At 39.5% G+C, this 72089-nt stretch overlaps 1 protein-coding gene across 1 annotated transcript; it reads left to right on the forward strand.

The window, feature by feature from the left end:
• The first annotated feature begins 20484 nt into the window (after positions 1–20484).
• On the forward strand, positions 20485–53084 carry Smu1 (Smu1 spliceosomal factor). The gene is made up of 11 exons (XM_067153837.2): positions 20485–20716; positions 20961–21027; positions 21137–21280; positions 22425–22539; positions 22675–22863; positions 27061–27290; positions 28422–28645; positions 36193–36294; positions 43945–44128; positions 52469–52621; positions 52742–53084. The coding sequence occupies exons 1-11, from the start codon at positions 20691–20693 to the stop codon at positions 52838–52840; spliced, it is 1533 nt and encodes a 510-aa protein (XP_067009938.1). The 5' UTR covers positions 20485–20690; the 3' UTR covers positions 52841–53084.
• Positions 53085–72089: the final 19005 nt, after the last annotated feature.

Consider the following 72089-nt stretch of genomic DNA (forward strand, 5'->3'; position numbering starts at 1 on the left):
TTTTGGAGTTCTTCACCCTCTTAAATGGCAGAGGGATGTATTTCCATTTGAGCTACAGGCAGAACTAATACAGACACTCGTTCTCCCTATTCTTGACCACTGTGACGTTGTTTTAGTTGACATGACGAGAGAAGAAACACTTAAACTTCAACGAGCACTGAATACCTGCCTGCGATTTATTTACAATATCGGGTACGATGTTCATATCACCCCATACTATCAGGTTGTCTCATGGCTGATGTCTGATAAAACGTCGGCAGCTACACACTTTAACGATGGTGTATAGAGTGGTAGCTGAAAGTCAGTCACTGTATATTTCTTCTAAATTCATCTTTTTATCATTTATTTCACAACTTAAATACACGTTCAAGATGCATTCTTTCTATTCCACTGCGCCGCACAAATAAAAATTAATAGACCATTTGTGGTGACTGTCGCCAGATTATGGAATTCCCTGCGAGTTCAGGTCAGAGAAACTAGCTTTTTTAAATCACGATTTAAGGTCACCTGCCGAGACTGCCTGCTGAGGACAGCTGACTGAATGGTTGAAGTATGAATGTGTGCGTTCCTGAGGATTAGCCATTGTTAAGAGTTTTTAATATTAATTAGTTCTAATATTAATTCAGTAAGAAATTTATTTTCAATTCTCTTAATTTATGTAGTTTTAACTATTTTAAGTATCTCATTATTTTATTTAAGATTCTGATTAGTATGTGGTTAAGTGTTCGTGAGGGCCTGGAGCCCTAACTTCGCCACTGTACTGAAGGGACTAATAAATAAACAAACACATATATATATAATGTAAAGGGTATGGGTATAGATATTTTGTTAGTCGGTAAAGAAAAATACACGTTACAACATATGCTATGTAGGGTTCACCTTGTCCTATTAGTTTCCAACGTGGTTAGGGCCACGCAGCTGTGAGCTTGCATTCGGGAGATAGTGGATTCGAACCCCACTGTCGGCAGCCCTGAAAATGTATTCCCGTGGTTTCCCATTTCCACACCAAGCAAATGCTGGGGCTGTACCTTAATTAAGGCCACGACCGCTTCCTTCCCACTCCTAAGCCTTTCCTATCCCACCGTCGCCATAAGACCTATCTGTGTCGGTGCGACGTAAAGTAAATTGTTAATTACTTTTCCACGCAAGCCTGGGATACAGAATATAGTAGTATAAAGTTAGAGTTTTGTGACGCTAATATTCGTATGTATAATTTTTACACTGACTGACAGAGCAAATGCAACACCAAGAAGGAGTGGTCAGAACTTTATGCCAATTGCAGGGTAGACTGACGTCACTGAGGTATGCTCATGATGTGAAATGCGCCGCTGTGCTGCGCACGTAGCGAACGATAAATGGGACACGGCGTTGGCGAATGGCCCACTTCGTACCGTGATTTCTCAGCCGACAGTCATTGTAGAACATGTTGTCGTGTGCCACAGGACACGTGTATAGCTAAGAATGCCAGGCTGCCGTCAACGGAGGCATTTCCAGCAGACAGACGACTTTACGAGGGGTATGGTGATCGGGCTGAGAAGGGCAGGTTGGTCGCTTCGTCAAATCGCAGCCGATACCCATAGGGATGTGTCCACGGTGCAGCGCCTGTGGAGAAGATGGTTGGCGCAGGGACATGTGGCACGTGCGAGGGGTCCAGGCGCAGCCCGAGTGACGTCAGCACGCGAGGATCGGCGCATCCGCCGCCAAGCGGTGGCAGCCCCGCACGCCACGTCAACCGCCATTCTTCAGCATGTGCAAGACACCCTGGCTGTTCCAATATCGACCAGAACAATTTCCCGTCGATTGGTTGAAGGAGGCCTGCACTCCCGGCGTCCGCTCACAAGACTACCATTGACTCCACAGCATAGACGTGCACGCCTGGCATGGTGCCGGGCTAGAGCGACTTGGATGAGGGAATGGCGGAACGTCGTGTTCTCCGATGAATCACGCTTCTGTTCTGTCAGTGATAGTCACCGCAGACGAGTGTGGCGTCGGCGTGGAGAAAGGTCAAATCCGGCAGTAACTGTGGAGCGCCCTACTGCTAGACAACGCGGCATCATGGTTTGGGGCGCTATTGCGTATGATTCCACGTCACCTCTAGTGCGTATTCAAGGCACGTTAAATGCCCACCGCTACGTGCAGCATGTGCTGCGGCCGGTGGCACTCCCGTACCTTCAGGGGTTGCCCAGTGCTCTGTTTCAGCTGGATAATGCCCGCCCACACACTGCTCGCATCTCCCAACAGGCTCTACGAGGTGTACAGATGCTTCCGTGGCCAGCGTACTCTCTGGATCTCTCACCAATCGAACACGTGTGGGATCTCATTGGACGCCGTTTGCAAACTCTGCCCCAGCCTCGTACGGACGACCAACTGTGGCAAATGGTTGACAGAGAATGGAGAACCATCCCTCAGGACACCATCCGCACTCTTATTGACTCTGTACCTCGACATGTTTCTGCGTGCATCGCCGCTCGCGGTGGTCCTACATCCTACTGAGTCGATGCCGTGCGCATTGTGTAACCTGCATATCGGTTTGAAATAAACATCAATTATTCATCCGTGCCATCTCTGTTTTTTCCCCAACTTTCATCCCTTTCGAACCACTCCTTCTTGGTGTTGCATTTGCTCTGTCAGTCAGTGTATTAACGTGCCAGAAACCATGTTGCCATTTCAACACCGTTTTAAGGGCCACCGATCCAAGCCGGAGTTTGAACCTGCGAACTCAGACTCAGAAGGACAGCGACTCAACCAACTGAGCCACATGAAAAGGAGGCGTTTGTGATTTTTGTTATAAATAGATGCAGTTAGTATTTACAAAGGTTTTATGAGGAGCATTTATTAAGGCGTACATTTTCTTACTGTCCTAAGTGCACGAGGCCGGACAGAAGAACTAGCTGGAAGCTAAGGAGCCTTGCAGGGGTGTCACTTCCTTCTCTGTTCATTTTTCCAAACCAAACCCCATGGCGTAAGAGCCCCTACCAAGCGACCGCTGTTCAATCCGAAGGCCTGCAGATTACGAGGTGTCTTGTGGTCAGCACGACGAATCCTCTCCGCCGTTATTCCTGGCTATCTAGACCGGGGCCGCCATCTCACCGTCAGCTAGCTCCTCAATTATAAACACGTGGGCTGAGTGTACCTCGAACCAGCCCTCAGATCCAGGTAAAAGTCCCTGACCTGGCCGGGAATCGAACCCGGTGCCTCCGGTAAGAGGCAGGCACGTTACCCCTACACCGCGGGGCCGGCTGGTTACTTTTAGGTATCCTTATTTTCGAATTTGACTTAAGGCATCCTGCATTCGATTCCCGGCACTGACAGAGTTAAGAAAGGCATGGGATGAGGAGGATACAGGCTTGTTTTTGGGTGCAGTAGAGTTTTCCTTGAATCTCCCGTAATCTAAATATCTACGGCCTGGAAGGTAGTCACCTTCACGGGGTGTAGTACCAAAGTGGCTCCTTTTTTTAAGAAGACAAATGAAATGAAGATTCTACTTCCTCACAAACGAAGAACGATATTATCAATTTTACGAACAGTTTCAGTAATGCAGCCGATTTATGTTAAGAATACAGAAGCTATGATTGTACATGGTAACAATCAAAACCAACAAAATCTACTGAAGATCCGTCACCGCACTCGGTAGAACCTGCTTTCTTTTCATATCCACCGGGCGAGTTGACCGTGCGGTTAGGGGCGCACAGCTGTGTGCTTGCATCCGGGAGATAGTGGGTTCAAACACCACTGTCCGCAGTCCTAGAGATGGTTTTCTGTGGTTTCGCATTTCAACACCAGGCAAATGCTGGGGCTGTACCTTAATTAAGGCCACGGCCGCTTCTTCCCACTCTCAGCCCTTTCCTTTCCTTTCCCATCGTCGCCATAAGACCTACGGTGCGACGTAAAGCAAATTCTAAATAATAAATAAAAATTATTTTCACAACCCCTTCCAAGGAAAAGTTGTATCCACACTACTGGCCGCTAAAATGATTTTGTGGGTACGCCACTGCATTCACTCACCATTTTAGGCACAAGGTAAGTCCGAATAATGGTTGGATACTCAAAATACACCACCATAAATGATGCGGTTCTGGCTCATAAGTATAAGGAAGGGTAAGGGACGGGATCTACTGTTTTAAGTAGAATCCGTATCAATAGAACGTGACTTCCCATTTTAAAAATGTTTCATGCATCGACTGCGATTCAAGCCTGACCGTCCTGATGAGAAGATAGAACCATTGTAACTGAGTTATCACGCCCGCCAATTACAAAATAGTTACCCGTACTTTTGATGGTGCCATTTGAGGTTCCAATCAGTCCCCGGGCATTTGACAAAATATATAGGCCTACCTATCGAACTTAGGCACGCATTCGCGATTTTCTTGCTACTGTAAGAATTAAAAAAAACTTTTCATAACTTACCGAGGATGCACATAGTGTTGGCTTCTCAGTGACAAAACGGTCCCTCTTCAAAAAAAAGTTACTTATATGGCATAAAATGAGGAACTAACGTGCAGCTCACAATCCTGACACAGTCTTCCCAAAGCTGCAACTTAAACACAGCACATCTCTCAACCACGGTACAACCCGAGGATCCCTGGGACATTGTTGTTTCCTGGAACCGATATGCAAAAGCTGACACGATATTGTAAGCTTGCAACTGTTTCTGGCCGTCGCCCCCGTTATCTCGGTGGTCACGTTCCGGCCCCCTATTGAGTAATCCCTTGCTAATTGCCCCTTTCTTCATGTCTTGACATTTCTCAACACACGGTTACATTCTCAATAGTAAGACCTCTACAGGAAAATATCCCCGCTCATTACAATCCTAAGTGTCTTCCTTTCATTCAGGCAGTACAAATGTGGAGAATTATGTGTGGTCCTATTGAGCCCTGCTAGTAGATTTTTGTCGCTACGTTAAATTAACATTTCGACGTACGTTTTCAGATTGTTCGTACCGTACGTAAAACAACGGCTTATCCTCGCTCTAGTTTCAGGAAATATTTTGGGGGGGGGCCCGGCCCCACTGGCCCCCCCCCTTGGCTACGCCAGTGGTCGGTTAAGATATAGTCTATTATGGATCTGGTACCCCTAGCCTCGCATGTGAAGCGATGAATACCGTTATGCTTGAAGAATGTATTCGTAACTGCTAAACTCACACTAGCACAGAAATCCAGCAAACGCTTCCCATTCCCATTAGCTTCCATATCTTCCCTACATTTACCAATCACTCTTTTGTATCCTTCAGTTCTATTTCCAACTCTTGCATTGAAATCGCCCATTAGCACAATAATATCTTTGCTGTTGACCCTGACTACGATGTTACTGAATGCTTCATAAAACTTTTCAACTTCATCCTCATCTGCACCCTCACATGGTGAATACACTGAGACAATTCTCGTCCTAATTCCTCCAACTGCCAAATCTACCCACTTCATTTGCTCATTTACGTGCCTAACAGAGACTGTGTTGCATGCAATGGTATTCCTGATAAACAGCCCTACCCCATACTCTGCCCTTCCCTTTCTAACACCCGTCAAGTACACTTGACAATCTCCTATCACTTCCTCGTTATCTCTCCTTACCCGAATATCACTTACTCCTAGCACATCCTGGCTGACTTAGCCAGTTCTACTTTTGTTCTTACATAAGCCCCATTAATACTGATAGCTACCCATCAAATTCCATTTTGTTCACCAAGTTGTTTCCATTACATAAAATCAGCTTCATGGTCCGTATCGCACTTCAATAGATTCACAATTAAGTATTTATTTCTTTTCCACCTAGTCGATACAATGATTGCTTAAGGCAATTTTTAATGGTCAAAAGTGGTACATGTTTCGTATATTATTAACATCTTCAGCCGCATAACACTGTTTAGATGAAAAATATATAAATTGACAAAGGACACTTCCTCTAAAGCATTACTCACCTGTCTCCATACTTGTCCTGTGCACATATATTCACCAGATGTTGGCATATTTGCTCTGGCATTGTACTTGTGAGTTCACCACGCAGGTAGAATGAGACTTGAAACGTGTGGAGAGAAGAATGAGTATAATGGTTAACAAGTGGACTTGCTGCATAATTAAACATATTCAGATGATGATCTTTATTTATCCTTGAGTTTTGGAAATAATTACAATGAGTTAGCCCTTGAATATTACTACAAAATCTCCACCATTGTCCGGTCCCAAGTCTGGAATGGGAAAGGAGGAGGGTTAGCTGGCTTGGCAACCAGCTGTAAAAACAGCTAACGCCGAGTGTCGAGCGGCAGTAAATAACTCGAGCCCCCATAGGGGCCAATGGCTTCGGGCGGATGAGCTCCTTTTGGGTGGGGTGATGGTCCCCTCAGTGCAGGAAATGACACTGGAACCCATCATCTGTGTCTTTGGCCCAATGGCAAAACGGTCAGAGGAACCTCCTTTTTGTGGTTCTCATCAGTCGTGGAGGTGGATGAGATCATGTCAGTCGGACTGGCTGTGAAGGCGCAACTCAATGGTATTTCGAGTCTGCGGCAGTCTGTTGCAGTCGTAGTACTAGAACCTGCATGTTACATTTCATTTTTGCCGCAGCGTATAATTCCGAGATCATAGTGTGTGGGTCACTTCCTTGCAAGCTGTGAGCCACCTTAAACAAAATCCTGCTTGTGGCACTTTTTCCTGCTGTCACTCCCTTCAACTCAATTCTAACAGTGATGGGATAAGGATGGTGGAGGCAGGCTTTTTTTTTTTTTTTTTGCGAAACTGGAAGCCTCTAGTTCGGACCTGCACGTTGGCAGCAGATGTGTGATGGTCATCTTTCTGAGAACCCATGACTACCCAGGAATTCGGTCCTGCATCTGTGTTTGGGCTGGCCTATTTAGGATCACCACTGCTCACCCCTAATGGGGAAGGCCGTAGAAAATGTAAGCTAAACATCGGTAGTCACACTCTCAGCCGGCTGGGAGGTCGCACCCAGCGGGTCACCCCTTATGCAGTTGAAAAACGAAGATTAACAAAACTTTGATTGTAGGATCCTGGAATGTTCAAACCCTACGTGATTTGAAAGACAATAACAGACCTGAGAGAACAGCGCTTGTCACCCATGAGCTTGGACGAATGAACATTGATATTGCTGCCTTAGGTGAAACCAGACTCTCCAGCATAGGTAAACTCACAGAGTTCAGCTCAGGCTAAACGATCTTCTGGAAGGGAAAAGATGAGGGAGGACACCCCATTCATGGTGTGGGATTCGCTGTGAAGATCACATTGGTGAATGATTATCAGCTAACTCCAACCGCAGTCCGTGAAAGGTTTATGACTCTCTGGAGCCAAATCTATGACACTCATCTCTGTATATGCTCCCACCTTAGATGCTGATGTAGAAGCTAAAGACCATTTGTACAACCTGCTGAGCACTACCATCACCAAAGTACCACCAAGAGACAAACTCTTACTACTTGGCAATTTCAGTGCCAGAGTTGGTAAAGATCACCAATTACAGTATGGGGTGTTACGAATCTTTGAAAGATATTTTATTCTTACAATAAATGTATGCAAATGCATAGGTAAATGAAAAGGCCCACTCATAAATCAGTATGTGCTTAGATACCAGAAGCGCTGAGGTCAAGGTCACGCCTTATAGAGAACACCAGCCATGTAGCATATATAAAGTACGGGAACTCGAGCGACGAAAGAAATAGAACGAAGCGTTACAAATCAAAATAAACAACTAGACTCCAGCAGAGTTTGCGCAGTGATTGTCTGGACCTGTGCCCAGGAGGTATATCGTAGTAGGTACATGAGAATAGGGAAAGTGGGGAAGTAAAGTACACCTCAAAACGATAAGGTTCAAACCACAAGATGTATTAGTAACATGACCAAAGGGAAAATGTAATACAACCAAGTAAATTTCACACAATAGTAAAAATGGAGTTACAAATATAGTTTCATTTGACTAGAATTTTTAAAGTGTCATAGTTACACAAATAATTTTCAAAGGGCAATCTTTTAGACCGAGACTAGACCTGGGTAATAACATGATAACTGGGAAAACAACATATTTTTACACTTGAGGAACACACTCCTGGAATAATAAGCAGTTTCGACTCAATGGAATAATATTATCACAGTTAAAGAAGGAAACTAACAGTAATCCTGAAACATTTAAAGAGAGAACAAGTACGACGAATCACACACCAAATACCAATTGTTTTGAAATAAGTATAAGCCACTTTTACAAATCAAAGCATATGAATTTATAAAAAAAAAAGGAAGAAAAAGGACTGGGAATAGGAAATGAATTGACGTGAATGGCAAGGATGGAAGGAGGGAAAAATCAGGCTGCTGTTTTCTGTTTTCCTTTGAAATCACACATGCACACAGGAAGTACAGAAAGTTAGTAACAGAGAAAGATGTTCGTCCTTGCAGAAATATCACAAACACTGTAGGGCAGAAATAGTCTATCCCAAACTGCTTGAAGTACCCAGCATGGGCCAGAATTCGAAAAGAGAAAGTAAGTTAAGGCGTAAGAAGCCAACATTTTTAAGAAGTCAGAATAACATGATTGTAAGTCTGCTCACCCTGCACTGTGAAGAAGAGAAGTCTCGTAGAATTAAATAATAATTTAAAAATCGCCACGGGCCAGCCATGCGAAAAGGTGCCTGCTCCTGCCGCTTATATTCACAGAGAATGCCTGACTTCAATTCGATGGATACGGCGAGTTTATATACCGTAGCGAAGCGAGGCCCTGAACATACTGGAATTAGGTGACGTAATCAAGTGCAGAGCAGGCAGTCACAGACAAGGCGAGTGAGGAGACGGAGAACAGTGATTCCAGTAGAAAAGTTGATAGCAGCAAGGCGACGAAATAGGCAGAAGGTAAGACGAAAGATGAACATAATAGCGTAATTTTGGGAGCCCGTAACAGGGGCAATGTGATGGGAAACATGGACTTGGCAACTGTAATGCCAGTGGTCTACTGCTCCTTGGTTTATGTGCTGAACATGAACTCTTCGTTACTAATACTCAGTTCCGCCTGCCTAATCGCTACAAGACCACTTGGATGCATCCTCGCTCAAAGCACTGGCACATCCTTGATTATATCATCACCAGGCAGTGTGATAAAAAAGATGTCCTTGTTACAAGGACCGCAAGAAACATAGATGACTGCTGGACAGATCGTAAGCTCCTTTTTTGCCGGTTGAGAATCTCAATCTGTCGCAAACAAAAAAGATCCATCCACAACCTGCCCAGAAAGAAATTCGATACTTCTAAACTTCAAATTGAATCCATTGCTACAGATTACAGAAATGCAATCTCAAACAAACTGGCTAGTCATCCAGTCAGCAGTGATAGTACAAACCAGGAATGGGCCACGCTTCAGAAGGTCATCACTGAGTCTGCTGAGGAAACAATTGGTTTTGTGAGGAAAAAAAGACAGGACTGATTTGTTGAAAATAATGAAGAAATTAAATGTCTGATCAACGCCAAACGGAAAGCCCACCTATCCTATCTTCAAGATCCATCTTCCTATGTGAAGAAATCACATTTCTTGGAACTTAAAGAAAAATGTCAGGCACAAATTAGGGAAATTAAGAATAATTGGTGGCAACAAAAATCTGAAGAACTGCAAAGACTATCTGATGCCCATGACCTGCAAAACTTCTATGCTGGCATAAAGGAGATATATGGTCCAATTCGATCTTCATCGGGGTCATTGAAGACTGCTGACAACTCCATCATTTTAACTAATAATGGAGAAATTTTAGAGCGTTGGAAGGAATATTTCTCTTCACTTCTAAATAGTGTCTCCAATGTTGCTGAGGACTTTCTTTGTAATGTCCCTCAGCAGCCCCAACAACCATGGATGGCAGTTCCACCTACATACAGAGACTTCACTAAAGCACTCAATCAACTAAAACCAAGAAAGGCTCCTGGTCCTGATAACATCCCTCTGGAACTGATACAAAATGGAGGTATACCCTTGAAGGCTGGACTTTTCACACTCATCTTGATTTGGGAAACTCGAGAAGTAACTGACGACTTGAAGAATGCTACCATCATCACTGTCTTCAAGAAAGGCGATCGTAGTGTATGTGGGAACTACCGTGGTATATCGATTTTGTCAATTGCAGGTAAAATTCTTGCAAGAATTCTATTAAACCGGCTCCGAGTTATTTCAGAGAGGATTTTGCCTGAGTCTCAATGTGGTTTCTGAACCTCCAGAGGCACAACAGATATGATCTTCTGTGCTAGACAAAATCTGGAAAAAGGCTTTGATTCAGTACCACGATCTGCTATGTGGAAAGTATTGAGACATTTTGGATGTCCTGAACGTTATGTGGAATTGGTTCAAGCTCTTCATGATGGCATGTCTGGACAGGTTCTTCATGGTAACTCAGTATCAGATTCGTTCCCAATCACTCATGGATTGAAACAAGGTTTTGTGCTTGCTCCTACACTCTTTGCACTGTACATGGCTGCCATGTTGCATGAATCATCTGCAAACAACTTAGGCATGGAGATTAAATTTCGTTTTGATGGAGGCCTTTTCAATCTCGCTGTGATATAAAACAACTTGAGCGCTGCCACCAACAGAAAATGAGATTCATCTTGAATATTAAGTGGGAGGATTATGTAACCAACATGGCAGTTCTTGACAAAGCACAGCTAAATAGCATTGAGGCAACAATCATCACTCATCAACTGAGATGTTTAGGCAATATTCACCACATGGGTGATACCAGGCCTCCCCGCCAAATTCTTTATGGTGAACTTTGTTCCAGCAGTAGACCTCATGGAACCCCTGTTAAGCATTTTAAGGACCAGCTGAATAACATCATGAAGACAACTGGTACAGATATACAGACATGGGAAGAATGTGCTGTGGACTGCTCACTGTGGTGGAACACTACATCCACCGCTGTTAACTTATTTGAAAGAGAACGCCGCAGACATAAAGAAGCCAAGCGACAAGCAAGAAAACTCCATCAATTACAACCTCGCCCTCCTCCATCCATTCAGTGTGATTTGTGTGGGCATATATTTTATGCCAGGATCAGTCTGTTTAGTCATTGTAAACACATCCATAAACTGAGTTGAACTGGTCAATGTATGCAGGAAGAAGTTACATATACTCGGATCGAGTTACAGCCAACAATTACTATGAAGGTTGATCAAATATATATATGGGATTTTTGTTCCTGAACATCAACAGTTGGTAGGACTGGCCCCGCACTTCTGCTATGTTTAGGCAGGATGGTTAGGAGTGGGGAGAGCATGCTGTTAGGAATTTCCCGCTGTTTCAACAGTATTGCTCACGATGTCGGAGCAACAGGTGCACCCCTCCACTGCGCAAGGCATAATTATAAAATTTCTTGCTCATGAAGGAGTTACAACGGCAGAAATTTACCAGAGATTGACTGTACAATTCGGTGATGAAACATCTTCAAGGACATGTGTGTTTGCTTGGCATAAGAAGTTCAAGGAAGGACGAGAACATGTGGAAAATCAGCAAAACGATCGCCGTCCTCGGACCAGCATTACAGACGAAGACATTAATGCGGTTAAAGACATTATTGACGACGATTGATGGGTGAGAGTATCAGAAATTGCAGAAAAAGTCAGAATCAGTTATGGGAGCTGTCAAGCAATCATCACAAAGGACCTACAGTTCCAAAAAATGTGTTCCAGATGGGTCCCTCACCTTTTGACCGAAAATATGAAGTTGAGACGTTTGGAGGTCTGTTATAGGCTTACAGCAAAGTGTGCAGAAGAAGGTGATGCATTTTTGAGTAGGATCGTCACCTGCAATTAAACACAGGTCCATCATTACACTCCCAAATCCAAACAAGCCAGTAAGGAGTGGCGGACGAAAGGGGAGGCAGCACCAGTGAAAGCCAAGACTCGACTGTCAGCTGGCAAGGTTCTTGCGATCGTTTTTTTTTTTTTAGATTGGCGAGGCATTTTGCTGATTAAGATTTTGCATGAGCGATGCACAATCAATGCTGCTTACTCCTGCAAGCTGTTGAACAAGGTGAGTGTTGCATATTGCCGCAAAAGATGAGACAAACCAATTCGACAGGTCATCCTCCTTCACGACAATGCGCAGCCACATACTGCAACTCTGTCTCCAAGCTACAGGAAATTCACTGAACTACACTTGATCATCCTCCTTACAGCCCGGACTTATCGCCCTGCGATTTCCATTTGTTCGGATCGCTTAAAGAAGCTCTGGGAGGGCAAAGATTTGAAGATGACGAGAGTGTGGAAGACTTTGTGCACAACTGACTGGTGACACGACCGTTCTTTTTATGATGAGGGCATCAAAAAAGCTGCCCATATGCTGGGACAAAAGCATTTCCAAAGCAGGAAACTATGTGGAAGAATAAATTGTAATTGCCTTGTGTGTTTCAATAAATGAATTTAAATAAAAAATAAAATCCCATTTATATTTGATCCCCCTCATACTTATGTAGTTATTTATACTAAAACCAACTAAACCAAACTCCATGGCACTACAGCCCTTGAAGGGCCTTGGCATACCAAGCGACCACTGCTCAGCCCAAAGGTCTGCATATTACGAGATGTTGTGTGGTCAGCACGACGAATCCTCTTGGCCATTATTCTTGGCTTTCTAGACTGGGACCGCTATCTCACCATCAGATAGCTCCTCAATTCTAATCACGTAGGCTGAGGGAACCTTGAACCAGCCCTCAGGTCCAGGTAAAAATCCCTCACCTGGCCGGGAATCAAACCCGGAGCCTCCGGGTAAGAGGCAGGCATGCTACTCTTACACCACGGGGCGGGCAATTATTTATACTAGTTTATTTACTTCTTTACCTTCCTTTTAATGATTTATTTTCCTTGCCTACGAAAAATATTGTGTGGCTCCTTGGCTGAATGGTCAGCGTAGTTGCCTTTGGTTCAGAGGGCCTCGGCTTTGATTCCTGATCTTAAATAGTTATTTCCCCTGGCTTGTACTGTCCCCAACTTTGCTGCAACTCATACACCGCACAGAACACTATCTTCCACTGCAAAAGCATGCAGTTGCCTTACAAGGGCTGCTCCAGCCTAGGAATAGCCACAAAAAATTATTATTACCATAAAGTATTTAGATATTTACAACCTACGACATTCTTGATTTTAATTGCTATTATATTTTAATATGTCTTCAATTGTTTAAAATAACCGAGTAACTGTGTGATTAGTGGCGCGCAGCTGTGAGCTTGCATCCGGGAGATAGTGGGTTCATACCCCACTGTCGACAGCCCTGAAGATGCTTTTCTGTGGTTTTTCCATTTTCACACCAGGCAAATGTTGGGGCTATACCTTAATGAGGCCACTTCCTATCCCATCATCGCCATAAGACCTATTTATGTCAGTGCGATGTAAAAAAAAAAAATTAACGCATAAGATTCAATACCAAAATTTGTGTTTAAAATACACTAAGAATCTTAGTTTAAATAGGTGCAGTTATATTCTGTAGGTTACTGTACATTGCAAATTCTGCCAATAATGTTTAATGCATCAAAGAAAGCTTTCATATTATTGTGGTCAGTACACTTGATTGCGGTATATTGAGCAAATTTTTGGTTCGATTCCTGGTGAGTCTTATTAGCTATTACTACTCAGCAATGTTTAGGTCTAGAAATAGAAATGTTAGATGATTAATATATACCGGTAATTAATGTCACCTGTTTTATAAAACGGTTTTGGGTGTTGAGTGTTATGGGATCTGGTATCACTATCAAAGGGTAGAGAAAGGTCCATCTATTCAATACCATTAGATTAATATAGTGTCCAATATAATTAGTACTAGTTTCGACCCTACATACATTGGGTCAGCTTCAGCCATGACCTAATTGGAAATATATGTTTACATACAACCAATAATAAAGAATACAATTTGGTATGTCTTAATTTAAAATCTAAGTCTAAAACATTGATGAAGTCGGACTACACATCTAAAATTGAAAATAAAATGACACATTAAAACCGCTGTGGTTGGTGTTGAACTATGTCAATGTCCTTATTGTAACCAAGTGTTCTTGAGTCTATCAGGGAGTTGGTATTCCTTATCTGTATAGTTGAGCCATTTGATTTATAAATTATGTCTTATTGAATAGTAACATGAGTAATGGTTTATATATAGCTTGAAGGGGAATAAGTGTTCCTTTTCATCAGATGTAGTGATTTATTGTTTAATTCGGTTTGAAGTGAATGTCTGAGAAAGAAAATATTCAAAGTGAGTTATTAAGAAAGGAAGGGAAGCTAGAGATTAACATACAACTATATGAGACTCACCCCTATGTTCATTGTAAATTGTATGCACTTGGCACGAACACCAACACCAGACTGCCTATTAAGAGCGAGCAGGAGTATAGCTTATGATGGCAGGGGTGGGTGGGGGACGGGTAGGTAGCCTAGGGATGAACTGATTGATGGATCTAACATGTCAGTTTTACGTTTATACTTTGTGTATTATTATTTATTTTAATTTTTTTAGCCAATATAGGACTAGTCAGATTTATGGAAGTTTTTCTACTTTTTGTCAGCCCAGTACTGTTTCATCCTTTCTGAATGTAATTTTCTTTCTGCTTCTGGAATCACTCTTCCTATTCTCTGCTTGTTGATTTTCGTCTGTAGTCTAGTGTGTTTATCTGTCAATATCTTGAGTGTATTTGTTTTGTGTTTTAAGTCTTCTAATCCAATATGTAACTCTCTCATGTCTTCTTTAAGTTCTGTGATCTATCTAATATTATTCTTAATCTTACTCTTCCATAATTTTTCTACTGATTCTATTTTCTAGTGACTGTATTAGATTCCTTAAGAATGATATTCGTTTCCTTTTCATTGCGCTAGTCACAGGTTCTATTTCTTTAAAAACTGTTTTATTGGAAGCTATTCTCCAGTCTCTGTTTACTTGATAATTTTTATTTAAACAGGTTCTCACTATTCTCCTTTCTAACTTGAATACTCTATCTATTGCAACTATGTTTGTTGGTTTGAATAATGTTTCACATTCATATGTAATTTGTGGCTGGGTGACTGTTTTGTAGTGTTTCAATTTGGTTGCTATTGAGACATTTTTTATTATATGTATTCTTGGTAACATGCTGTGCTGTAACCAGTTTATTTATTCTATTTTGCCATGCTGGCTTCTCGTTCAGGTTATATGTGATTATTTCACCTCAATATTTAATTTTTTCTGCAATTTTTATTTCTTGGTCTCTCAGCTTAATTTTGTTTACAAGCGGAAGTTGAGTTAGCATAATTTCTGTTTTTTCAAATGAAATTTTCAAACCAATATTTTGAGCTATTTAATTTAATTTAGGGGTTGAACCGTGTTGTAGTTGTCTGCACATCATGTACAGTTTGCCGATGTTTCGAATACATTGCAGTATTCTTTATCAAGGCGACTGAAATACCCCTACTCGATCCGAGGTAATCAGTCTCCCAGACAAATATTTACACTACTAGAGTGGCCCTGACCTTGGCCTTTTATATCCCAGCCTTTCTGGCTGACGTAAGCCCTGGCTGTCTCGTGAGTATTCTGGAAGGTATGTGTCACAGCCAGGTAGTGGGGGCTTGCCCGAGCTGTTACGTAATGGGATTCCGGCCCATGTGTTTATGTTGTGGTCTGTATGTCTTAAACTATTAATGATAGGCATCCAAGAATTACTGATTTTATATCCTTCTTCTAAATTTATGTTGTTCAGATGTTTCTTGATTTCGATAGTCTCGCGGATTTTCCTTTCCAGATTCCAAGGGATAGCTGCTAGGATCTTGGTCTTGTCAAATGATATTCCGTGCCTTGTTTCGTAGGAATGCTTGGCTACTGCTGAAATATCTGTTTTGGTTCTTGGTGTGACGGATATGTTCTTTTAGGCCATTCCCCTTTTGTCCAATCAGGATGTTTGTAAGTTTTAAGTTTTGGTTTTCTTTTAAAATGTGTAGATTTGGAGATTAGTCCATAGGTTCTGCAAATTCCTATGAGTCTTTGGCCATTTCTGTTAGTATATTTATGAGAAGCCCACTTTCCTACTACATCTCAATAGTTCTTTGCCTTACCCAGTTGAGCGTTAAAGTCCCCTATAAGGATCTTGATGTTATTCATTGTCTGATCAAGGAGATTCCAGAAATTATCGACTTCTTGCAGAGTTTTTGTGGTTAATATGTAGTTAATATGCTCCTGTTTGATTCTATGTTTATGTGTTTGGTTATCTGTATGTACTTTTGAGTGTTCAAATTCATTCTTGTCTTTTAGGCGACTACCCACCGAATCCGATGTAGTCTTCTCCATCCTTAAGGGGTTGGACCGTGGAATTCTTTACTAAGTCTTTTTCATATCTGACTATCAAAGGTTATCAACCTTAAGTGAAGCAAGCTCTGATTTACAATTACGGTTGTTAGCCGCAGAGGATATTTATTCAGCCGCCACTAACATGTGAAACAGATGCTGTTGGGGTACCGCCACTAATGTGGAACCGTCTTGCCCTTTATTGCCTCGAGATGTTTCTTTTCTGGCTGTAATTTTACAGCTTTACGCCAACCCTCCTCTTTTTCCGGGCTTAGGACCGGCAACAGCAACTACTGATCTACTCAATCCACCCAGCAGATATTGCAAGCAGGATACTTTGCGCATACGTTGTGTGTACAGGAATGTTATATCAAATAGAATATTAGGTCTTTCATTGATTTCATTAATGTCATGTGTTGTGCCATGGCAGATAAATGATTGTATCTTGAAGCAGTGACATGTTCCATTTTATCTTATCACTAACATGTGAAACAGATGCTGTTGGGGTACCGCCACTAATGTGGAACCGTCTTGCCCTTTATTGCCTCGAGATGTTTCTTTTCTGGCTGTAATTTTACAGCTTTACGCCAACCCTCCTCTTTTTCCGGGCTTAGGACCGGCAACAGCAACTACTGAGCTACTCAATCCACCCAGCAGATATTGCAGGCAGGATACTTTGCGCATACGTTGTGTGTACAGGAATGTTATATCAAATAGAATATTAGGTCTTTCATTGATTTCATTAATGTCATGTGTTGTGCCATGGCAGATAAATGATTGTATCTTGAAGCATTGACATGTTCCATTTTATCTTATTGAAAAATTACATCCTGTTTGTTCTACATATGTATTTTACAGCTATTGCATTGTAGTTTGTAGACATCCGATTGAAAAAATATATTAGTTTGATTGATAGTACGTGTATTACAGAAAATGGAAAAATTGTTAATAGTTTTAAAACCTAACAAGGCTATATGGTCTACGAGGACGTGTCTGGATTGGCAGCAAATGGAAGCACCAGATGAATAGATATCATAGCCTTTAAACCGTAAAACAAGAACGGAATGAGCATTGACCAAACTGTGCGATCTGAATCGCATTCTGGTCAACTGGAAGAAGTGGATTTAGAGAAGAAGTGTATTTATGACCCTACAGTCTTGTATTATAAAGAAAAATATGGACTGCAAAATATCAGATACAGGATTAATGGTGGGAGCCCAGGAAACAATTCCTAATTTTTTTAAATTAAAAAAAAAATTTTTTTTACAGTTTTGGACTTCATTAGATACAGAAAAACATCTGTTGACAAACATAGCGGTAGCTGTCATCTGCGGTTAAATATTAATTTTAAAAAACTATTTACACAGTCAATAGTATAATGTGCACACTTCATGTTTCTTAGTTTCACTTTGTACTGTATGTGAAAGACATTTCATGCTGATATTATTTATTACATAGTACGAGGGCAGATCAAATATAAACGGGAATTATTTTTTTAAATTTATTGCACCAACCAAAAAAAAAAAAAAAATGCATATAGAGATCACTTTTCTACATAGTCCTGCCTTTGATTCACATATTCTCCATCAGACTGGCAAGTTCTTGATGCCGTCCTGGTAGAAAGAAGAGGGACGTGTGCGGAGCCAGTTGCACACAAACTCTTCTACACTTGCGTCATCATTGAACCGCTGTCCTCCTAGGTGTTGTTTGAGTGGTCCAAACAAATGGTAGTCAGGGTGATAAATCTGGACTGTGCGGAGGGTGTTCTAGAGGTGTCCAGTCAATTTTCTCCAGTTTTTCCCACGTTAAAGCATCAGTATGTGGCTTTGCATTGTCATGGAGAAGAATATATCATAGAAAGAAAAGAATGGTCCACCTGATCAATACTTATTTATTAAATTTCTTAATAACAGAACCGGTTTCAACTCCTCACAAAGTCATCTTCAGCTATCTTGTACATTTACATTAGATTACATATTCTTAAGTGTTGTGCGTTGCCAATTGAAAAGATTGTATTTGACAGTCATGACAGTCCTATGAATTGGAACAAACTCCTCACCAGTTAACTGCAAACAGCTGTACAAAATCTGTTAGCGCGAAAAATAAGCAACGAGGGGAAAACACTATCGTTGACTATCGATAATAGGCAACTGACTATCGATGTTTGACGATAGTGGTCGCTATCGATAGTTTTTCGCCTTGCTCTACCACTGCGTCCCACTATATAGCTATTGTATCTTGGACCTTAGCCTACAATGAATACAAAGCCTGCCCAATAGCCACTCATAGCTGTCCGCCCTGTGGATGATATATTTGCCGCTAGAAGCGCTGCAATTCAACCTCACATGAACACCTCGGTTGGCGGTATTTCTACACGTTGTATGCTTACTGGTGTCGTTTACTACGAAAGTTGAATGTTAATACCGATAGAAATAATGAAACTCAATAATGATTTTGTTTAGTTCGAATCATTGGCTGAATGGTCAGCATTGAGGCCTTCGGTTCAGAAGGTCCCGGATTCGATTGCCGGCCAAATGGGTGATTATAATCACGTCTAATTAATTATTCTGGCTCGGGGACTGGTGTTTGTGCTTGTTCCAACACTTCTCCTTTCATATTCAGACAACACACTACACTTCCAACCAGCACAGGAACTTGATATACAGTAGTGATTACTAGACGTCGGACATTTAGGTGCTAAAATGTTATTTTAGCTGCCTAAAACAGACTTTCAAATAGGCTGTACAATATTTTTACGCAGCTGAAATTTTACGTACCTTAATATGCATTATTTAAAATACCATGCTGATTTTGCTAAATTGATTATAATTCGTTACGGGGAAATATAAAACAAGTTTCCTTCTCCTCTTTGCTGCAAATGTCACAGAATATAATTTTACCATCCGATGTGAAATGGGGAAACTCTTGTAAACTGAGGACGACTTGGAACCTGACACTTTCGGCTTAATTCACACACTGACCAAACGGAAAAAATGTATTGTTAAAATACGTCAATTATATTACAATGGTGTACTGCTGTGTACCGTTTTTTAAAAAAGGCTCTAGAAATAAATTTTTCCATGAATTCCCTTGCCAAGAACCAACTAGGGAATTGTGGATTAAAGCAATAAACAGACAGTGTATGGTACAGAAAATACGCAGACCCTGTGACGGCAAAAATTAGGTTACTTATTATTATTGCTCCTGTTCTGATAATAATAATGTCCTTATTCTGTTGCGTAGGTGGTACCAAGTACCAAGGATAAGTCATGGAACACTAGAGACCGCTCCGTCGAGTGCTGCAATGGCATATATTGGAGGGTACTTGGTAAGAGTTGTCGAAGACCACATACCATGTCAAGAGTGTGTTGATAAAATTAGTAGTATCCAGAGTCCATCTCCACTAACGTCATTAATAAAAATCAAAGACAGAGGTGGTCTCACGTCTCAGGTATCCAAAGCCAAGTTTTGTTTCACTGCTGATGAAACTGAGGCAAATAAGGGACGAAATGTTATCGGTAACGCTGGACAGTCCAAAAATAGCACAAACATTAACCGAAATACTGTTGCCACGTGTTGCTAAAAAATCCTATTCTACGGTGTGGGAAAAGTGATCATCCTGAGGAACTAAGCAGAATAATACTGCAGAAGTATCTACGCCCCTCTGTCACTAACTACGCTAATGGCATTACAGATGAGTATCGCCGAGAATACTTCTTGAGAAGAAAAACGATTTATGAGGAGAAAATATCAAGGAAAATGGTTAAAGTCGTTCATTTTCACTGAAAATCTACGGTGCGGTAGTAAAAATATCTAGTGTAGACCTTATGTCCTTTTAAATGCCAGACACAAATTTCGACAGTTATCTGAAATGAAAATCCACAGCTAGGGGTAAAAGGTGAACATTTATTATTTTCTACTTCATTCTGCTCAGTAACGTATATAATATACAGGAAGTATAGTGTAGAGGTAAATTTGTGCTAATTTCAACTCCCGTTATCAATGCTAGTGAGTGCTGATGTGAGGTGGTATACTAGCGCTGCAGTGATCAAGACGCGCACTGCCAGGCGGACACTGTTTCTGAAGAGTGCACTGCGAATGAGCAGGCTTTGTATTCCTTGTAGGCTAAGCTTGGACAAGACCACCAAAGCCCATGGAATCGATATCTTGAGTCGAATGTGATAGCAAGGCGGCGAGACGATCTTGTTTCCGGTCGTGGTGTTTCGTTATGCAAAGAGCTATCTCGAAAGCGATATTTAATCGATGTTGGAATTATGTATGGAAATACATCTGTTTTTATTTGCACTGATCAGGCACTGATGTTATGTGATAAACCTTGAATACTCACAATTAACTTGTCAATATTGTATAATATTGGACTCCGAAATAAAAGCTCTGTAGTAAAGTTAGGATAAAATATTACTATGTCTATCGAGATTGAATCAGCAGAGTAAGTCTTCACTAACATTTTTTTTAAAGAAATGTTTTGCCTTATTTACATCATAAGCATAAGTTGTTCATTCAAATATTTACTATATTAATATATGTAAATCCCTTTTCTGTTACGGATGATTTTATATGACATTGCTAAATAAATTTAACCTTGCCACCGTCGTTTTTGTCTCTGGGGATGCCTTGGTAATGGTTGTTTGCAGGTTATGGATTGAACTGACATTTGTTTATATATTTTCCAGCGTAATACGTCTCATTCAACAGTACTTGAAAGAATCAAACCTCTTAAGAACTTTACAAACTCTACAAGTAAGTAGACCTACTTCCATAATTTCATGCGTTTCTTTGCAATTTTTTATTTTTAAAATTTTACTTTTGCATATTGCCTTTTGTGATTTTTTTTTTCTTTATTTCTTAGGATGAAACTGGTGTTTCACTGAATACAGTGGATAGTGTAGAGGGGTTTGTGGCTGATATAAATAATGGGCATTGGGACAGTGTTCTTAAAGCAGTACAGTCTCTGAAGCTACCTGACAGAAAACTGATTGACCTTTATGAACAAGTAAGTCCGTATACTTATGTAAAAGTCTCAACGCAGTATCAAAGAACTGATCACCTATATTGTGCTTACTAATTTTAAGGATGTTGAAATGTTTATATAAATACATATATACCATAGAATGAGTAAGTACACTAGAGTCCCGTTAATCCGAACTGAAATAGTCATGTTCCTTTAAAAAATTATCCTTATTGAAATGAAAGAACATATTATAGAATGAGGATTTACTTGCATTTTATTAGTCATATTTTACTAGAATAACTTAATATAGCCTAAACATAATTACACATCATAAACCTTCAATCACTGGTCGTTTATCTTTACAAAGTCTGTTAGTTTCTTTTTCTGTAGTGACTGGAACCTACTCGAAGATGCAGTGTTAAACCAGCATGTCATAAAACATCACGTGAGTAGGCGTAGCAGCGGAGTGTTGCTCGACGTAGCATACGGCAATTTCTAAGGCAGCCGCAGCATCTGAATGTGACACTAGTTGTTCATTGTGGTCTTCTTCGCCGTCACTCTGTTCCTCATCAACTCCGGATTCCTTCTCTACCACAGCTACAATTTCTTGGTCTGATTGTAATTGATGACAGTCAGCTTCCATCCACTCACTAATGTCATCTTCATTGGCTCAATCCGGTGGTATTTGAAGGTGCTCAAAGAATGCACTCTCTTTTATTCATACCACAAATGAGAATCTACTCTCAGACTGTTACAATTGTGAGTTTATACTACACCACCTCCACGACATGAGTATATACTCAGCTACTGAGTACATTCTCATGAACTTTATTCTTATGGCGTGGAGTATATACTCAGAAATGTTGAGTATATACTAAATACTCATGTTTATTCATACCACCCCATGTCAGGAAACCTCACCAATTCATTCTCGAGACTCAAGCTACCTGATCATTTTGAACCATCAAAAAAATGCACTTTGTTTTGCTGAATGTTTTATTTTTATGACATCCCAAATGGATTGTCCTGTACCCACCTGAGACAAGTTAGTACTGATATTTCAGAAGTGAGAACTGTTTGCTTTTGACCCATGGTAATGTCACTCTTTTAATAGGAGTACAAAGGTTTTCATTATTTTGTGCACTTCTGCTGTAATAATTGATGATCTTGGTGCTTATCTTAATAGGTAGTGTTGGAACTGATTGAATTGCGGGAGTTGGGAGCCGCTCGTTCTCTTCTGCGACAAACAGATCCAATGATAATGATGAAACAACAGGAACCAGAAAGATATATTCATTTAGGTAGGCCTACTTTACTCTCAATTAAACAATGTATTTATATTCTGCAACAAAGTAGATCTAATTGTGTGGTTTGGGAATCAATACTCCTATCAGTTGATACTTGGTGTATTTATTCCTAAAACGGTCATTTTTCAGATAATTTGCTGGAAAGATCCTATTTTGATCCTCGTGAGGCATATCCTGATGGTAGCACTAAAGAGAAGAGACGAGCAGCTATTGCACAGGCATTGTCAGGTGAAGTGTCAGTGGTGCCTTCATCTCGTCTCCTTGCCCTACTAGGACAGTCTCTCAAGTGGCAGCAACATCAAGGACTCCTGCCTCCTGGTGAGATTTGTTATTTGTTACTTTTTAACAGTCGCCATGGTGACTTAAAAAGTCTATATAGATGCCTAACACTTTCTAATTGTGATTACTAAATTCCAGTCTGAGGACAACGCAGTATATTCTTTCTACTGTAGAAATAATTGCATATAAAAATTTAATTTGGTGATGTTCTTAAAAACCTCAATAGTAAAATTTGTTTTTGAAGTCTTGTTGTTGTTGTTGTTGTTTTTCCTGACATCTCTGAAGTGTATCTGAAGGTGTAAACTATAAGGTTTATAAGCATCGCCTACAACAGAAAGGGGACTAGAATCGATATGAGCCATCAGTATATCTCGTTACTGCTCATAACCATTACATGAAGAAGATAAGCAATCAGTCCTTGTGCCAGATTTTTCTTCATTATTTTCTTTACATATTGCACATTTATTTGTGCCCATTAAGTGAAATGCCTATACTAGTGATTAAGATGAAATGTAGCAGTTGTCTAGTAAAATAGAAAAATCAGCAGAGCAGTGGTATTTTCAAGCAAAGGGACATTGACATGTTAGGAACCAAGCTAAGATGTAGAAGTAAGCAGGTGAATTTTATTTTTTATGCTTGGAAGAGGCTCACTAACAGTACCTGGGAAACTGGAACTGTGAAATGATGATGATGATGATGATGATGATGATGATGATGATGATGCTTGACTCCTAAGCAATTTTGCTAGTTCCTAGATTTTCTTCTGATTTGTCCAGCCCTGCTCTAAGTTTTACATTTACATGAACAATGACGTCTGAGCTGCTGTCGTCTAACTAGGGATGGATGTAAGTCTTTGTTGACATGAATCTTATCTGGATGCTGGAGTGATGTCAGCTAAGATCTATATCTTGAGAAAAGCACTATGAAAACAGCATGACAAGCTCGGAGTCCAAAGAGACAGCTTTTTGAAGAAAAATCATCATTCATTCACACATTAGACCTAGTGGCCTGTTGCGATTCTGTAAATCATCTTGTCAATAACGTTTCATTGGACAACTGCTGGATCTTGTTCCTTTCGGTAGTACTTGAAAATTTCTCCGGCAAATCTTCGCGTACCCATTCTCACCTTTCTTGATAATCCTGTATATACGGTACTGCTGATTCAGTTTTGAATTTCTTCAATACCGTTTCATTTCTTTTATCATCCCATTGAGTCTATCCCACTGTACTACTTCTCATGTACTGTATTTCATCTCATTAGTTGTAATTGTATTAGCATCAGTTTTCCCTATAATCCATGCTTCATTTCCATAGTGTAGGACTCGCTTATGCTGGGAGTCCTTGAACTGTGGATGACTTCATAATTTAATTTATTACTCCCAAAGTTTTTATATATTTCATGATTTTATGTGGTAAGTCAACTTCCTCGTTAGAAGATAGTTTATAGGCCAGATGAGTAATTTCATTTACTCTTTCCAGTAATTTATTGTTTGAAGAAATTTCCTTGGAATGGGTTCTTTCCCTTTAAAAGTCATAATTTTAGTTTTCTGTTTCAATACCTCATATTATACTTGGATGCAATTTTTTTTACAAATATGTCTGATCATTCCAGGTAGGGCAATTAGAGCAACATCATGTGCGAACAAGGTAGCGAATAACTTCAGGTTTTCATTAATATGTATATAGCCATGTTTCTCTTGCCTCCACTCTTTCATAACAGTATTCATGTAAATTGTAAATAGCAGTGGGTAAAGTCCACTTCTGTACCTGATACCTGTATCGATTGATTTCCATTCTCTGTTTGTCCCCATTTCTAACTAATATGTCTTAGATATATTTTGTAAAATTAATTAAACTATCCAATTATTTAGATATGTGTATTTTGTTGAATGCCTTTTCAAAATCAATTAATGCAATATGTCATAAACTAGCTATCAGTACAAAATCGACTTTTAGGAAATCAGTTTTATTCACTTTCAGTTTTATCATCATAGTATATCTAGAGCTTTTTTTTAATTTTTATTTTATGGTACTGTATAACTCTTGTTGACCAAATTCAGCAGACTAATACCTCTGTAATGTCGTAAATCATTTTTCCCTTTCTTATGTATGATAGTTAACAGATACAGAAAGCTTCCAAATTCTTTCACGCTGTATGTCAAATAGTTTGGGATGAAACATTCCCGTTAGTTTCCAAGATCAGCTTGTATTAATAATACATTTATTGCAGCCAAATAGCCATAAAAAAAAGAGAGGTAGAATACACTAAAATTGTACACTTGCGCCTTGGTTTGCATAATCTTCAATTGATTTTGTTCTTTTGCTGCAAAGTTGTAATTGTTAGTGTTCACATGTCTCTGTTGTTTCATGGTAAGATTTGTTGATACAAATAATATGGTGAAAACCATGTATTGCCAATCTTGTAAACAAGTGCCTTATCTCACAATTGGATGTTGTCCACATCTGATCGATAGTGGCACCAGTTCCATAAAATTCTGGAGGTATATCTTCTCTCTCTCTCTCTCTCTCTTTTTTTTTCGTTGAGTGATGTTAGTTTTTCTGAGGCTCTAGTATTGGGTAGAGGCATAAGTGTTCTGAGTTTTCAATGTGGAATGATTCTTGTGCTAGGAGGTAGACTAGTCTTGATCTTGTAGCCTTTGATACTCTTCTCTTTTTATGTATAGAGCTTTTACGGTACCTATATTGACGTATGATCTGGAAGCAGTAACACTTACTGGATCAACAAAGAGTCATCTTCCGGCAACAGAAATGAAGTTCTTCCATTTTTGTCTACAAAAAACAAAAATGGATAGGAATGTGGATATCCGACAGTATCTTGGATTGGAAAGTAGCTTGCTGGAGATGCTAGAAGTGAAGAGGTTGCAATGGTATGGTCATATGAAAAGAATGGATCCCCAAAGGACTCCTCTAGCATACTTTGACCACAGTGTTCCTGGGAAGAGACCAAGAGGAAGAAGACCTCGTGATGTTTGGGAGAAGCAGGTTTTCAAGGACCTTGAAATTAGAGATGTATACACCCTGTGTATATCCTGATTTTCCTTCCATCTAATAAATATTAAACTGTTTTGTTGTCTGTAAATTTATGTTGAAGTAATGTAGGTCCTGTTACAGATGTATAACAACAGGTTAGTTCTTAATGACTGACTTATTTCAGTATAACAAATTTCAGTATAACAAATGTATTTCTGAGGTCCCCAAAATATATTTTACTGGTATTTTACTAATTCATCACTCGATATTTGAAGAGTTCCAAATTAATTAGATCTTCATCAGGAGCTTTATTGTTCTTAAAGTCCTTTAGAAAAATCTTAAATTCTGGTACAGGTAGGGTAATTTCTCTGGTTTCAGTATTTGCTAAGTATAGCTGTTCAAAAATGTTTTTGTCTCAATTGTCTTCTTGACTTACTTGACTTTCTTCTGACCACAGATGTTGAAAATAATTGATCCATGTTTCAGAGGATATAACATTTATTTTTAGGTTGTCGTTTGTTTCTTGGTTCAAGTACTTTAAAATATTGTATACTGTATTTTGGTTTGAGGCCCATTTCGAGCGAGAAAGCTGGGATGAATGGCTCAGACGGTTGAGGCGCTGGCCTTCTGACCCCAACTTGCCAGGTTCGATCCTGGCTCAGTTCGGTGGTATTTGAAGGTGCTGAAATACATCAGCCTCGTGTCAGTAGATTTACTAGCACGTAAAAGGACTCCTGCAGGACTAAATTGCGGCACCTTGGCATCTCCAAAAATCATTAAAAAGTTGTTAGTGAGGCTTAAAGCTTATTCGAGGGAGAGGCAAAGTTTTTCAAACTTCTCTTTTTGCTATGGCCCTCTTTCAGTAGGGAAGAGCACCTGCCAGCCAACTGATGAGAGAACCTAACTGTTTATATAATTATTTTTTAAATGTTTGGTGGTGTTTGTAACTAGTCATATACAATAATAATTAAAGGTGATGTGCTATTTTCTTTCTTTCTGTCCAGTTGTGATATGGATATAGCTAGACATTGTATATTAAGCAAAATATTCTTCAGCAGTCTATTGTCCGTGAATTTTAGCATGTAAACGTAATGGAAATGAAAGTTTGCATTTTACAACGTGTACTAAGACCATTTCTGGTAGTGCTGAAATTTAAACACTTGTCAGTTATATCTGCTTATTTTGTTTTGTGGAGGCATTTTTCTAATTTATTTAATGTGTTTTACTAATTTTGGATGTTTTTAGGCACCACGATTGATTTGTTCCGTGGTAAAGCAGCCATTCGTGATCAAGAAGAAGAGAAATATCCCACCCAGTTATCTAAGCAGATTAAATTTGGGCAGAAATCTCATGTGGAATGTGCCAAATTTTCACCCGATGGTCAGTACCTGGTAACTGGCTCAGTTGATGGTTTCATTGAAGTGTGGAACTTCACTACTGGAAAGATTCGTAAGGATCTAAAGTATCAAGCTCAGGTGAGGAAAGATGTTGATTGCCATGACTGTAGACTAGTAATCTTTTCAAGTGCAGTTGTTTAACTTCTTTTAACATAACTTGCATTACTCCGAAGCATTGTTCTCTAAAGAATCTTTCTTACCTCTGGAAGATATCTGGATTGTTGTTACTGTTGTAATATTATTAGAGAAAATCTTTCATATTCATTCTCTTTCAATTAATGATGCATTTAGAGCAGCATATTTTTGACTGAATATCTTAGTGTCATTGAGCATGATCCTGTATGTCCTTGTATATTTGGGTAGGTGTGCCTAAAAGATTAAAAAAACTTTATAATGAGTGTTTAACAAATCTTCTGCTACATTGAGGTCAGATAATCTTTTGTCTGGGAGCTTGCTGGCTGGCACAACACCTGGCTCTCATCACAGCAAATAATTAACTCGGAATCAACTGTGCCATCGCCAATGTTATGTAAAAATCTGTTCACAGAAATGCAGTCGACTCACTGTATTTCTGCCAACGGCCGTAGCCGTGTTGAAACACCGGATCCCGTGAGATCTCCTAAGTTAAGCGTGGTCAGGAGTTGGATGGGTTGCCACACGCTGTTGGTAGGGGGTAAGGGAATGGAGGAGCGGAAAGGAACTGGCCACCTTACTGCACGTAAACTCCGGCTCAGGAACACCTCTGCGGAGGTTCGGACCTGCCTTCGGGCAGAATAACCTTTACCTACTATATTTCTCATTATACTATTTAAAATGGGGGTTCGAGCCCGCTGTCTCCCAAATGAAAGCAGATAGTTACATTACCCAAACTGCGCAGTCATTTACTTGGTCTTTGTTGTAATATGAACTTTCGACCTGCAGTTTCTATGGGCTAATAATAAACAGACACTGTAATTACATGGAAATAACAACACACAGAAATAAAGAATAAGAAACACTAAAGACAGTAATGTGTACGTACTCTTATGAAACAAACCACGCATAGCATAAAGTGACCGGCCAGCCATGTGTCAGTAACATGACTGGCGTGACCTTTAAATTGCTGTGCCCCGGTTCCTGCCTGATTTATTGCGCCTGCCTGGGCCAACAGATAATCTGACCTCACTGCATAGGCCTACGTTGTTAATGAAACAAATGATGCTTTTACAGGATAACTTCATGATGATGGAAGAAGCTGTGCTGTGTATGTCCTTCAGTCGTGACTCAGAGATGCTGGCTTCAGGCTCGCAGGAGGGCAAGATAAAGATTTGGCGTATTCAGACTGGACAGTGCCTGCGTCGTTTTGTGAAAGCTCACGCCAAAGGTGTAACTTGTCTTCAGTTTTCTCGAGACAATGGCCAAGTCCTCAGTGCCTCATTTGATACCACCATCAGGTAAATATATTCATACTTTTAATGCTTACTTTTCCTTGATATTTCCAAATTGTGTACTTAGGATTGGAGAGTTTTTTGTTTCCTTCTGCTTTGTTTTCTTGTCATTAATAGGAACTGCATTGGTACTGACTGGAAAGGCCTAGCAGCACTTTCAGTAATAAAGATTTTAGAAAATAAGTTCCCGAATACAGACTATAAGATTCAAAAATTGGTTTTTCAAGCTGTAGTAAAGAGCAGAATGTTATATGGTTCTAAAATGTGGAGAGTAGAAGCAGCGAGTGAGAAGATGAACCAAATAATAAGTAAGTTTAGCAAAATTGTAATTGGACTGCCATCTTCTTCTTCTTTTCTAGCCTATTTCAATCCACTGCTGGATATAGGCCTCTTCCATGTGCTTCCATCGTCTTCGGTCTTGAGCCACTTGGAACCAATGTGTTCCAGTCAACAGCTTTATGTCGTCGAGCCATCTCTTCTGGGGTCTTCCAATGCCTCTCTTGTGTTCCCATGGTCTCCAGTGAACAATCCTAGAGGTCCACCTGTTGTAGTCTTGTCGAGCTACGTGTCCTACCCATTGCCATTTTAGTCTTGCTACTCTCTCTAGGATGTCTGTTACATTAGTTCTTCTCTTGATGTCCTCTGAACGGATCTTATCCCTAAGGCTGATCCCTAGCATCTGTCGCTCCATGGCTCGTTGTGTTCACTGAAGCTTGCGAGCACTTTCCTTCGTCAGAGTCATCGTTTCCAGACCGTAAGTAGTAACTGGCAGCACGCACGTATTATAAGCCTTGGTCTTCAGGTTAATTGGAACATCCTTGTTGGTGAGGATGTATCTTAGTTTTCAGAATGCAGTCCAACTCATACCTATTCTGCGAAGAATTTCTGCACGTTGGTTGTCTTTTCCAAGTTTTATCTTGTGTCCAAGATAGATGTACTCATCGACAGCTTCTATATATTGGTTTCCCATTTTAAGTGGTCGACTGTCTGGGCTTAGTATTTTCGTTTTATTAATGTTCATTTCCAAACCAATCTTAGCAGAAACAGTTTTTAATTCTTGGATCATGCTTTCTAGCTCATCTAGATTTTCACTTATGAGCACAATGTCATCGGCAAAAGCAGGTGGTTCAAATATAACCCGTTGATTTTTATTCCTTTATTATCCCAATGAAGGGTTTTGAATATATCTTCCAAGGCAAGGGTAAACAGCTTTGGAGAGATTGTGTCACCTTGTCGAACTCCTTTGCCAACTGGGATTTTATTGGTGATGAGGTCTTCGTCCACTCTGACTACCATTGGTGCTTGATCATAAATGTTTTCCAGGAGCTTTATATACCTTGAGTTAATCATGGCATTTTGAAGTGCCTTCATGATTGCCCAAATCTCTACTGAGTCAAAAGCTTTTTTATAATCAGTGAAGGCCAGATGAATCTTGATGTTGTACTCGATGGTTTTCTCAAGAAGACGAATAGTCTGGATGTGTTCAACAGTTGAGAAACCTTTACGAAATCCCGCTTGCTCGGCAGGTTGATAAAAATCCAGTTCTCTTGTGAGGCGGTTGGTTACAATTTTAGTCAGGAGCTTGTAAAGGTGTGATAACAAACTCACAGGACGATAGTTCTCTAAATTTTCCTTATCACCTTTCTTGAAGAGAAGTATCACTTCATCATTTTTCCAATTTTCTGGTATTCTTCCAGAGTTAATACACTTGTTGATGAGTATTCTCACGGCTTCTAGCAGATCTCTTCCACCTAATTTCAGCATTTTTCACCGGGCGAGTTGGCCGTGCGTGTAGAGGCACGCGGCTGTGAGCTTGCATCCGGGAGATAGTAGGTTCGAATCCCACTATCGGCAGCCCTGAAAATGGTTTTCCGTGGTTTCCCATTTTCACACCAGGCAAATGCTGGGGCTATACCTTAATTAAGGCCACGGCCGCTTCCTTCCAACTCCCAAGCCTTTCCTATCCCATCGTCGCTATAAGACCTATCTGTGTCGGTGCGACGTAAAGCCCCTAGCAAAAAAAAAAATTTCAGCATTTCATTCGTTATTTTATTCTCCCCAGGGGATTTTTTATTCCTTAGTTGTTTAAGCGCATTTTCAATCTCAGCAGTGGTTACTTCCAGTGTTACTTCATGTGTATAATTCTGGGCTAGTTGTTCATCACTGGGTGGTTTATTAATGGTTGATGTATACAGCTTGTAGTAGAAATCTCTAATAACTTCAGTAATGTTTTGCCTATCTGTGACTATTTCTCCATTTTAGTTCTTAAGTTTTGTAATTTTTGGTCTTCCTGTAGACATGTTGTTCTGTAAAGTCTTTGTTTTTATTTTCTTCAATTGTCTGCATGATCATATTATTATTAAATTTCCTTAGATCTTTTCTTATTTCCTTGCGAATGGTCTTGTTAATATTTTTGTATTCTGCTGTATCCTTGTCCATTGTCTTCCTGTCCCTAATGAGCTGCATGGTATTAAGTGAAAGTCGGCTCCTCTTATTAGTTTTTTTCAATGGAATCTCCTTTGCTGCATTTTGAATACTGACTGTAATTTTCTCATTAAGTTCGTTCACATCCAAGTATTTCCAATCCTCTGTTGGGTTAAGTTTTTTGGTAAGAGCCATACTGTACAGCAAATTGTGGTGCAAGACTAATATGTGATGAGTATATTCAAGTAAACTTTTAAAGAGAATTATAAGTTATTGGTTAAGGGTTAAAAAAAAAAAAGGATAGGGGAGGGCTGCTCCTGCAGAGGGCATATCAACACCAAAGGGACAATATGTCCGAAGATTATTGCTTAGGTTAGGTGAAAAGTATCTTAGAGAGGTTAGGATTAGGTAATTGTTGGGAGATAGGTATGATTAGGGGAGAGGCTATACTATGGAAAAGAGTTGCAAGAAGGGTCAAGGATATTCAAAGACAGTCACTGGAGTCTTGAGTGCAGGAGCAAGCTGACTCTCTCAGTATTTAATATGATAAACCAGGAAACTAATATAAGGATAAGTAATGTTAACAGAAGAGAAAGAAAAGGGCTTATATGGTGGATGATGGGAATCCACAAAAACAAGGGATAGATAAGGGAAAAGGACAATGCAAGAGGTGTGTTGTGTGGGAAAATAAGAGAAGAATTTCATCTCCTAAAAGTATGTAAATAAAATATAGTGATTAGAAATATTTTTTTTAGTAATAGTGAACTATTCGTTTTAAGTCATAAAGAGAATGATCGTAAAATTATAAGATGGATGAAAAATGAATGGAATAGTCCTAGTAATGTAAGTACTTAGTTGTAGTTAGAAATATGTTTATATGAGCGTTACAGAAAAGGAGAAGTGATAGTACTTAGTTGTAAGCAAACAGTAGCAGATTATTGGAGGAGGGATAAAAGAGTAGACAAGGGTAGGAAAGTTTAGTATGTATTTAAGTGAAGTGAGGGAATTATGTATTAAGAAAATAAAGGAAGTGTTAGTGAGCAAGAGACACTTGGACACAGAGGAGAGTTATCGTGTGTGAGTACTGCAGTAATTAGTGCAATGTTGTAATGATATGGGGCACTGTAGCTCAGCAAGCATACGGGAGGGAAGTTAGTTGAATCACCAAACGGTCTTAGCTAGACAAGACACGCTGATTCAGCCAAGGTTTAACATGTATGTAACTTTTGCCTTTTGCTGTATTTACCAACTATTCATGCAATACATTATTCAGTTCATGCATAGGTCTGTTGTAAATGGAGGATAACTCTGTACAGACTTTTTATATAATAAATAAATAAATAAATAAAAAATGTCACTGCATTGCCAGGGGAGCTATTTGATAATGACCACAGGGTAATGGTTGCAAAGTTATGGATCGGAAAAAATGTCAGAAATATAGGAATTTACAGAGTGTAGAATTAAGCTATAGAAATTGAAACAGACTTATTTGGAAAAGTTAAAAGCTAAGATTCCAAAATCAGAAATAAGAGGTGTGGAGGAAGAATAGAAAGATATTAAAGAAACATTTGTGAAAACAGCTTAAGAGATCTGTGGAAGGCTTAGCAGTAAGACAAAAGCAAAAGATGTATTATGGTGGAATGAAAAAAAGTGAAATAAAAGATAGATGGTGTGAGAGAAAAGAAAAAAAAGTGTTGGAAGGAGTGGGGAAAAGAAGAAGTACTATGGAGCCAAAAGGATGCGTCAGAAGATGGTGTAGGAGAAAAAACACAAATGAAGGATTAAGTTTGCAGGGAAACTGAAAGAGGAGGCATGTCAGGGCAAGAAGAAATTCTACCAATTCCTAAAGAACAAGCAATTGCCCTACAAATGGATGAACACGGCAATTTGTTCACTTAAGCTCTTGCCATCAAGAGAAAATGGAAAATGTACTTTCAGAACCTACTGAATGATAGATGTCACATTTTTGTCTCTTCCCTGCCCCAACCTTAGCTTCAACAGAAGTTTTCACAACACTAACATCATCGCTCAAATCTTGCATACAATTACTTTCACTGTTAAATTCAATAAACACCTTGTTCATGTCATGTCATGTAAGGTGAAATCACTTGCCCGCTTTCTTTACGATATGTGAACCACTGCTACTACAGCCAGCATGCAGCTGTTATGAAACTGAAGTAAACGATGTAAGGCAATAATTTTCATTTTTACCCGTATTGATGGATGTACTATAACTCACTTTTTACAAACCAAGGTTGTAAAAAGAAGTAAATGGTGTTCCTTTAGACATGATATGGGCTTTCGGGCTTATCCGTGTCAAGAAAACAAGGCAAAACTCTTTACGTTTCGCATCTTCAGAAGAGAATCTCTGCTATCCCCGAGGAAGTCTTCTTTGAATTTAGGATTGTTTTACCATTGGAGGTGTAGTGATAATATGGTCGTTCTTTACCAGTTGGCTCACTGTATGCTGGCACAGCGCTCCAAGCGGGAGCTGACGACATGTCTACAAGTACGGGCCGTGAAAGCACCACTGTTATAAGAAATAAATTGACAAGAGGGGTCCACCTTTTTAGTACAATATATCAAGTAAATAATATTATAATCTGTTTAATTTTATTTTGGCTGAAGATGGCTGAAACTAGTCCCAAGACTTACGTAATATCATTTACTTGATATATTGTATTGAAAAGGTAGACCCTCTTGTCAATTTATTTCTTATAATTGCACGGTACAAAAATGAAATTTATGGCGTATAATTAAGCATCAGTCTTAACAGTTTCTTTTAGTCGCTTCTTTGTGTCCATTGCATTTACACGATAGTAGTTTCACAAACAAACTACGGTTGTAGTAATGCATATATCAATATAAAAGCAGAAATACTGTATTTACTTGAATAATCCCCGCATATTTTTTTAAAAAAAATTGAGGCATGAAATTGGGGTGTGGGTTTTGTGTCAAGGTTGGCAAGTTTTCGATGTTAAATGTACAGTTAAGCTTCGTGTAACCGCAGATGGAAGAAAACTGCCCCCATATGTCATATTTAAACGGAAAACAATTCAGACTTTTAATTTAAAAGTGCATTTATATTTTTAAAGAATAGTATTTTACAGAGTAATTTAAATTCAAAATATTTCCATGTCATGATAGACTGCGTCTTCCGGAACATGCAGGGGCAGCTTTCCGCACTTTCTTTTACTTCGGTGTATCGACAGTGTGTTTTATAGTTGCTACGTTCAAGTGAAATTGTAATTCTTTTGTATTCAGCGTTTTAAGTAACGCCACAATATCACGTAACAGGCAGTGTGCGGAGAGGCAGAATCCGCGAACACAGGCGATGCCGACAGCTGGCGAAAAAGCGTGTCTCATAATTATAATCAATTCGTACTCACTTAACAATACTATCATTGCCAATGAAACTGGATTTTTTATGCCTAGCCAAAACGGACGTTTTTAAAGGAGATGGGGTCACTGTACTGTGTTGCAATGCAGACAGAAGCGAAAGATTTCCTCCCTCGTCACAAGAAAGCTCAATAAGCCACGATGTTTTAAGAGCTTCGGGTACTTTCCGTGAAAGTACAAGGCATCTAAAAATGCAAACGTACAGTAATCCAAAAAATAAAGCACTTGCACATCGTCTTTGAATTGTGTTTCTTTCTTTTTTTTCGCTGCATGAGGTTATGTTTGCCACTGACTTATCCAAGTGCGTTATTTGAATACTCTAAATGCACCTTGTTGGATACATTTTGGATTTTTTTCCATGGTATATGAAAGGTTTAAAGTATGAATCAGTGTTAGTTGCATGCAGTAACGGGTCTTAAATATCTTGTGACATGGCAAGGGTTGACATTTCTGAAGCGCGAGTTGGCAGTTAATTCAAAATCATGTAATTCAAAGTCAGATTTTTGCATCTCAAAGAGTTGTGGACATCAGTGTTCGCAGGTGTGTCTGTTCCAAGTGCTTACATTTCACGAAAAGAATTATCCACCACCGGTCATGTTAATATCCGAGTAAAAAGAGACCGTGTGTGAAAAGTGTTTTAGACGTGTAGTGTGACGAATTTGTAAGTAATTTAGAAGAGGATTCTAGTGATGCAAGAGACAGTGAATTTCCCATCTATAGGGAATCGAGCCTATTGAAAGTTCAGGTTAATGAAATACCTAGGCCTACTTGCTAATTTTCTTGGCAGATATATTTTATAGGAGTGATAATGTATTTTTTTCATCTCAAATATGTTCAGGAAAAGCAGCTATATCTGTAAATTTACACGTTCATATTTGCGTAAAGACCATGTGGACCTCGCGGAGTGTTACAAAATATTTGTTTATGCCTACTTTACTCATTTGATGGAAAGAATTTTAGTTCATTTCATTTTTTTCAAAATGATCCTTCCTAAAATTAGGGTGCGGGGATTATTCGGCAGCAGGGGTTATTTGCGTAAATACAGTATATACAGTAACATTAAATTGAGTGAGGGTGAGAGAGAGTGCATGTGTATTTCCTCAATTCTTCATTAAGCTTGAAAACAGACCTCATTATGTAAATCTTGATCGATCATTTATCATCATTTTACTTGGGTAAGGAAACCTCCATTATTGATACTTACATGCAGGATAGTTCGTTGATAGTCATGTCTCGTGATTTCAACATGTAATTAGTCAAGTTGGCAGCAGTGATGAGTCATTAAAAAAAAGAGATAGGGTGGCGATATTTGCCTTTTAGTGTATAGCTTTACATGGTGCCTTCCCATCCACCTGTCATCAAATATTGCTGTCATACCTTTATTTTAGTAGGTCATGTATTTTTTTCCTATTTCTCATGCATCATCGTCCCCATCAATTTCTCTTTTCCAGCTCCAGCCTGGTCAGAATGTTAATGATACCTTTCCATCTTCCTGTATCCAGCTACCAATCCTGCTCCTTAACTGTGTTCCAGTCCAGTCCTATTTCTCCTGTGTAAGCTTGATAATTTTTCATCTTGTTTGATGATGTTTCTTGAGGCTGATAATCATGTTATTTTTCACCTTAAAAGCAGCCCTCTCTATCACAAGATCTGTATTAAATTTAATTTCGTCAGCTGTGTATGCATACATGTAAAGAATAATTTTAGTTACTGTATGTTCATTCTTTCAGAATACATGGGTTAAAATCTGGAAAAACTCTCAAGGAATTCCGTGGTCACGGTTCATTTGTAAATGAAGTGGTCTTCACACCAGATGGACACAGCATTCTCAGGTATTATCACTGATTCAGCTAATCAGAGTTTTTGAATTAACATATTTATTTATAAAGAATGAAATATTTCCACCTTGTAATTATGATTCTTTTTCTGGGATAACACTGGGGAGTGCGTACCTCTACACTTTTAGGGCCCCAGTGAAGGAAAACCTAATAATTATTCCTGTATTTTAATGGTAAATTTAAAGAAATCCAAGTCTCATTTTTATTGTTTACTAGCTGACCCGACAGACGTCGTTCTGTCAAAAATAAATGACAACTGAAATTCAGTCTGTCTTCTTCTTCTTCTTTTCTAGCCTATTTCAATCCACTGCTGGATATAGGCCTCTTCCATATGTTTCCATCGTCTTCGGTCTTGAGCCACTTGGAACCAGCGTGTTCCAGCCAACAGCTTTACGTCGTCGAGCCATCTCTTCTGGGGTCTTCCAATGCCTCTCTTGTGTCCCCATGGTCTCCAGTGAACAATCCTAGAGGTCCACCTGTTGTAGTCTTGTCGAGCTACGTGTCCTACCCATTGCCATTTTAGTCTTGCTACTCTCTCTAGGATGTCTGTTACATTAGTTCTTCTCCTTATGTCCTTTGAATGGATCTTATCCCTAAGGCTGATCCCTAGCATCTGTCGCTTCATAGCTCGTTGTGTTCGCTGAAGCTTGCGAGCGCTTTCCTTCATCAGAGTCATCGTTTCCAGACCGTAAGTTGTAACTGGCAGCATGCACGTATTATAAACCTTGGTCTTCAGGTTAATTGGAACATCCTTGTTGGTGAGGATGAATCTTAGTTTTCGGAATGCAGTCTGTACTGCACGCGAAAATCAGAATAATGCAAGTGACTACATTATCAACATCAAATGAGTTTAATTTTTTACTGCTACCAAAAGTTAGTAACAAACTACTGGAAAAACGCGTTTTCATTACCTGTAATTTTAATATCTTGATTGTGAATGAGGAAATGCACAAAAATGTCACAGCATATCACTACCCAGAAATAGCCCTGATTGACTGTAATGTAGATGGGAACTGTTCAGCAGGTCTTCAAATCCCTCACAGAGCCATAATTATCCCCCATTGCAAATCAAAGCTTTTAAGGTACACAATATTTTTTGTTTGATTGCCTGGCACGTAAACAAACAAAGTTGATGGTTTCCAACACGGGAACAGGCAACATACAATTGGCCATGCGAGAAACGTGGGTTTTCAAGATTAATGCTGCAAACACTCAATGAATGCTGCAAACACTCAATGAATGCCCCTGGAATTTATTTATGGTCATAGCAGAAGCGACCCGCACTGGAAACTGCAGTCGTTTACATTCAAATGGTATGTCAGTCGGAATCATAGAGATGTGTGGTATCAAAACGTCTTCTCCTTTATACTTCCCCGTTAGAATGGTTGCTTCGATCACGTTCAGTAATGTTTTCACCGCTAGCCGTGTGCCATTACAAAGACGCGGTTGGTTGATATTTCACAACATTATGACCACTGATCCGACCTTTAATTAAAGAATGTGAGGCGGCAATCCTGGCAAATCCAGCGAGTTCAAAAATTCGGATTGATAGTTGACGACATCATCTTGGTTAGTAATAGAATCAACTGATTTGTATGTCCTCAAATCACTGGCAATTACATTTTGAATTTTGAAATTTAATTCATTTACATCCATGGTTTTGGCAGCCAATATAGCTCGTTCGCTCAACCAAATGTGATCTCTGTAAGTTTGAGCAACGTTTGGAGACACCTCTTGAATGATTTCGGTTTTGGATTCAGTAAACTGACAAAAATTGTCAGGAAAAGTAATGCAGCCAGTGAGAACGTCTGAAGGGAATTTGCCATTACCAATGTCAATTAATTGTTTTGAAAATATCTCTCCAGATGGATCATTTTGCAACTCGACACGCATATTCTGGCTTAAATTTAGTATCTTGACGTGTTTCCACAAAACTGATGACTTTAAACATGCATTAAGTTCATCAGCTGGCATTGACCGTGGAATCACTGGCAATGTTTGACGAAAATCTCCTGCTAACAAAATCATCGCTCCACCAAATCGGTTTTGATTGTTACGGAGATCTTGCATGGTTCGGTCTAATGTCTCCAAATACATTTTATGTGCCATGGTGCATTCATCCCACACTATCAATTTACATTGCTGCAAAACCTTTGCCATTGCAGAGCTCTTCGATATGTTGCAGGTTGGAGTTTCATTGCTTTGCATATTCAAGGGCAATTTTAGTGCTGAATGTGCTGTTCGACAACCTTCCAACAATGTAGCTGCAATGCCTGATGAAGCAAGTGCGAGTGCAATTTCATTGTGTGAGCGAATTGTTGCTAAAATCACTGTAATTAAGAAAGTTTTTCCTGTACCCCCGGGAGCGACCAAGAAGGAAATCCCTCCAGTTCCATCATTTATAACTTTCGTTAGAGTATCAAATACATAGTTTTGTTGTTGGTTCAAAAGCGGAAGATTTATTCAAACTGATTCTCTTAATGCATCGAGATCGTACAGCTTTTCGCGTTGCAATTCTTGATTAAAAGTGTTGTGCGTCGGGCGATAGGGCGCGGCCATGCCTAATTGAGATAATACTTTGTTTGACATGATAGCCCATGTTCTCAATTATTATCAATGACTCATTGTACATTTCTTCACTTATTTGTAAATTTGGATTTCCTGTTGTGATGCGCATTTGATGCAAGATATCATCACACATATCATCTTTGTATTTGATCCATAAATCATTTGGTTTTGATGGGCAGCATGTTGATATAATTGTAGAAAACAATGTTCGTATTTGATGAGCTTGTAAAGAAATTACAGCATCATTGAGAGTTTGATCCCAATGAGCGTCATTTTCTAACAGTTGCAAATGTAGACAGGCTTCTCTGTAAGAGTCACACAATTCACCATTAACAGTTTGTAAATGATGGAATGATGTTAGGCCTAGAAAATTGACTAATAGCAATCGCAAATAACACTCATCATTGCTTGGATGGACTGAATAAATTTGACCTATTGCATCGGTGGAATATACATTTGGGTAACCTGGAACTGGTTTTCCTTGTTTCTGTCATTGAAATTTCTTTGAGGATTGATTTCAGGTATAATATTTTGGCATTTCGGAATATAGCAGTGTTCGGACGATATCATCATTCTGACACAATTTTAAAAAACTGGTTAAGGTTGTAGATGGTGGTTCAACAGCTCGTTGTAATGCGTTCTGAGCTGTGAAATATACTGTTTGACCATTTTCTAAGTGTATGGCTAAGTGAACAACAGTGGGGTGTCTTTCATTAAGGGAAAAGAAAAAATGCGCCAAATTGCTTCATTACTACTAACGTAGCGGCCCATTTGCTATTGCGTAACTTCATCATTGGAATTCTCTGCACTAACTCCAATCACAGCCATATCACTTCCTTTGGTTATATATTTACACATGTATTCGATAGATTTGACGGAATGGCAAGATTCAACATTGATGTACACCTTGAAAGTCTTTGATAGGATCGGTGGATATGGAACAATCTAACGATTATTAGTTTCAATGTATTGTTGATTCACTTTGACTATTGTTGATCTTCCGTTGTCTGCAGTCGACCGGCGATGATACAGCGGAAACCTTCATTTCCGGTAATTGTTTCTGGTACTAATGCCCGTGGGGAGCCTCCGTGGCTCAAACGGCAGCGCGTCGGCCTCTCACCGCTGGATACCGTGGTTCAAATCCCGGTCACTCCATGTGAGATTTGTGCCGGACAAAGCGGGGGCGGGACAGGTTTTTCTCTGGGTACTCCGGTTTTCTCTGTCATCTTTCATTCCAGCAACACTCTCCATTATCATTTCCTAGCATTAATCACTCACTAATATCACCTTGGGAGTGGCAACCCCATTGTAATAATAGCCTATATGGTTTATTCATTATATCCCTGACCTGGTCAAAGACTGGGAAAAAGGTTGTAGGTTTTCATTTTCACTAATGCCCGTGGATAACGCTTCGAACATTTACCATCCACCATACATGGCAAATTTTGATTAAATGTTCCACAGGGACCATGAATCATGTTTTTAATAACTACCTCATGCAAGTCTGGATCTATTTGTACATCAGGGATTTCAGCTGATATCACTTCATCAACTTCATTTGGTCTTATATTCTCAACCAACCAAATCAGAATATGTGCATGAGGCAATCCACGTTTTTGCCACTCCACAGAATACATCCAGCAATGCGTCTCTCCAACACGCTATGTTTCACAATGAAATCCATTAAAGTTTTCAACTTTTGTTGGAAGACTCTAGCCGTAATGTCATGGCGATCAATGGTTGACTGGTCAGGGAATAACTCTTGTTTGATTTCTATCCACTGCGGATTGCACGTGAATGTGATAAATAAATCTGCTGTGCCATAATGATGAACATACGACATGGCATCTTGAGCATATTCATGCATATGTCGAGGACTTCCGATGTATGTTGCTGGAAGAAAGGTCATCTGGCCAGCATTCTCTGCATTTCCATCACTGTTAATCGCATCTCGAAGGTGAATATACTCTTCAGAACAGAGTTTGCTCTGGTTCAACTTGATGAAAGTCAAAAGCACTGTTTCAGTTTTGACATACATATCAACAGCATATTGATGAAATAATCACAGGCGTTTCAATATGTGATTGTTTTCATTTTCACGAACCATAAGGTGGTATGAATAATACTTCATTGAACTGACTTTTTTGTTGGTTTCGGCACCTGTAAATAAATTATTGTTTTAATGACAGTGAACTTGCATATAATACATATATTAGCTGATACAAAATATCCATATTTATAATTACCTGTAAGGGGATTTATCATCTTGATCAAGAAGTGATAACCATCTTCACCTTGCCAAAATATGATGGGATGTTGTAGCGCATCGTATGAGCGGTGTGTTTCATACACACACTGTAACTGATCATTCCGGCGGTGTAAAACAATATCACGGGCTTCCGCATTTTCTCCAACTATGGCTACTTCATCAATTGTTGATGCATTGAAACGTCTTGCATATTGGCCGACAGGAGTTCTATCAGCTCTGATTACAATTTGTGATTATCAGATGACATGAGATCCAGTGCAGTTTTGAACAATGTAATCAACTGATTGTGTTGATGAAAGAAAGTTTGTAATTGTTCTACAATAGACCTCTTCACTGAACTGTTATGTGCACAACGCAGATCAATTTCTTGTATTGAATTGCCCATGAAATAAATTTGCAGGAATTTGTAGTCGCCATCTAACATCGGCAACAGTGAACCTGCTCTGTGATATATTTGGCCTTGTATCTGTAAATTAAGAAGGACACGTTTATTATTTTTGTCACAAAAACTATAAAATAAAATAAACAAAGCAATATGGGGGATAAGTCTGTTTGTTATATGTTAAAAGAAAGCAATGTTATATGTTACCTTGAAAGTTGGCATGAAATTGTCCCGAAGTACATTTGTTGCCCCAAATGAAGTCATTTGAAAGCAGTTGTTATATTTTTGGATATTTGTAAGGAAATGTATGGAATTTGTTCCTGTTCCTGAAACCAATGAGTACAATGGATCTGGTAGTGGAATCAATGGCACTAATTTCACTTTGCCATTTACGCAACACAATCCAGCGGCATCATTTTTGTATTTTGGCAAACTGAGTGCATAGATCCAATAGCAACGCATTGGTAGGCACTGTAGTCAATTGAAACATCGTAACTGAAAGCAGCTCGATTCAAACTTGCAAGATTATTAGCTGAACGATGTGCTGCACAAGTTTGTGATATTCAAATCCTTTCAGTTTCATTTTGCTCATCACGTTATTGTGCAGTCCGGTTAGACTGAAAATTAGCTTGACTTGTAGCATTTAGAGTTCTTCGACTGAAGTTGCTCCGCCCGCGTCTTATAAGCAGCATGAGTCTTGAAATGAGTATACTGTATATGGAAGCAGACACAAAATAAACCAATCAACCAAAGAAATCCATGAACTTGTTTGTTGAGAAGCGAAGATTTAAAAACAATCAGGGTAGACAAAGGTCTCTAACTATAACAAAACACGACATTGCATGCGACTGTCTGAAGGGCGTATGTTTGGGAGATCCGTGCCGGCAGTCGAGACAGCCAGCCAGCCCGCACGAAACCAAAACCCAAGGAGACATTCTTCCTGTCACTACTGAGAACTAAGCAAGATAAGAACTTGGGGTTTGTTTCAAAAATAACTTCTATATCTGAAGACCATTTGCCTCGCTTTGACCCCACATGTAAATTCATTAGCAAAGAAGTTGGCCAGCGACTGACTTCGTGTCTGCACATAAAAATCTCTGAACATGACTGAAAAGAAACACAAATAGTGCATGTTCTTATCATTTAAATTTAAAAACAAACTTATCTATGTCAAGCTGAAATGTTCCTTTACAGCAGTGAAAAAGTTACAAATATAGTGAATATAAAATAGGAGTTATGACATGGTAAGTTCTATGCAGTGAAGATTTTGCATTTGAGGTATAATTCCATTATATTAACATTTTCACACTCAATTATTTTGTAAACCTTTCTTTGTTAATGGCATCAAATGTGGCTTGAAATTTTGTACATAATCCGATATTCACCCATTTTAACGGATAACATTGAGATTTACGGACATTTGGCAAACGTGCTGGATTAGAGGAGGACAGTGCTAAGCGCAAACATGGGAGAAGGAAAGAGAGATGAACATTTTTTTTACATTTTTCCTGGCATTTTTTCTCTTTGTAAAAACCTTACTCAGACTTCGACGAATATTGGAAAAAAAGAATTAGCTGAATTGGTCCAGCTGTTCCCGAGTTTTGCGCTTAGCAACACATTTAGCGATTCATTTTTATTTATATAGATATGTTGTATCTCTTTAGTCATTTTCTTGAATTATAGCGAACACTATTACTTGCTTCTGGTTGCTAGTGTTATCAAAATATACTACTTCCTGAATGAACTGATGGAGAACTGCTTTCTGCAAACAGGGGACATTTCTATTCCAGAACATGTTGTTGTGTTGGACTGTTCGACTTGGTAGGGACTTTGAAAACATATCCGACATCTCTTCCTACTCCTGCTTCTTCCTCTGAGCCATCTATCGAAATGTTAGGAAAAGACTATTAGATAAGTTCATCTCGAAATATACTTCAAAAACTTTTAACCTTTGAATTACAAGGATATACTTAATGTTCGTGTTGATGTGGGGGGGGCTAGTGGTTTTCTAGCAGTCATTTAGTGGGCAATTCTATTCCACCGTTGGCAACACTGCTCACAGCAGAGCCCTGTGGAAGAGACATAGCAGAAAAACAGACCCCATGTAATGGGAAATGGGCTAGGAAGGAAGAAGAAATTCCAAAACAAAAGTTAGGATGATAATATATGCAGTGGGAAGATACACACATATAAATGTGGCAGGCTTTCTTTTTTTCAGTAGGATTATGCAGTGTAATTTGTATGTATCCACTTGTACCATTTTAAGCAGAAATTTTGCTCAGTTGTCTACCAAAAATATTACTATAATTTTCATTGTTGTGTAATGACTCACCAGTATTAATAATAATTATTGACAGCATAAAACCTTGTTTGTGCTTATAACAATGAACTTATGTTAAATATCTCTTCCTTTCCTTTATTCTAGTGCCTCTTCCGATGGAACTGTCAAGGTGTGGAGTATAAAGTCAACAGAATGCACGAACACATTTAAATCCCTTGGTGCTGCTGACATAACAGTGAATAGTATCCATTTGTTACCAAAGAATCCCGAACATTTTGTTGTATGCAACCGGTCTAATACAGTGGTTATTATGAACATGCAGGGACAGGTAAGAACTTGCTGAATGAGTGTTCTGTTTGTTTGTATTATAGTATTTTCACGGATATATTATAATGTATGTTTAATAATGGTTGCAGAGAATCAGGATAAATTTAAACAAGACATTTCCATGAATAATGGTATGTTTAAAATCTTCCATCTGGTTGAAGAGACCAGATGAAAGTAGCATTATACAGTGGAACTTCGATTATCCGTTCCCGGAATCTACATTTTACCGGATTATGCATTCAAATTACGTGGTCCGGCAAGCATTGTAATTAAATGACGCTGTAAAAATCCTGCATTATCCGTTCCTCGAAGAAATGATTTCCTGGATCAACCGTCCAGAAATTTCGGTCCCATCAACGCTAAATCCTCGATCAAACGTTTTTCAATAAACTGTATCTCATGAAAGGAGAGCTATGACATACTTATGTATCTTGACGTTAACGTCCCGTCGTTGCGATAATTAGAGCAAGTACTGTACTGGAAAAGTGATCGGCGGTGAACATGCATAAGGGACCATCTTGGCATCGCATATCGAGACCAGAACAGATATTGCACCTTACATACAAAAAACCTTGGGAGGTTTTGGGATTGGTCCTAATAAGACTGGGAATTTTATGTTTTCATGTTAAAATGTGAAAAACCACAGTCGTTTTATTTGCGCATGTTACATTTAAATGGTTTGTATAATTTCCAACTCGTGCTGGCATGTGCAGCGAGCGCGCTTTCCAGCTGAGCTCAAGGTCACAAATAACCATAATTTCTGAAGTTTTGATGATATCTTTTTCTCTTTCCAATTTGATTGGATTAGGTTAGTGACAAGCAGAATTGAATATAATGCATTCAAGAACTTTTGAGAATCGATACTTGGATTCAAAACCATGTTCTCGAGTTCAATGTAACATTTAAAAGTCGATGTAGGCCTAATTTACGTGGTACAAGATTTCCAAAAACTAACTATGAACAATATACCGAAGACCAAATTACAATGGAAGATTAAGAAAAGAAGGGATTTCGCAATCATGTTGGGCGCTTTTGTATCTAATGTGCTTTATTTTATTAGATTTTTCGAAGAGTTTGGCTAATCAAAGTTGCTTAACTGAAAGAAAATTTCATGGGAAACTGACGGAAGTTTCCCCTGTAAAATTGAATATGAAGTATCGAGATTTTGAACTTGCGTACCAGTAATTAATGTTTGATACTTGTTTTATGGTCTAAATTGCCTGCCTCTCAACCGGAGGGTTCGGGTTCGATTCCCGGCCAGGTCAGGCACTTTTCAAGGGCTGGTTCCAGGTCCACTCAGCCTACATACTTACCTTTAATTGAGGAGCTATCTAATGCAGAGATGGCGACCCCGGTCTAGGGCTTCGTCTTGTACATTTTATTTTCATGGTCCCTCCAAAAACGGAGAATCGAGGTTCCACTGTATTCAGATTTGGAGCATTGTTTACAGTAAGATTTTTTTCTAAGGTAGAGGCATTCATAAAAGAGAACTTCTGGGAAAATATTACACGATTTATGTAATAGACGAAGGCGGTGTGTTCCTCATTGCACATGACGCTTAACAAGAAGATAAATATTTGTAAGAGAGTTTTTTTCTTCTTATCCCAGTATAGACACTTGGCCAGTAGCATATGGACTCATACTTCCAAAATTCAAACAAGTCTCATATGAAGAAACAAACTATACAATAGACAAGACAGCCCTTCCTGCAACTCAGTTTTATGATGGCCAACAGCCTGAAGCTCATTGGAGGCATATACTGCTCATTAACCCATTAGCGCCGTGTGTTGCCATATGGCAACGATTTTTGCGCCTTTTCTTTTAGTACTGTTGGCAACAAGAAAGAATCTGTAAGATTTTAGTGTCATCCAGCAGTTAGAGAAGAGTATGTAGGATCGAGTAATCACGTTTGTTTAATTTTAAAATCTATTGTGACACAAGGAGTGGTGGACTGTTGGTTATTTTGAGATCCTAAAAAATGGCTGCCGGCTTCTCGTAAGGATATAAAATTTTATAAATAAAGTTGTTTCATTAGATTATGTTCACATTAGTGTTGTGTGCACTTCATTATATATGTTGTAAGTATTTCAAAACAGTACGGGCGCACAATGCCCTAGTAGTGCTTGTTGAATCATTAGCGTTGCCATGCGTTTATACTCAGTAAAATAGCTGCAGCTGTCATATCATGATATTTTATCATAATTCATACATCTTCATTGCAAGAAGGGATTTTCCCTTTTACAACCACTGGATATGCTACTGACTTAGGATCTCGATGGTGATTTTTTGTGTGGAACTGCCCGATGTTAAGTGTACTTACAAATGAGGGCTCCTGGTGATGAAGATGATGGCAGGCTTGTTGATAATCTCAGCTCTCAACAGTTACGTGTCAGTGCTGAAATGAAGCTTGTAAATAATGAGAGAATTGGGGTTAGTTACGATGGTGAAGGTGTGTTTCCACAGGATGAAGTGCCTTTTGTGTCTACTGATGCAAGATCTGTTTTATTTCCCGAAACAGCAAAAGAGCGGGTAACTGATAGAGAGAAGAATAAATCAAATTATTACAAACCAAGATGGACCGAAGGGGCTAATTTCGATATAGGATGACTGTTGAAATTTCTGGAGCCTAATTATAGCAATGCAAATCCATGACTGTTGTTGACATTTTTTAATTGTTTGCACATAACCAGCTGATGATAAGAATTTCATAATGTTCTGTATTGAACTGAGTTCACAATTAAATTGAAATAAGATATATAATGGTTCAACCTTTTCAATAAAAAATAGAATTAGAAATGTAATGATACATTCTGAGTGGATTACAAGCGGTACCGGTTTCGACCACTATTCCAAGTCATCATCAGCCGATCACTTAAAAAATATAAAAGCAATGCACAGAAAACCGATAAGTGAAGATCATGAAGCACTTATAACACTTTAAAGATTAGCACTGCGTGTTAAAAGTTCCCAAAATCCTGAAGAAGTCGAGGATCGATCACATAAATGAAGCAAGACGCAAATTCTTGGAAAGCAGCAAAACATTTGCTGACCGGCTCTGTGCTTCCAAATGTTTATGAAACTCGATGAAAGAATAAATAGTTCAAGGATCAAGCCTGCAAGTGCTGCTAGGCGCGAAATTGTACAGTACAGTTTAATATACTTGACAATAGAAATATATATTAATGTTTATAGAATCTTGAATGTCAGATTCTTGAAGTTTGGAGATGCAGAACAGTTGACATAAAAAACAATTGTGAAGAGAAAAAGTTAAAAAGCGCTATATTAGAACAACTGAGAAACGCATTAACATAGTGTGTTATTTCTTGAAGATGAGAGCTCAGGACGTTCTTGAGGTAGTAAGGTAAGGTATAAATTTAAATGTTATAATGACCTGAACTGCAACTGGTGAAAGATTTATATTTCACATATTGGTTCCCTGTGCATTTTAAAATATTTTTTAAGTGATTGGCTGATGATGACCTCGAATAGTGGTCGAAACCGGTACCGCTTGTAATCAACTATAATAATGGTGTATGGCCTTCGGAGAGGCCTGGTGAAGTTCTTTTTCTCGTAGACAGCCTATTAGGCAACCTGCATGTCTGTGAAGATGAGGGCCCTACCTAGGATGATTTCTAATACTGAACACGCCACACACACCCAGCCCCTGAGTCATTGGAATTAACCAATTAAGGTTAAAATCCCCGACCCGGCCGAGAATCGAACCCGGGACTCTCTGGACCAAAGGCCAGCATGCTAACCATTTAGCCATGTAGCTGGGCTGTAATCAACTAGGAATATAACATTACATATCTAATTCTACTTGTATTGAAAAGGTTCAACCATTATACAGTATATCTTAATTTAATCATGACCAGCTGATTGAACATTTAGTTTGAGAGACTACAAAATATGCAATGTTTTTAAACTATACGGACTCGCAAATAACTTCTGATGAAATTTGTTGCTTCATCGCCATATGTTCCATTTCTGGATACAGTAAGTTGTCCTCCAAAAGTTCTTGTTGGGACACGGAGGATGATATTCAGACAGTAAAAGGCTGTCATTCTCTATCTCTGTGCCTAACACGCAAGTATTGAGGGTGGGCGTTTATCTGCCTCTGAAAATATTGACTACTGTAGTTCTTCTATAGACTATAACTGCATCTGAACTTTGATTCTTAGTTTTCTTATTTTTGATTTTATTCTGTTGTTCCAGTGAGTGTTTTGTTTTGACTGGCAACAAGCTGTACTTATGTCTCTCTGTACTGCACACAAATATTTTCTCCTTTGTTCAGTAATTCTATCTTTTAGCTGTGATGGGAATGGAAACTGATATTCCAAATAAATAATGCTAAGGTTTTTCAATATCGTTATTGTACAAAAAAAAAAAAAAAAACCCCCCACTTTGCAATCTAAATTGGACTTCCAAACCTCCTTGTTAAAAATAGGTAGTGCAAGAGCCTAGTGTTGCCATATGGATATCTTATGACCTAACAGTCCTAAAATTCTGAAACTTGTTTCATTAGTTTAATATGGTCTCAAACATGCGATAAAACACAATAAATAAGTAAATAAATAAATAAAAAATCCTGGCTTTTCAGATATTGAAGTGTGCAGTGAATGTGAAAACATCCTCAGCCTTATTGCTTTGCTTTCATCACCAAAACCACTGCGTCTCATATCAGGCAGCTCTTTAGTTAGTCTTGTGGGGCTAAGTGAACCCCTTGGACTAGGCAGGATTGCAGCCTCCAGGCAACTTGCAGACAGACACACTACCTGTCCTGCACACGGCTGGGAAGAATAGAATAACTAGGGTACACAACAGAGAGCTCATTCTATTGTAACACAATTTGAAGTGCTTCCAGTGAATGCAAATGATAGGTATATGAAACCTTCTTCTTCTGCTTCTCATTCGCATAAATCATGTCTGAGTATTGTGATCTCATGCTTACTTTTACTATTTGATGGTGTCCACAGCAGCTGCCGTTGCCTATGGTCTTCTGCTTTCCGAATTGTCATTTGACGAGGTGCGTGAGTTGTGTCTTTGATCTGGTGTGTCCAAAAGCTCTTCCGTGCGGCCTGATACCATTTACTTTTCCTTCAACAACTAGTTTTTCAAGGCATTTTCCTTTACTTCTTTCGTTGTGGCCTCTGTACGACCACGGGCAGCTTTGTCATGGCTTAGGTTTTCTTCTTCTCCTCCCAGAACGTTTTCATCCTCTCTCTCTTTCTCTTCCATTCTTCAGCTAATATTTTAAGTATCCAAAACATTGCCTACGTTTACACAGTGTACTCCTGACCATCTTATAATGTGATGCCTTCCAAACTGAATGTAGTCATGCTGATCCACGGAGATGGTATGACCCCCCTAGCTCAGCTGCAGATCGCAGCAACTGACAGTAGTACAGTATGTGCCAAAATGTACAACAACAGAAATTATGTTAGTCTTATTGTCATTACCGTACTTATCGAGATGATAGTGTAAATGTCTGCCTGCTGTCATTTCTTGATGGATACAGTACTTTTGCATCCATCTCTTGGCACAGGCCAGAGTAAAGTGTAGCTTCCACCAAAGTCCCAGTCAACATCCATGGCTGTGACAATATGGAAGTTGCTGGGGTATGGGCAGTGCTGAGTAATGACATTCAGAGCATGACTAGTGCATCTGAGTGTTATGAAAGGTGCTGCTCATAGGGTCAGTCATGCTGCAATAGTACTTTCTGATCCAGTGAGGAAAGCAATGGCAAACTACCTCACTCCTCATATTGCCTAGTACGCCTCATTTTGGTGCTGCCATTGGTTTTTGGGGTTTCCTTATAACCACATAACCGTTGGTGGTGCTGTTTGAGGATCCAACCAGCCTCTGGGCTGATGACCTAACAGACAGACAGACAGTGTAAATGTTCAAAATGTGCTCCATTGCGCTGTAGGCAGTGTTCATAATGATCACGCAGATTTTCCAACATATTCTGGAACATAGGTTGCTGCAGAGTCCCAAAGAACGAGACGATCTTCTGATGTAATGCAGGCACTGTTTTGGGTGCATCTGGACAATTGAAAATTTGCTCCTTTAACATTCCCCACACGTAAGCATCAGGTGGTGTGAGGTCGGGGACGATGTGACGGATAGGGGAACTCAGCCCCGCAGGAAATTACTCGTCCTGGAAAGGTTTCCTGCAGCATAGCCATAGTCTGTCGAGCGGTGTGGCAGGTCGCCCCATCATGTTGGAACCACTGTCTCTTCATCTGCATGTTCCTGGCACGACAAAAACCTTCTTAGATCCTGAATAAATGGCCTGACCACCAGGTTCCTATAGCGTTCCTGGTTAACTACGCACACTGTGTAGCGGTTTCTGGACTATAGTGTCTGGCATCTTGAAACCAAGAAAGCGAGTTGTTTGGCGATTGATAAAACCGTCCAAGTTAATATGACTCGTCGGTGAACTACACGTTGAACAAAAAATCTGGATCCTCGTACGCCATGGCCAAAAATTGTGCACAATATTCCACCCCGACATGCCTATCGTGCTCCGTCAATTGTTGCCCAACCTGTATTCGGTACGGAAATCCACCTGTGTCTTTAAACAATCGTTGAAGTGACATTGGGCTGATGTTTAATTTCAGGGTTGTTCGCCGAAGACTTTGCTTTGGAGACTGCAACACCTGATTGAGGACACGTCCATGGTTTTCATTTGTGGACACAGTTACTGGCCTACCAGACTTTCCCTTGCGTTGACACAATACACTACCCGTATGACAAAAATTTTTAACAATAGATAGCATAACTGTGTTGCTTGGTGCTGGCTTATTGAAGTGTTCACGATATTGTTCCTCCACTAACTTTAACCCAATCACTGCCAAACCCGTATATATATGTTTTAGAATGCCGTGCCACGTCCGCCAAACGTTTCGGTGCCGTGTGTACTTCACCGATCTCACAAACGAACGCGATATAATGTCATGCTTTGAGATTCCGTGGAAATGCTCAAAGAAGTCCTGTACTGCAGATGTGCCACTCCATTTCGCATGTTTTGAAAGCGATCAGGTATTATTTCAGCTTCGTTGGCGTGGAACATCTTTCCTGCTTATGTGTAGCCATCATGGCGTCTTGAAATATACATTCATATACATTCATCTCTTGTTGTTGATTAAGAAATTGAATGATTCTGGAGAGCTGTATTTTGATAATGAAGGTGGAGAATATCTAAGTGGCGACATTGAACTACAAGAAAGTGCGAGACAAAGTAGTAATGATGAGTCTCATGCGGAATTGTCACCCCTTCCTCAGACAAATTATTTTTTCCCCAAATGTAAATGATTTTGATATTACCAGTTCTTGGATAAAGAATTTTATATTATATTTCAGTAAAAGTATCACCGAGCGGAGTAGCTGCACGTATTAACATGCTACGTCTATGGAGTCAAGCTCTGCACTCGGCAGGCGAGTGGGTTCGAACCTTATCGTCAGCTGTCTTGAGAATTTCTTTTCTTTTCTTTGTTGTTTCCCTTTTGCACTCTCAAGTAAATGCCGGGACAGTTCCTATTCATAAGCCATAGCCGATTACTTTCACTTCTGTACCCAGTTTCATTCACCATCATCATCATCATTCATTTCATATTCATTATCTTCTCAACTGAGGTTTGCGTCGGAAAGGGCATCCGGTCGTAAAATATGGTCTAAAATATAATCTCACTTCATCCCCGACATCGTATTGGGCTGCAGGGCTAAGGGGACGATATGCATTCCATTAATAGTATCAGTAAATATGTATCTGTCAAAGTGCTTCTTCCTTAAAAAAACCCGACCCGGGCTCGGCTGCTCATCAAAACTCGGCAGTGAAAAGGTTAAACTCAGCCCGCCTTGATAACCGTTTCCGTACGAGCGAAAATTATACTCCACTATAAACACTTTTTCCTCCGTCGCGAGACCCACTGTCACTTCCAATCACAGAGCATAACGTTCTTTACACAACTAACAATTCATCATGGCGATGTAACAACACGCAGACACTCAGGCGTGCCATGCGCGCTGCGCGAAAATGAGTACCGTATATTTTGGCGCATACCGTACATGCCAGAAAGATATTAAGTAAAGAATTAAAATGATCAAATGGACACCAGTGGGAACTGAACCCATACCCTTCTGATTTCACATAGGATGCTCTCCTATTTCAGCTTTAGCGGCCTCAGTCATTCTTGTTCTCTTGGCAGGGATCTAAAGTACATGTCTGGCATTGCAGCTAGCTCAACTGTTGAATTCTTAAGACAAAGTATTTTATAACCTTATTTCTTCCTTACAATTAAAATATTCTGAATTTAAAATATGCATTTTATGCCTGCAGATTGTGCGCTCCTTCTCAAGTGGTAAGCGAGAGGGTGGAGACTTCGTATGTGCTACATTATCGCCACGTGGTGAGTGGATCTACTGTGTGGGAGAAGATCTTGTATTGTACTGTTTCTCTACATCATCAGGGAAACTGGAGCGTACTCTTAATGTAAGTCAGTATTCTTATTCCAATATTTTATGTTTGGTTGTTTTTCAATTCACTTGTGTAATGATTGCTAGATGAAAAGCTTTTAGAATAACTTCATTTTCTTGGAAAATTGTTTTCCAGGTTCATGAAAAAGATGTGATTGGCGTAGCGCATCATCCTCATCAGAATCTCCTCTGCACATACAGTGAAGATGGTCTTCTCAGACTTTGGAAACCTTAAGATGTGTGTTGTGGTTTGATGTAATGAACTCTTGTGTTGAACAGAAACAAGTATCGTTTGTACAAAGAGTGGTGATGTACAGGACTGCAAGTTCCATTTTGTATGACTTTGGAAGACTTTGTTGTAGATATAATGGTAGAAGATTACTTTATCAGAAAAAATACTTCTTTGTCTTATGTATTGATATGTTAAGTATCAAGTTATGTAAAAACTTTTGTATTAAATAATTTTAATCACAGTGGAATAGCCAAAATATTTAAAATCATGTCTATCAGAATACAAAAGGGGAAATAGATTCTCACCTTATCACTGGAGTGAAAACATGATTTCCTGCAGTCAACAACCAACATGATAAGTTCACCTGCATACACCCCAGCGTCAGTGGGGTAGGGTCTGACACATCCCGTTCTGATGAGTCTAGTGTCAGACCTAAGACGAAACGCTGGTTAATAGAGCAAACACCTGAAAAGCCTTACATCTGATATGTTTTTGACATTTTTGAACAACCAACATGCCAATGAGATGTCTGTCATCCATGGTGTCACAGTTTATGAGCCTTGCCTCATTTTGTGATGTGGCCGGTTGTCTTCGGTCCACTACTTTCGCACTTTCATAGCTGTTGTGACGACATATCCCATAGGAGCAGATAAGTCATGAAAAGCTTATAAAAAGACTTCATTTTCTTGGAAAATATTGGTTTTTCTTAATACTGCCGGCATGACAAGGCTTAATGACACTTGGGAATAGGTTTACAGCCATTGACTCTGATATACTAATAATTTCACATGCATTTCAACTTTTGTTCGTGGTATTGCAAATTTCATAAACATGAATGTAGTTTAATTAAGTCATTCAATATGTTACATTATCATTAGTACTAAACCAGAACCTTTAAAGGAAATGGACTTTACCAAGCACTGCAAAAAAAAAAAAACATAAAAAAGGTGAATCTCTCTATTATTCAAACTGGCATCAGATACTCTACTGTCACAAACATTTGGATGCCACAACAGAAGATATGAGGAATGATGATGTCAAAGATTCTGTACACACAAAAGTTACCCTATATCAATAGTTTCTCAGTGAAAAAATACTCTCGTTTTGGAATGCCTACAAAACAGCACATAGGAAGGCAGAGAAGATTCACATTTACACACACAAAAAAAGCCATATTGTGCAGTATTGCTGTACCATAATGCAAAGTTGAGGGATTATAGATTCAAACATGGTGGCAGTTCATTTAAACCGATGTCTGGATAAAGGGTCCACTGATCATTAGGACCAACTGACCAAATAATATTTGCGACTCTGTTAACATCCTTGAATACTGTCTCTCCTGGTTTTAACGTTTACGTTAATTCTTTATTACTCATAGCGATTGTCTATTTTTTATGTATTATTTTACTGATTTTTATGGCTTTAGGGCAGTGCAAGAGTCAATATATTAGGAAATATTAAGTGATATTTAGGGAATCGGATTTGTTTTATATTGGTTTCCTAGTAACCAAGTGTATTGGGGTTTAAATATTGCTTTAAAAAGTGTATACAGTAAAACTTTGATGCATCGTTTTTCAAGGGGGAGGAGGAAAATGACAATAGATGTGGAAAACTATAAATGCGGGTTACATATATAAAATAGGGGGAAAGCAAAATAATAAAATACAGGTACTGTATTTGGGCATTTTTCATCATGTAAATATAATAATAATGATGATGGCGTGTGGCCTCTGAAACTGGCTGCAGTTGCCCGAGTTGCAGATGCCCCCAGCTGTCGGAATTTACCAATGAAAGGTTTAAAATCCCTGACCCGTTCGTGACCCCTTGAAATGAAGGCCAACCCGTGTTAACCATTTAGCCATGGAGCCGAACATGCTCATACTATACATAACGGTATAAAAATATTGCAATCATGATATACGTGATGAAAATAACTAGCATGACTTTTACGCGGTTTCGTTTCACTTTTCCTTACATCTCGTAGTAATTGGAAAACCTTCGAGGTTAGTTCTCTTATTGCAAATTAATGATGTATGTGGATATTACGGCGATAACCTGTATTTTGGTCAAGATTCCATAGACCCTTCACGAGTACAGTCAACACATCTACACACAGAAGGAAATTCACCCGTCATTAGAAATTCCGTCGCTGTATTGTGTGGATTATCAGACTAACGTACTATGTTAGGAAATATTACATTTACTATAACATCTACGACTTTCTGCAAATAATTGATTTTGATGTTCCATGCAAAGCTGCTGCACGTGCAGCTTGACACCATTTCCTAACCAATGTAATATATAAGAATTTGTTCTTTTTCAGAACGGGATTGACTTCTTTTTGTTACATGTTTCAATAAATGACCGATCATTTCAAGAATATAGTCAGCCTGTGTTGGGGTAATATGAAAACATTCGCGAAATTCCATCAAAGTGATGTTATGAAAATTAATCGTGTCTTGGTAAGTTCTCTTGTTGGATTCTTCATCACTGCAAGTGACTTGTCAATTAAGAGGCGGCCGGAGTCAGTTCTAGATTCACATTTTATTTCAAAATATCGCCACTAGTCTCGTTGCTGTCGACAGCTAACTCCACTGATAGTTACATCGCGGGTGCATAGATGTCAGTAAGACAGGCCAAGGCCGAGCGAGCGATTCCCCTCTCACCCTCCAGCGTCACATAGTCTGTCACCAGGAAGTTGTGATACAGTACTTGCACGGAGCTGATGGTGTTGACATTTGTACGGAATGCGAAACATTCCAGGAAATTATTGAGCATGGGTTAGTGCTGAGCAAAACAGTCAAAATAAGGTACTGTTTCCGACAAATATAAATGAAATGTCATATGGCTTTTAGTGCCGGGAGTGTGCGAAGACAATTTTGGCTCGCCAGATGCAGGTCTTTTGATTTGACTCCCGTAGGCGATCTGCGCGTCGTGATGAGGTTGAAATGATGATGGAGACGACACATACACCCAGCCCCCATGCCAGAGAAATTAACCAATTATGGTTAAAATTCCCAACCCTGCCGGGAATCGAAACCAGGACCCCTGTGACCAAAGGCCAGCACGCCGAACACTGTTTCCGATGTTGAAATGAAGTAGAGCATCAATCCCGTCCCCCCTCACATCTTTCCCTGTACCGAGCAGTCAGTGATACATAATTCGTATAATTCTGAAAATGAAAATACAAACTGATATAACAGAAGTTAATTCATTTACGAATTTTTTAGTCATACAGTGATACTTTGGACATACGATAAATATTGTAACGCGACCAAGAACGGAATTTTCCAACAACCCTGAGTAAAAAAAAAGAGCCTTACAAATTTATAACAGTTTTTTCCTCTTGGAAACAAACAGTTCTGAAATATATAAACAATGTATAAAACATCCCATTGCATACTGTGTTAAAATTTGAATTTGATCAAATAACTTGTTTTCGGAGACACAGAGGTGCCGGAATGTTGTCCCGCAAGAGTTCTTTAACGTGTCGACCTTCCAATACCACCGCCCTGAGCCAGGATCGAACCTGCCAAGGGGCAGAAGGCCTGCGTTCCCGAGCCATTGTGAGAGTCTCTTTGTCTTTACAAAGACGGATTTGAAGTCGTATGTTTTCGTATAGGTTTTAAATAATAAATGTTACAGCATCTAAATGTCCATTAGTTCTGTATTTCATGACTTGAGTGGAGTGTAATTAGAGTAACTACTAAGCTCAAAAATATAGGCCTACCGGAAACGGTGCTGGTAAAGAACGCAACAGCTGAGGGGCACTGCAACTTCCCTCTGTAGGTGAGGGGTAGTAGAATAACACCCGCAGTATCCCCTGCCTGTCGTAAGAGGCGACTAAAGTGGGCCCCATAGGCTCTGAACTTGGGAGTCTGGGTTGGCAACCACATAGCCCTTAGCTGAGTCCTAGCTTTATTTCCACTTACTTGTGCCGGGCTCCTCACTTTCATATATCCTTCTTCTTCAAGTGACATCTCTTTTTCTTGCTAGTTGCTTTACGTCGCACAGACGCAGATAGGTCTTATGGCGACGATGGGATAGGAAAGGCCTATGAGTTGGAAGGAAGCGGCCGCGGCCTTAATTAAGGTACAGCCCCAGCATTTTCCTGGTGTGAAAATGGGAAACCACGTAAAACCATCTTCAGGGCTGACGACAGTGAGATTCGAACCCACTATCTCCGGGATGCAAGCTCACAGCCGCACGCCTCTAACCGCACGGCCAGCTCGCCCAATGTTAAAATTTTTAATAAAGTTTAATGTCTTATTACAAATCAAGCATTTTGCCATTCCATTGCACTCGGTAAAAAGATACGGCATATTAAAACATGACATGATTGAAAGGTCATACCACAACTAGCGAGTAACAAAGTATTGTCAGCGTGTCCAGTGCCGCTTGTTATGAAGCAAGGGTGAGGAAGCGACTGATAGAAGCTAAAGATCTCGCTCACCACATCCCTGCGTGGGTAAGAGCTAATCTGTCATCATCCCTCTTCAAGGACAAGGCGCTGCGGCATCTGACGGAAACTGGCTGAACTACCAGCACTAGCATTCGGCCGACACTCGTAAGTCAATAAGCAGAGCTTTATTAAAATCACGATTAAATATATAAAGAATCCCTAATTTTGAAGTATGTTAAAGTAGCCCCTTAGAGAAAAATATAAACTTCGCTACGGTAGAGTTTGCTTCCAATTTGAACACGATCTTGACTTAAAACAAGTTTAGGAAAACCGCGGTTCAGAGCTCAATTTCATATGGAGATTCGTTATTTTAATTACCATTTTATAACTATATTTGCATTTCTTTTTGAAATGTTTTTGCACTAATGAAAAGTGTATCACAGACTCCCATGCGCTATAGAAACAAAATAATTTTACCTTGTTCCGTTTCCTTATAAAAACTCTTACAAACTTTTGACCCATGTTACAACAACTACTGAGCTGGTGGCCGGCCGTTCCAGCTCCGGCCGCCTCTTAATGAAGATATTTTAAATGTGACAACATTATAATGTACTGAACAGGTGGATTAGAATAAAAACTTTATTACAAATTCTTCATCACTGTTGTCACTTGATAACAAAAGCTCTCATCGTAACATGTTTATATCACTAAACCAAATTCTATGCCATAAAACTAGTGTACATATACTTGTTAATGAACAGATGAAAAGGGAATCATCACTGTACGATGGAAGAAAGACAATGCACTGCACGGTTGAAATGGTTTGGGTATGTGCAAAGGGTGGAAGAGACTAGAACCCCCAGACAATACTTGGAAATGGCAGAACCTGGAAGGAGACCTTTTGGACGTTCCAGAAAAAGGTGGCTGGACCAAATAAATGCAGACCTTATTGAGAAAGGAACAACACTGCAGGATGCGAAAGGAGAGGAACTCTATGGTGACAGGAACCGATGGAGGCATATTGTCCACAAAAGTCCTACCCGGCCCGCTGGAAGGATACCCAGATGATGATGATGATGATGCTGATATGGTATTTATTTATGAATATTTAAAAAATAGAGTTATAATTATGCATTAGAAATGTCATTATTTTACTTCTCTTACTCCCAACGTTTTCAATGTGGCCTAAACGGCATGGAAATTGTGTCATATTAACTCTACCTTTGTGGTATTGTCTTCTATTCTGTTTCTTACTACTTCAAGTTTTATTTAAAACATGTGCTTTAAGCATTGCGCTCATTAATCTTCATAGAAACTAAGGGAAGTAATGGACCTTGTATGTGCTGAAACCTACTCCTAAAAGTTTGAACTACGATGCTCCGCCCCTTGACCAATTAGAGCTCACTCTTACGAACGAAGTTGATCGCCGATTCTTGCGGTGGGTGAGAGCGGCGATTATTAGTTGAGCGTGGACTGAGATGGATCTACGTTTGGTCTCTCTCTGGTGTGAGCGGGTTTCGCAGGCCGACATGGACATTACATGAAGAAAATTGTAAGAGGGCTTCTCCTCTTGCCCTCATTATATTTTAAACTTTTCTAACAACGTGGGAACTGCACTAGTCTTTATGTCTATTGTAATTTATTGCCTTGGTTTCTTCATCAAGAATGTGAGTATCAAAATGGCGTTATCGTGTCATCTTAATCCAGTGGAAATTTTCGGCAGTTTTAAGAATCTTATTTTCTTCAGCTTCGATCAATTTGAGTATCTGTTATGTGGTGAATGAGGACTCTAAATTTCTGTCAAAGAAAAGATCTCGGCTCTTTAAAATAAAGTAAAAAAACCTTCTTTTTATTTTATATTGTAACTTTTCATGTTGTTGGTAAAATATTCTATAAATGTATCTGGGGTGAAGTTAGAATATCTAATTCTTATGTGGAAAATTTTTGGTAGACCTTGTAAAGTCTAAATTATTCAACCTTATTAAATCACCCCAAGTGGAATCAGTTTTAAACCATTTGAGTTCTAACCAAGTGGACAGTAATTTAATTTAATTTTCTCTGTCTTGTTTTTAATTTTCCTTGATTTTTTTTCTTGGTTCCTTTTGTGTAATTTTTCCTTTTCCCTTGTTTTGTTTGGGCTTCGGTTTCCATGGTTACCTTTTGCCATGCTTGATACATGGCGTTGGTGTGTCACTATGACTTCGGGTCTTGTTGTGTATTGTTTAAATAAAATAATTGGAGAGATTCTTCTGATGTGGATAATGTTGGTTAATTTCTCTGACTCTTCCATCTTGATGTAATGATTTTTATTACTGTTTGATTTTCCCTTACCTTTATGAAACTTTGCTCTCGCATTGGGGCAATTTTATTTTAAATATCCGGTTATTATTTACTACCGGTATGAAGTGTCATTGTGTTTATTTTATCTGAACTGTCCATAATCTTTTCCCTTGGTGAGAACTCTGTGGTTCGTAAAGTTTTTTTTTTTTTGTTTTTTTTTCCCTACGGTTAATCGTGAAGAGATGTTACTATTTACTTCATCTTATCACTGGTATGTTGAGGCCTAATTCGTGTTATGAAATATTTTATTCTCTTTTGCGTTGGTCGACCACGATATATTATAAACTATCTTTTTCCTTGGTATGTTAATTCACACTTATCTTCACCTTGTTAATTTTTCCTGCATTGTTGGTTTTCATTCCTAATATAGAAAAAAAATCGTTTACTAAATAAATCCTATTTATTTAAATTATCAAAGAATATGTTGTTTTTGCTTTAATTACTTGGTACCAGGTACAATGTGACCTTCCACGGGTTTTTATGTGACACTCCTTTATTGCTTGAGGTAAGTTTCTTTCTTGTTTATTTTGTTAATATTGTTTGTGGGTGTCTAATTTCGCTTCCTGTTTGCCTTTGTAAACTAGCTAATTTGTGTACCAGCTAGTTGTTTCTTAATGTTACTGCCGTTATCGTAGTTTGTTTTGGGTTGATCTACGTAACGGGACAGCAATGAAAGTGAGTAGAACACCCAGCGAATGTGACCTCAAACTTCATGGAGAGAGAACTGAATATGTAGAAAGCTTCAGCTATCTTAGAAGTATTGTATCAAACCAGGGGAGTGCTAAATTGGAAATCCAGAACAGAGTGACAAAAGGTTCCATGTTCTTCTATCAGGTATGAAATCTAGTGTGAGACAAAGCAGTTCCCGTAAAAGCCAAACAAACAATATTCAAATCTTACCTCCTGCCAATCATGACATATGGGTTGGAGACCTGTGTGAAGATTGAAAAGAGACATCAGCAAACTGCAAGCATGTGAAATGAAATTTTTACGATCTGCTATGCAAAAAACAAGAGGAGACAGAATTTGAAATGTGTGCATTAGAAATGACATGCAAGTGAACTGTACGATGGAGGAAAGACAATGCATTGCACGGTTGAAATGGTTTGGGTATGTGCAAAGGGTGGAAGAGACTAGAACCCCCAGACAATACTTGGAAATGGCAGAACCTGGAAGGAGACCTTTTGGATGTCCCAGAAAAAGGTGGCTGGACCAAATAATTGCAGACCTTATTGAGAAAGGAACAACACTGCAGGATGCGAAAGGAGAGGAACTCTATGATGACAGGAACCGATGGAGGCATATTGTCCACAAAAGTCCTACCTGGCCCGCTGGAAGGATACCCAGATGATGATGATGCTGATATGGTATTTATTTATGAATATTTAAAAAATAGAGTTATAATTATCGTCGAGCATAAACAGTCATATGCAACTCACCTATAATGGTAATTAAGACACATATGGAAATTATAAAACTTGTCAATTTGTCTAATACTGCATTGGATTGTGTCCTTCCATCTCAATTGTGGTCGTTGTTGTCAGGTTGTCAAGAAACAGAGATTCTGAGATATTTTGCGTTGCTGTCCAAAGGGAGAGTTACAAAGAAGAACAAGAATGATCATACATCACAGCTACTCTATAGAAAGCTCAATGGCAAGTGTATAATGAAGTTTACTACATCGCAGAAGATGGTTCAATAAGCGTGCAAATATTGTTGTTATCAACTGCAAGGAAGGAGAGGCCGCGGACGACCACTATTGAGATGGAAGGACACAATCCAACGCAGTATTAGAGAAAGAAACCTGGACTTCTTTGTCATTGTCCAAATTTCTGCTCCGTAAGTTGTTTTGGGTACGTAATACATCTTGTACATAGTTTCCTTTCCTTCCATTGGCACATCTTTATCCCATAACATGTCTCTTACACTATGATAGAAATCGCTTCCAGCTTGAATTCTCTTACTAATTTCAGCATCCAGTCGAGATTCTCCATTAATTCAGTCCTCAAGTATTTGAACGTCTCCACTACTTCCAGGGGCTTGTCTGCAAGTCTAATCTGACCTTTCCCTTCTTTCTCCCCTCTAGTCAAAACAAGAATTTTCTACACTTACTTTCAATCCACATTCTTCGATCTTCCAATTCATGACATCCAGCTGTGCTTCAACATTCTTGTCCTCATCTCGTCAAATCACAATATCATCTGCAAATAACAATATCTTCATTTCTCTTCCTCCATATGCGATAGAACACTTCCCTGTCTCAGCCCACTAGTGATTTTGGAGCAACTTATCCTGCCAATTTGTGTTTGCATGCAACTACAACATTCCTTGTACATTGCCGTGATCATTTTTTATTTATCCCTGTCCAATTCCATTTTGCACTAGGCTGTCCTGGGGACACTGTCATATGTCTTTTCAAAGTCAATGAATGTCATCACCATATCATTCCCATACTCCCACTGCTTTTCCATTAATTGTCTCATAATGAAAATGGGCTCTATTTTTGACCTTCCACTTATGAAACCAAACAGATTTTTCCTGTATCTGATTTTCAACACTCAACCTTATCCTACTTTCCAGTATTCTCTCCATTATCTTAGCAACATGGGATATCAGAATAATTCCCCTATAGTTCTTCAATACTTTATCGCCTTTCTTGAAAATTGGGATGATTATTTCTTTTTGCCAATCCTCCTCAGGGACTTATTCTCCCAGACAATCCTAAGAACTCGATATGTCCACTGCAGACCTAAGCTCCAGCTGCCTTTATCATCTCCACTGAAATTTCATCTATTTCATTCCAGCAGTTTTTCCATTCTTCATCTTTCTTACTGCCATTTCAATTTCATTAATTGTAATTTCTTTATCCATTATCATTAGTTCTCCTGTTCAGCAAATTTCCGAAAATACTCTCTCCATCTATTTCTTATTTCTTCTGACTTTGTTAATATTATGCTGCCTTCATCCTTCACAAGTCTGGTGTTTACTTGATCTCTCTTTTTGTTTCTTAAGATATCATACAACAATTTCTTGCTGCCCTGCATATCATCTCTCAATTTTTGTGTGAATAAGGTCCAGCTTTTCCTCTTTTCTTCCTCCACTACTTTCTTGGCCAAATTCTTTGCCTCCACATATTTTCATCAGTCTTAGATGTTTTCCATGCTTTCCGTGCCATTTTCTTTTCCTTCACTTTAATCTTTACTCTTGTCATTGTGATATGTTTTAAGCCAGGAGATCCCAAGGATTGTCTGGCTGCCAATGTTGTTGCTTTCTTAGCACCACCCAGGGGTCACGTGTAGGGCACTTTGAGGTTAAACCTACGGACGTGAAGCAATAACGTACCCCTACAGTCTTCGGCTCTTGGTCTTGTGTACTCTGCTGCAGAATACTGCTCATCGATATGGCTGAACAGCAGTCACACCAAATTAATTGACACTCAGCTGAATCACACTATGCGTATATCAGGGCGATTTGATCTACTCCCACTTTCTGGCTACCTGTTCTATCCCGTATTCCACCACCTCACCTCCGTTGAGTCTGACTCGTTGGCTGAATGATCAGCGTACTGGCCTTCGGTTCAGAGGGTCCCGGGTTCGATTCCTGGCCGGGTCAGGGATTTTAACCTTCATTGGTTAATGCCAATGGCCCGGGGGCAGGGTGTTTCTGCTGTCCCCAACATCCCTGCAACTCACACACCACACATAACACTATCTTCTACCACAATAACACGCAGTTACCTACACATGGCAGATACTGCCCACCCTCATCGCAGGGTCTGCCTTACAAGGGCTGCACTCGGCTAGAAATAGCCACACAAAATTATTACCTCCGTTGAGAAAATGCTCTCCTACGAGATTATAAGAAAATAACAACAGTCAGTTGCCAATCCATGGCGACATGAATGATGCTCTTATTAACAGGCTAAAATCTAGACACCCACTTGTTAGAACAGCCAGAAACCTAGCAGACGCTAACTTTAATCTGCTTTAGGCCTGGAAGCAAGTATGGATATCCAGTGTTCCATCAGAATATCACAATCTACCATGGCTGAAAACAAACCAGAAGGTTTTGATCTTCCACGGAAGACCTGGACAACTATTAACAGGATTCGCACTGGCCATGGCAGATGTGCCGACTCCCTCCATAAATGGGGAATACTTAATTCGGCAGCGTGCAGTTGTGGTGCTGTGAAGCAAACAGTTCGGCACATTGTGGAGCAGTGTCCTCTCACTGCCTACAGGGAAACCCAAGATACCTTTTTCTGCTCTCACCCTTGTGTGTTGACTATGTAAATAATTTGAACCTGTCAATACTTCTCTCTTTCTTAGCATTAATCCCGACTTGCAGGGTCTGCTGCTTTGCTACATCTCCTCCATTTCTGTCTGTCATTGACATCTTCTGGTGTTAAGCCAACACTGTGCATGTCTGCCCTGATGTTGTCAGTCCATCTCTTTGCCGGTCTTCCTCGTGGTCTTGTTCCCTCTGGGTTGATGTGGAGCGCTGTTTTGGCAACTGAGTCGTCCTGTTTTCTCATGACGTGGCCGTACCAGCGGAGACGGGCTTCCCTCACTTTGTCTATGATGGGCGCGACACCAAACCTTTGCCGGACGTCCATGTTCCTTATGTGGTCACATCGGGTCAGCCCCATGGACCATCGAAGCATCTTCATCTCCATGGTTGTCAACATTTGCTCCTGTTGTTTCGTCATGGGGCGACATTCAGTCCCATAGATCGCTGCTGGCCGTACCACACTCTTATAAACTTTTGCCTTTAGATATTGAGGCATCTTTTTATCACAGAGGACTCCAGTGACCTGTCTCCACTTGAGCCAAGCTGCATTTACCCTCATCCGAGTATCAGGAGTGGTGTCACAGTTTGAGGTGACGACGGATCCTAAGTACTTAAATTGCATGGTCTTCTTCACTGATACTTATGGTACCTCTGGTTTGGGGGCCACATTCCAGGTATTCTGTCTTCTGGATATTGAGGTGCAGTCCATTTTCAGCCAGTCTGTCCTTCCACGTTTGAACCTGATGCTGGAGTTCAGGACGGGTTTCTTGTGCAAGTACCACATCATCGGCATAAAGAAGGGTCCAGGGATGTGAAGTCTGTATGTCAGCTGTTGCCGTATCCATGCAGAGGATGAATAGCAATGGTGAAAGGGCAGAACCTTGATGAACACCCACAGTGATATCGAAAGGCGGAGAGATTCCAGCAGGACTCCGGACAACACTAGTGGAATTGCGATACAGAAGTTGCACCCAGCTTACATACTCTTCAGGGACGCCATGACAGCGAAGAGCTCGCCAAATAAGTTCGTGTGGGATACGGTCAAAAGCCTTTTCTAGGTCTAGAAATGCCATGTGTACACTCTTCTGTCTCTCTCTGTGCTTTTCCATCAAGAGGCGTGTGGCATGGATTGCATCGATGGTACTGCATCCCTTAATAAATCCACACTGGTTTGGTGTTACAGAGACAATACATCTGAGTCTGCTGTCAAGTACACGTTCAAAGATCTTGAAAGTATGACAGAGGAGTCGTATAGGGCGATAGGTCGAGCAATCACTCACATCTCCTTTTCCCTTCCAGATTGGAACTGTTGTGCTAGTTGTCCATGTGTGTGGAAGCTGTTTCTCGGCGATGATTCGGTTGAAGAGTGAGACAAGGAACTCTGAAGCAGGCTTTCCGAGCATTTTCCAGATTTCCGCTGGTAAGTCATCTGGACCAGTTGCTTTTCCATTTTTCATTTTGCTAATGGCAAGCATTACTTCCTCGGATGTAATTGAGGGAACAGGGCCTACGATAGGATCAGGACTAGAAATTGGTGGATGCGTAAATTCTTTGTTGCTGATGTTATTAAAGTAATCTGCCCAACGCTGGAGAATGGATTGTTGATCTCGTAGCAGTTTGGCGTCGGCTCCCTTGATGTGCATTACGTGTCCAATGTCCTGAGTTGAACGGTGACGGGACTTAGCAAGACGATATATATTGTTTTCTCCTGATGGTGTGTCAAGCTGGTCGTATAGTGACTGGTAATAATGGTCCTTTGCTGCAGCTACAGCTCTTTTTGCTGCAGATTTCAGGTCGCGATATTGCTGTCAATACTTCAAACTGTAAATATTACGTATTACTACTGTATTTATATGTAATGTGATGTGTTAGCCATACGCTAAATAAATAAACCTTTACCCTATCATTCCACCAGTGTGTCTCTTTGTCTTTCACATTTCCTATGTTCTACCACATACCTTTTCTGCACATCCAACCAGTGCTTCCCTGAATCTTTTCCTTTCATCTTCAACATTCCCCATCTCCATCCTGGGTACCAAGGGTATTATTTCCCTTTGAAATTCTTCTTGTATGCTTTTCTCCTTCAACTTCCATACTTTGATTCTTTTCTCTCTTCTTAATGGGGGTTTTTCAATCTTTCCCACTTTCAGTTTTCCTATCGCGACTCTTATGATCTCCACCCAAGGCTTCTTCGGGCATGGCTGTAACATCTTTCTTGATGATTATATAATCAATTACGGTCTTTGTTCGTCTGTCTCCCCAACCATACCTTGTAATATTCTGACTGTTCTTCTTCCTAAACCAGGTGTTTCCAACAATCATTTGGTTCCTCATGCAAAAATCCAACAACAACTCACCTTCTGGATTTACATTTCCATATCCACAGGGCCCTATATCATCTTCGTTTCCTTGTCTTTCCATTCCAACTTGTGCATTTAGATCTCCCATCAATAGCACTTCCTTATTTTCTATCTGTCTCTCCACTTCCTCTAAAAAGTCCTCTAGATGTTCATCTATGCAACCCGTTTGTGGGGAATACAACTGAAATAGATCTTTCATGCCATTTTCAAAACATCACCATCATCCTATCGCTGATGCATTTTGTAAATTCCACGTATTCTTGGATTTCTTTTCTAAGTATGATGGCTGCTCTATTTTTTGCTTCAGGTCCTCCGCTGTAATACAGCCTGTATCCTTCTTTCAGAGAAATCTTTCCCATACCCTTCTTCTTGGTTCAAGTATGGCTGTATCTTTTTTTTTTTTTCATGAAGTCAACCAGTTCTTCTGTCTTTCCTGTCAGTGGTAGCACATTTACTGTTGCAATCCTGATGTAGTTTCTTGCTTGTTGCCTACTTCTCACAGTTTCCCCAGCACCCAAAGAGCTGCGCGTCACTTTTAGCAGGGGACGCCCTAACCTTTTCCGAGGCACCACATCTGCTTTATCCCTATAGGCTATTGTTACGATGGGCTCGCCACACTCAAAGGCATTTTGTACCTACTGCCAGGCTCAAAATTAGGCCGCCCCTAATATGGAGACAGGCGCATTTGTAGCCGTTCCTCTGGAGTATAGACGCTATGGGTTTGCCCCTTCCACCATATCCACCGTACCGAAGTTCATCTTCTCTGCCGTAGATGCTATTGAGGACTTTACCCCTAACCCAGGGCAAGGGCTCTCCATATTTATGACCCCTGGAGAGAGGGTTTCCCAGTATTTTAAAGCCCCAGGAATTAGGCTATCCCTTGTGGTACTTAAAAATTCTTTGTCCATTTTATATATACATTTGTATTTTTGTTATCTTTCAATTTTTAATTTTTTTATGGAAATAAGTTTATTCTTTATAAAAATTAAAACTGTTACCAAAAAACTGGGGTGAATCCAATCAAAATTTGGGAATTTTTAAAGAATTATTCTAGTCATTGCAGTTAGATCACAATGTTAATTTGAACTTTGTTCATATTTTCACCTATTATTTACATTTAATTGTTGATCGGTTTCACCTTGCAAGGTGGGGTGAATCCGATCACTAATTTGAGGTTTTTTTTTTTTTTTTACTTTACGTCGCACCGACACAGATAGGTCTTATGGCTGATATAGACGCTGATTCCCATAGGGAATCTGAAATATTTGTCCCGAATGAGTAAATTTATAATACCAATATAAATGGTCCGTTATTGGACATTATAAATTTTCCAGCTAACTCATTCCTGGTTGCCAGCGTTTTGCCCCCGTGTGCTAGGCTGGGCTCTTCAGTTGGTACCTAGCACACCTACCAAGATGCTGGCTAGTGCATACCGAAGGGATTGGAGAGGCCTAGAGTGGGAAGGAAGTGGCCGTGGCCTTAATTAAGGTACAGTCCCAGCATTTGCATGGTGTAAAAATGGGAAACCATGGAAAACTATCTTCAGGGCTGCCGACAGTGGGGTTCGAACTCACTATCTTCCGGATGCAAGCGCACAGCTGCGCAGCCCTAACCGCACTGCCAACTCGCCCAGTAGTTTGAGTTTTAAAAAGGATGTTAAGTATGTACTGTATATGTATCAAAGTTCATTACAGTTTATATCATACTTAACTCTAACAGTAGTGCTTTACAAAATATCTGAATTAGAATGATTTCCCAAACAAATCTAAACTGCACAATTTCCCAGTAGTACAATGATATACTGTGAACACGATGGATGATTTACTCATTATCATAATCATTTATGGCCTTTATACCACGCCTCCTACATTCACATTACTTAACTGTGATGTAGAGGAACGTGAGGCAAATGACAATAGAAGAGAATAAAGAGAGTGCAAAATTAAAAGTATATGATTTCACCACTTAAAGTTTACTACAAAATGAGGCTTATTATTATTATTATTATTATTTTACATAGTTTACGCCTCCATTGGAGCACTTTAATCAGTCATATACATTAAAGTCTAATAGTATTAAATAGTCATTCATCTTCTTTTTCTTCCGCTCCCAAAACTCCTTCATGCTGTCAGACCTGGCTGCCCTTTGGTTGTCAGTAATGGTGTACTTCCTTCGTTCAAATGTTATGAGTTTGAATCGTAGGTGTTTATTCCTTAGAATCCTCTTCTCTTCTCTGCCTTCAATTTGGAGCATTGATAAATTTAATTCTTCTAAATCATTCATGATCTCTGTGAACCAAGTGTTCTTTGTTTTATTTTTCCAGAAGTGACTAAATAACTGCTTCACTAGTCGGGTTTCTGGCAGCCTGAATATATGACAAAAAAGGAATTCTCCTTTTGCGCATTGTACCTATTATTGATTTGCTTTCATAATATACCACTTCATTAGGTAATAATCTCCATTGGCCATCAAATTGGTGTTTTTTATTGATGATTGTCCTGATGATTCTTCTATCTACTTTCTACAATTTATCAGTTGTTGGTTTAGTGTTCAACGTGAAGAGTGTTTCACTACCGTAAGTTGCTCCAGGTTTTACAACTGTATTGTAATGTCAAAACTTAGCATTTATGGAGAGAGATTTCTTTTTATAAGTTAGCCAGCTGATTCGCTGTGCTGTTTTCAGTTTAGATACTCTGCTGTCAATCGATGTTTTCTCTTTTGTGTTCCAGGTTATAATTTCCCCAAGATATTTGAACTTATTCACAATCTTAATTTGTTTGCCATTGTTGAGGTGAATGGCTGGTGTTTCAATTCTGAAGGTCGGCATTGTTTCAGTCTTTTCAAACGAGATTTGCAGTCCGATTCTTGCAGCAATTTTCTCGAGTTCTTCAATTTGAAATTTAGCTTCTTCCATACTACTTGCTAGTAATGCAAGATCGTCTGCGAATGCTAAGCAATTAAGTTTAATATTTCTGCCTATCCTGATGTTTGAATGACATTTCTTTACCCATTCTCGCATGACTTTCTCCAGGGCACAGTTAAACAATAATGGCAAGAGTCCATCTCCCCGTCGAAGTCCAGTGTGGATTTCAAATGGTTCAGACAATTCACCGCTAAAGTTGACTTTCGACTAAGTATTCTTATGATACCAATATAGTTGGTCCATTATTGGACATTATAAATTGATTCCAATAAGATTGATGAGTTTTTGGTGTAAACCAAATTCTTTAAGGACTTTGGTAGTGACTCACGATGAATAGCGATAAGCTCTTTTGAAGTCAACAAAAGTGATTATTAACCTCTTGTTCCAAATTCTATGGCGTTTCATGATCCACTTAAGACCGATGATTTGATCGGGACAGCTTCATCCTGGTCAAAAACCTCCCTGATAGTCTCCCAGTTCCTGGCCAAGTTGTTCCTGAATTCTTGTATATATAATTTTAGATAAAATCTTATTAATAACATCAATTACTGGGATCTGATCTATCACCTTTTTTGTGCAATGGCTGGCTTTTTGCTGTAGTTCATTCCTCAGGCATTTCTTCAGTATTCCAGATGTCTATGATATGTTCATGAAAATTTTGAAGGGTTTGTTTATTTGCATCCTTCCATAGTTCTGCTACAAATTGGTTCTCTCCTGTTGCTTTGTAGTTCTTGAGGGAATTTATTGCTTTGATCACTTTATCATAAGTTGACAGTATAACCTTTTCCAGTGGTTTTATTTTTTGGGGAAGGATCAAAATCGAATTGTTCTTTTGGATCTTCACAGTTACGTAATTTTTTAAACAGTCGCCATAATTTTAGCATTATCCCTGTTATTGTGTGCCATTTCCCCAGTTTTCTTTTTCATCATAAGTGTAGGTGGAGTGTACTTTGATTGATATTGTTGGAATATTTTGTAATAAGTCTCTCGTTTTATGTTGACTAAATGCTTCTTCTATGGTATTCAGTGTTTCTTTTTGATAATTTCTTTAAATTCTTCTAAAATCTTTGGCTGTTTGTTTTCTGGCATTCACGAATTCTTTGTGGGAATTTTTTGTTTTCCGTTGTTGGTCAGATAACCATACTTTATGCCTTTCTTGAATTACACTGTCACATTTCTAATTCCACCAGGCATGTTTCTTTCTCCGTTTAATGGGAGCAATTTCCTCAGCTAGTTTTCAGTTTGTTAATTATCGTCTCCAATTTGTCACTGAGGGGTGTTTTAGATCTCTCCATATATATTTTATTATTTATTAAAAAACTGGGATCATAATTTCTTTGCCTAGTGGATTGAGATTCTTTTTGTCTCCGTTTAGGAGTTAACTTTATTTTTAATATATAATGATCTGAATTAATGTCAAACCCCCGGAGGACTTTCACATTATAAACTTCTTTGTAGTAATCTCTATCCATAGCTACATGGTCAATTTGAAACTCTCCCAATTTTACATTACGAGATTTCCAAGACATTAATTTGTGTGGTTTCTTAAATCTTGTGGTTTCCAGAATAAGTCCATGGTCCTCACAATGTTCAATTAATTTTTGTCTATTTTTGTTTGTGAATTTATGAGTGGCCATCTTCCCACTACTGTATGACATTTTCTTTCTTGCCCTATTTTTGCACTGAAATCTCCAAGCAAGAGTTTAATGTTTACATCAGGGATGTTTAATAGTAGATGGTCCAGTTCTTCCCAAAATTTGTCAGTTTCTTCTTTTCCCCCGGCATTTTTGTCGTTTGTTGGGGCATGGACATTTATCAGAGTATAAGTTTTATTCTCCACTTTAACTGTTAATTTTGCTATTCTTGGAGAGGATGATGAGAAGTCCTTGATCGAGTCTATTATACTGTTATGGACTAGGAATCCCATACCAAATTGGCGAATATTCTTCAGTACTCTTTTTCCTGGAGGGCCTTTGTATAGGCGATATCCACCAGACTCTATTGGATCTTGATCTGTATTCCTAAGTTTCTGAAGCGCTGTTATTAAAATTTTATGCTGATCCATTATATTTGTTAAATGTTTCAATTGCCGAGTTTCATTAGTGAGTTGAGTGTGGCAAAATATGAACATTTTCCTGGTTAGTTGAATTTAAGTGTTCTCTTAGTTTGCTGCAGCTGTGTGCTCCTTTGGGCTTCCAGGCGCTCCGACTTGCCTCGATCTTCTATGTGGCACCCCACTGTATCCGAATGGTGGCTTCCAGGCGCTCCGACTTGCCTCGATCTTCTATGTGGCACCCCACTGTATCCGAATGGTGCCTTTGTTCGGATCCATGATGTACGTCTGAGCCGGTGGATTAATTTGTTAGAAGACTTCATGATTGGCTGATTGTCTGATCGTTACGATCGAAACATTTCTGACCGAGGTCAGGGTTTACAATTCCAGATGTGATCTGGAAAGGCGATTGGTGAGGTATTAACTGGTGATTAATACGGTTGTGAAGTGTGTGTTTGGTCCGCGAGAGCTATTTTATTTCGCTCAAGTCCTCCGGTTTACTGGTGAGGACCCCCTATCCGCCACCTGAGACGTGCCATGTCGGAGTATCACTCCGCCTATTATGACGCCGTAACAGGTTTATGGGGCAAGTACATTATGTCTTTTTCGACAATTGAGAATGTATCTTCCACAGAAAAGACTATCCAGGTACATCCTGAGCCAGATTGGTGGTGACCTTTAACATGTTCGCGGCCGCTCGGATATCGGCAACCATTACCATGGTACCGTAATACTCTTTTTGTTTAAAAGAGTTCTTTTCTGTGCCCTTATGCATTTTAGATTATTATTTTAATTATTTCAATATTATTTATGTGCATACGAGCCATGACGTACACGTTGCGTCAGTGGCACTAACGATGAGCTTTTCGCCTTCGGTGCCGTTT

The sequence above is a fragment of the Anabrus simplex genome, chromosome 9, assembly GCF_040414725.1.
Source record: "Anabrus simplex isolate iqAnaSimp1 chromosome 9, ASM4041472v1, whole genome shotgun sequence".
Classification (NCBI taxonomy): domain Eukaryota; kingdom Metazoa; phylum Arthropoda; class Insecta; order Orthoptera; family Tettigoniidae; genus Anabrus; species Anabrus simplex.

What these genes read in the sequence shown, in the direction of transcription:
- Smu1 (XM_067153837.2), top strand. Translation starts at nt 20,691, where the DNA reads ATGTCTATCGAGATTGAATCAGCAGA. An exon ending in AGAAAGATATATTCATTTAG is followed by an intron (nt 22,540 to 22,674) that starts GTAGGCCTACTT and finishes GTCATTTTTCAG; the next exon opens with ATAATTTGCTGGAAAGATCC. An exon ending in AACTGGAGCGTACTCTTAAT is followed by an intron (nt 52,622 to 52,741) that starts GTAAGTCAGTAT and finishes ATTGTTTTCCAG; the next exon opens with GTTCATGAAAAAGATGTGAT.